The following is a 50,799-nucleotide window of genomic DNA, read 5'->3' as shown; positions in this document are numbered from 1 at the left end:
GGGCCGGCGCTAGCACCCGGCGCACCCGGGCGAGTGCCGGGCCCTGAGCAGGTGGGGGGCCCACTGGAGGTCGGGCACCCCGCTGTGCTATGGGCGGAGGAGAGCGGTGCCAGCGCCCGCCCTTCTCCCCCGCTTGCTCAGGGCCCCGGCAGCCGAATACTTACCTCTCCCCGTGCCTCCGCAGATCCGCTGTCTTCCTGCTGTGCGCTCCCTGTGACGTATCAGGTCAGAGGGTGCGGTGACGCCTTTCCACCGCACCCTCCCCTGAGCCGTCACAGGCAGCGCAGAGCGGGACGACGCCGGCAACGCTGGAGTCCGGACCTGAGCAGCGGCAGCAAGTGAGGAGGAGTGAGGTGAGCATTTGATATATTTTTTTTAATGTATGGAGGCATGGGGCATAATATGGGGGGGGTGACATCCTGTATGGGATATTATATGGGGGGTGACATCCTGCATGGGGCATTATATGGGGGGGGTGATATCCTGTATGGGGCATTATATGGGGGGTGACATCCTGCATGGGCCATTATATGGGGGGGGGGGTGACATCCCTGCATGGGGCATTATATGGGGGGATGACATCCTGCATGGGACATTATAAAGAGGGGGGAAAGGGACATCCTGCATGGGGCATTATATGGTGGGGGAAAGGGACATCCTGCATGGGGCATTATGTGGGGGGGTGTCATCCTGCATGGGGCATTATATGGGGGTTGACATCCTGCATGGGGCATTATAAAGAGGGGGGGTGACATCCTGCATGTGGCATTATAAAGAGGGGGGGTGACATCTTGCATGTGGCATTATATGGGGGGTGACAACCTGCATGGGGCATTATATGGGGGGGTGACATCCTGCATTGGGTATTATAAGGGGGCGAGCAGCCTTCATAAGGCATTATGTGGGGGGAACAGCCTGCATGGAGCATTACATGGGGACCACTATCCGGTATGGAGTGTTATAAGGGGACCAGTATCCTGTATGGAGCGTTATATGGGGACCAGTATCCTGTACGGAGCGTTTTATGGGGGCCAGTATTCTGTATGGACCGTTATATGGGGGCCAGTATTCTGTATGGAGCGTTATATGGGGACCAGTATTCTGTATGGAGCATTATATGGAGGCCAGTATTCCATATGGAGCCTTATATGGGGGCCAGTATTCTGTGTGGAGCGATTCGCCGGTTTCTGAGCTATTGTGGAATTTACAATAGATATCACTCAAGTAATGTAAGAAGTGAAATCTTTGGCCTTGTACTATATATATATTTCTCTCCGGTATCTGTGCATCATGAATTGTGGTATGTGTTAAAGGGGCCCACTGAGACTCTTTCGCCCAGGGCCCAGAAAAACCTGGAGCCGGCCCTGCCTAGTATCTCCAGTATTAGATCAGATAGACAGGGTGGACAGCATTGTGAGCAGCCTCTTCTTACCTCAGCACCCTGGTATCTCCAGTATTAGATCAGAATATCCACTGGGAGCACATACTCTTACACATGAAGAAATGGGGCAGCTCTTCCTACTGCACATGCTCCGAGGCACCTGTCTTGTTAGCATTCTAGGACAGATTTCTGTCATAATAAGATGGTTGTCATTTAAATGTATTTACTGATTACTTCCCTACACAAAATAAGTGGAATTCACTAATTAAGGGTATTTAGAAATTTGTTTATAATGAAATGTTTTAATTTAATAGATTTTTGGAAAACCCCTTTAAAGCACACCATAAAATAATTTAGATATTAGGATGCCAATCTCTTCGTAAACTAGTACTTTCTTTAGATATCTCAGTGAGGTAGAAAATATTACAAGGAAATCTCACTGAAATAAAAGCAAAAAAAGAAGTCCGCAACCCTGCCCCAAATGTAAAAGAACCGGCGGCAGCGCTGGTTTCTGACAGCTCTAATACGACTGATTTAAATGTCCATATTACGGCCACAACATCCATGCAATCATTATCTTCAACAACCAATCATTGATCACTATAGTGTTTCGTGGTGATCCTCATTTGATTTGGTAGAGCCCCAAGGGGTTAGGAGGTTGTGGCCGTAATATGGACAAAAAAGGAGTTTTATGACACTGTTTATTTCCTCTAAAACAATGCTCATCATGGTCTAAAAATAAAAAAAGTATACTGACCTAAAAATCCAAAATCGCTCCTCTTGTGGCACTTTCCAGGTCTTTAGTGATTTTTGAGCCTCGTCTTCTGCAAACTGACCACTGCAGCCAATTACGGGCTGTAGCTAGGAGCAAAGCATCACCGTTGTGGCTAGAATGGCTATAGAAGTCAAGTCCATACAATCAGCACTTAATGTGCAGAGACCACTGGCCGCAGCAGATCATCACGAAGACTAGTGATTGGCTGCGGGGGTCACATCTGTCACTGCCAAAAGTGGAAGTTTGGAGACCAGCAGTAGACCTGCAATGTGCTAGGAGAGGAGCAGTAGAGGATTGGTAGGTCAGTTTAGGAGAAAGAAAGGGGTGGATAACCACATTAACATGTAAAAGAGTTCTACTTCCTCACTGTGGTGCTGGATTAACAGCTACCCTGCATATTACTGTTGTATAATGTTCTCCAAGCTGCTGCTGCTTGTCTGAGGGATAGAAATAGGGGAGAAAGATATCTTCTTGTATCTGTGTGCAGTGTACAGGAGACATCATAGCATTCAGTCACTACTATACTTCTTTTGGAGCTTGGTTCAGGAAAAACTAACAATTAGAAATAGAGACGGTAAAGGAAAAACTGCAGTAAATTGCAGACTACAGGTCACTGTCACGTGTGTATCAGGTTTGACAGACAGTCATTCTGGATCCGGCTGTAGAAGGTCGCTGCGCTTGGCTTTGCAGACACCTTCTTGATTCTTTCATCATCCCTCCCTCTCTAGGACCCAGAGGTGATCTTCACCTTCTGCTGCCAATTAACACACCATTGATGGATCTTTAAATACCCTCAGTTTCTCCAGAGAATTGCTGGTGATAGAGTTAATACCTCTGTTCAGGTCTAGAGTTTTGGAGTCAGCTAGATTCTCCTTGGAGTTCCTTTGTGGATTGTAGTCATGATCTCTCTGGTGTCTTCTCAAAGCTAAGTGTATCCCCTTGTATGTTTCCCTTGTTTATCTTTAATTGCAGTGGGGCTGACTAATGCTCATCCCTCCTCCTCCCTACCTAGGGCCTAGCTCTAGGGACAGCCAGGGCTAAGGTATCCTGCTCGGTGATAGGTGTGGAACCTATTTAGGAACGATAGCGGAGTCAGGGTGTCGTTAGATCTGCCTAGGGGTCTCCACTCTCCCTTTCCCTAGTTGCTGGGCTTCCCCCCTTTTACCTTCATCGCACGCTGGGTCCTTTCCATAACTAGCATGACAGTCACATAGTAGCCATAATTGTACACAAAACAACTGAAAAGTCATTTGAAACAACTATAACGCTTTAAATAATGTGATTTCTGATGATGAATCTTCCCTTTACTAATCAGTGGATATTGAAATGGCTTTTTTAAGAACAGCTTAAGTAAGCATCCAAGGAATGTCTAAGTCATCATCTCGATCTGTATTACTGGTAACTGTCTTGCATATCGTCCTATAAAAGGAAGTTTTGTTTAGGAAATCCATACAATGAACAGCAATACCAGAAGCGTTAAGTAAATTATGAGCTTTATAATGGCGGATAAGAACAAAGAACTCAGATGCTGGTAAAATATGATTCTGATGCCAATTCATAACGATTGCAAAGATTGCCTATGGTCAAACATCCATCATACATCAAAGAAAATGCCTCCATACACACACAAAAATAATGATAGCAATTTCTGAGATCATTTTAGTGGGACAAAGTGTAGTTGCTTTAGGTTAAATGGGAAATTTAATTAAAGGGAATCTGTTATCAGGTTTTTGCTCCCCCACCTGAGCGCAGCATGATGTAGGGGCACAGAGGCTGATTCCAGCAATGTTTCACTTAACGGGCTGCTTGATGTCTTTTCAATAAAATCCCTGTTTTATCTGCTACAGATCTACCCGTTCTCTGAATGCTGAGCTCTGCATAATCCCACCCACACCACTGATTGGCAGCTTTCTGCCTATGCACAGTGTACACAGAAATCTGCCAATCAGTGGTGGGGGGCGGGTTGGACTACCAGGCAGCAGGTTTCCTAGTCCTCTAGTGATAAGCGCCTAGTTATAAAACAGGCAAGTTTCCTCTTCAGAGAGGAAGAGGACTAGAACTCTAGTGCCACCTATTGGAAGTAGCAATCCTAAAAGTCAATATCGACCCTTTAACAAGCCTTGCCATATAACTTAGGATAAAAGCCAAATCAGAATCTCAATTTGCAGACATGGTGTTTCGGGGTGTTGCCCCTCGTCAGTGCAAAGTATGAGATCTGATTTTGCTAGGTGAGAAGCTTAAGACTGGGATCTAAGGGGTAACATTTCTCCTTGTGGAGAGTGATAAGCCAGGTCTGGAATGAAGTGAGGAGATTTATAAGCCAAGCATGCTTCTTTGGGAAATTCAATATGCAAATTGCCTCTTCAGAGAGGAAGAGGACTAGAACTCTAGTGCCACCAGTTGGAAGTAGCAATCCTAAATGTCAATAGTGACCCTTTAACAAGCCTTGTAACATGACTTAGGATAAAAGCCCAGTCAGAATATCAATTTGCAGACATAGTGTTTCAGGGTATTGCCCCTCTTCAGTGCAAAGTATGAGATCTGATTTGGCTAGGTAAGAGGCTTAAGACTGGGATCTAAGTGGTAACGTTTCTCTTCTTCCTCTCTGAAGAGGCAATTTGCATATTTAATTTCCCAGAGGAGCATACATGGTGTAAGTCTCCTCACTCTGACATGCCAGGCCTGGCTTGTCACTCTCCACAAGGAGAAACATTACTCCTTAGATACTGATAAAGCAGCGATTTTATAAAAACTACAGCAAACAGCCCAGTAAGTGACACATCGCTGGAATCAGGGTCTTTATCTCTAAATTATACTGCTCTCGGATTAGGTGGCAAAAACCTGATGGCAGATTCCCATTATCAATATTATTATCATGTGAATTTTACAGTAGGTTCCAAAATGATTGAATGCCTTTGAAATATTTTATAGTTATATATGTCCTCTTTTTGTTTTTATAGATTCTCATAAAAAAATTCTCAAAAAATTAATAATTTCAGTTTTAAAGGAAAAAAATTGAAATATTCTATTTTTTTCATCTTTCGGCCAATCCCATGGAGATCTACCAGTTTGTGTTTGCAGTATTGCTTTTGCTGCCTACAATTTATCTCACTTGAATTTAGCTTGAATTATTTTCCATAAAACAGTATTTAATTAAAAAATTAAAATTACAGGAACATTAAAAAAATAATGTACATACAGTATATAGTATCACTGTATTCGTAACGAGCCAGAGAATCTAGTTACCATGTAGCTTAAACATTTGGACAAACACTAAATAGCTAAATATCAGAAAAAATCGATAGCAAAAAAAAAAAAGAAAACGTGTCCTGTAGACTCCAAACATGGTATAAAAAAAACACAAAATTTTGTATTAAAAATAAGCATACAAATAATGGTCCATGTTCCTTGTTTAAGCCCCTTCAATATCTGTCCCTCTTTCATATGCAAAATGTGTGCTATTTTACGTGCCGTTACCATCATGGTGATGCCAAATGTGATTTTTTTTTTTTACATAATATGTTTTTACTACAAGTAATGTACACAAGGAAAATCAAGTAAGAAAATTAGAGAAATGGAGCAAGATGGACGATATATTAAATATGCAAAGTGTGAAATGAGTTAATCCTGTATGAAAATTCTTATATACACAACAATTATTTTGAGTGGCCATCCATTCTGCTTTCATAAGGTAAAATAACATGGCTGTTCGTTATTTAATGGTAAGGTACCGTGTTGCTCCAAGTGATCAGAAACAGTTAAAGGGGTATTCTTAAGTTTGGAAGTTATCCCCTATTTATGGGGTTAGGGATAACTTCCTGATTGCTGGTGGGCGATCATGCGCAGTGCCGCTACATTCATTCTTGTGGGAGTGCCAAAGACCACCCATGCAAAGCGCACAGGTAGCTCCGGTAGTCCTAGTTAAGCACCACTCCAGCCTTTTTTTGTTGTTGCAGCCCTGGAGTGGTGCTACTAATCTAAGTTTCCTGCCCCTGGTAATATACTTACCAGCCGCCATTTTCATCTTTTATGGGTGGCACTCTGGTCATCTCCAGCAGTTTATGACCTGCCAGTTCTTTCCAGTGTTTCCTGGGCAATTCGGAAGTCACAACTCAATGTAAATCTGTGAGAGCCAGAACGAAGCCAAATTATAACAATAATAATAATAATTTTTATTTCTATAGCACCAACATATTCTGCAGCACATTTTAGATTGAGGCTCTCATAGACATTGCATTGAGAACTTGTGACCGTTACCTCTGACTTCCGGTCAATCAGAAATTGCGGTCACAAGATGGTGTTGCGGGACCGGAGCGGCGCCGAAAACAGCTGGAGACGGCGGCTGGTAAGTATAAGACTAGACTCAGTGAACAGTGGCAGTGTGCATTATTGACCCCCCCCCGCTCTTCAGAAACGTGGTTCTTCAGATTAGTGGTGATCCAAGCAGTCGGACCCCTTAGTGATTTGGAAGTCTTCCCCTATCCCAGGGACGAAGAATAACTTTTAAACTTGAGAATACCCCTTTAACAGCAGAATGAGAACAGGAAAGAAAGGAAAAGAAGAAAAGAAGAGAAGGGGTGGAAACACGACACAACAAACATCATTCATACTTGTGTCTGACATTAATGTACTCAATCTCTGGGTCCATCCAATCAACCTGTGGGATAGTTAGGAGAATTAACAAGGCCAACCGAATCTTCTTCCCAAGCCTTGGCTGGAGAGGAAATCAATCCATGTCGCCAAGTACTATACCATACCTTGTCAAAAAGACCTGCATCTTCGGCAAGTATTTCCCCCATCATCATCAGATAGTTAATCTGAGACCCATTCCTCAATAGTGGAAACTGTAGAAGATATCCAATGTCTCGGTATAACCGTTCATGCCACAGTGAGAAAGTGTCTGAGAAGACCTTTCCAAATGACTCATAATGGGCCAGGAATCTCTGAGAGTAAGGCCATCTGCGGTGAACCCCTAATGGAGGCTCCTGAAACAGCTTCATAGATTTCAAAGACTTAGTCCCAGAAATGGTGCAATTGAGAGAAGGTCCACCAAATGTGCAATGGCGTAACAAGTAGGAAGGGTGTCTCAACCCATGGGGAGACATATTTTGCAAAAATGTTGGAACTCTGAACCATTGAGATAGTATTTTGTAGTTTCTTTTCCTATGTTTGATATGTCATTGGCAATTTGTGGGTTAAGATTAACATTTTCTAGTAAATTTGTATTTTTTATTGAAAAAAAGAAAAAGAAAAATGTCTATTCAAATTTTTGAGAAGTATTTGAGAAGTTATCCTTGTGACTATTAACTATCTACCTGGGTTTTTAAGCCAGGTCATTTTGCTCTGAGAACTTGCCTGGAAAACTGTGCCCACAGGATCACCAGGCTGTACGACTACAATTTACTGCTCTTAGGAGATTCTACTTAAGATGTAATAAATAATACATCACTTTTTTTTAAAATTGATAGATCCAAAACTGACTCCCAACAAGCAGATGCATCTGGTAACACGTCTGGTTGGCATCTCCGCTGCAATCGTTAGGGAGCTCTGCTTGATATTTTCATCTGATAGTCACTAGTCCACTAATAAACTTTCCGCGAAGTACAGTTCTGAGTAAGATCATTCTTCCTTTGTATGGTGTCTGAGACTAGAAGGGACAAGGCAAAGGGAAAGATCAGAAACCCAATGGCTTGATACTATCAAGATAACGGTGGAGAAGACCCTGGTGGACCTATCTAGACTCGCACAAGATCGAACTTCCTACAGATCGTTCATCCATCAAGTCGCCATCGAGCAGAAGGCCGTTAAAAAAAAAGGCTTTTTCAGTGTAACAATCATCTGGTGAATGACTATCACCAGGTGGTCCTTCATTAGACGGCTATCAACCTACATCTATTTAATGTGTAGAGCTGTCCATGACAGCCAGTCATCCTGAATAATAATTATATACGCATATAAAGAATAGCTCAAGTACGCTGTTTGTAGAATGTGTCAAGGATCCACTTCATCATGATTCATGCCCTCGGGAAGTGTAAAATAAAGTGCATATAAGTATAGAAATCAGTGTTTTACAATAGGTAGAAAAAGATGCAAAGGTGACCTACCGTAGGATGCATCTATTTATTTCTCCAGAAAAAGTAATATACATGTCTCTGTCAAAGTGGTGAGATGGAATAGTACTTCATTATAAGGTATCATGTAATTGCCACCTTCTAATGCAGCAGTAGATTAAATGTCATTTGTTACAAGCTCCCGTTATTATCATCTCTACCTAATCAGTCAATAGCAAGCTGATGTAAATGTTAATGTCTTATAAAAGTCTATTCTTGTGCATTAAAACCATGAATATTCTTTTGCATCCTTTGCTTCACTTCCGTTTCCAGTTTCTAATAATGCAACTATTGAATAATAGTTCATATTTATTAGATGAAATGTGACATCTAATGAAACATCGCCAGTTACATGTCACCCCCATCACTGAAAGCCGAGTGTATCTTACTCATTATGAAAATACACGTGATTAAAAGTGGTTTTCCAGGCTTTAAAGTGGTTTTTATTAAAGAGGTTTTCCGGCAACACAGATTATTAAAGAATTGTAAAGGCTAAAAAAAAATAAAGAAAATTCATAATTTACTTGCTGTAAAAATTCTACTCTGTTCCAGAGCTATCACATTTGGTGGGTGATGTGACCTCCAGTTTATGCTGATGCTCAATCTTATGCTCATGCTGATGCTGATTCTCAATCTGATGCTCATGCTGATGCTGATGCTCATTCTGATGCTGATGCTCATGCTCATGCTGAGCTCATGCTCAAAGCACAGATTAGAGATATTTCCTGTCTGTGCTTTGAATGGAGCTCTGAACGGTGATTTCATGGGGGCATGGCCTGTGATTATCGGCAAGTTTCGCAGGAAGGGAAAGCAGGAATAGCCATTTCAAACGCTACACAGGACAATAATCAGCCTGGTACTATGGCCCTTAGAGCACAATGAGACAGCCAGTGTCAGCACATGTGACATTAATGACTTCAGAATAGTGTCAGGACTGTGCATACAAGGTGAAGTGGGAGGAATATTTAATAGTTTTTTAGGTTGAAGGGTAGACATTAATCCATTGAGTTCAACTTTCAATATTATGAAGGAAAAACTGCATGTGCAGCAATTTATCCATCTTGAGACTGTATAGGAGTCTCTAGATGGTGCTTTGTGGGTGAAGAGGGTGGGCACATAGGGTGGGAGTGTTTGAGCTCTGGGATAGATACTGGGAACTGTAGGCATAGTGTCAGGACTTTAACCCAGCAGCTGTTGTGCACCAGGCAGCAGCTCTTCTCTCTGAGCTATTCTGCTCACTGGGCAGTCCCTGGCTAACCCAGATTCTAGTACCTGTGTTGTTCCTGAGCGGCTTCATCCTGTGAGTTCCTAATTGAACACCCTATTTAAACCTGTCCTGGCACCTCCTTCCTTGTGAGATTATTGAGCTCCCAGTCTTTAGTCCATTTACCTGCTGCCTCATCCAAGACTATACTGCTGTTCCTGTGTACTGACCTCTTTTTTTTCCTGACTACGCAACCTGCTAAATCCTTCAAGACTATACTGCTGTTTCTGTGTACCGACCTCTGGCTTTTCCTGACTACGCTACCTGCCCGTGCTGCCCAGGTCAGTTCCTAACACATAAAGGGATGGGAGGGTCAGAATGTAAACAATAACACCCCGTAAGGATGACTGCAGGGTGTTGAAGGGGAGGAAAAAAATAAAAGTAACAGAGAAGCTTGAGGACAGCCACATTGATTTTTTTTGTTCTCGGAAAACCACTTTAAAATAGGTTATCAATATCAAATCAGTGGGGATCTGACGCCCGGCACCCCCACTGATCAGTTGTTTTGAGCAGCAACTTGATGAAAACAGTGAACTGACCCAAACAGCACAGCAGCTCCATTCACTGTGTAGTGGCCACTCCCTGGAACTGCAGCGCAGCTTCGACACACTTCTACACACTACACCCCGTGGCCAGCGCTCATAGCAGATGATCAATTCTGCTACAAGCGATCGGATGATTGCAGTTTCCGGTCTCCTAGGGAGACTATTGAAGCAAGTGAAAAGTAAAAAAAAAAAAAAGGTTTTAAAAATATTAAAAAATATATAAAAGTTCAAATCACCCCTCTTTTGCCCCATTCAAGATAAAACAATAAAAAAAAAAAATACACTTATTCAGAAATGTCCGATCTATCAAAATATAAAAAGAATTAATCCGATAGGTAAATGGTGTAATGAGAAAAAGAATCAAACACCAGAATTACATTTTTTTGGTCGCCGCAACATTGCTATAAAATGCAATAACGGGTGATCAAAACATCATATCTACAATAAAACTGTCAGCTCGGCGCGCAAAAAATAAGCCCTCACCTGGCCCCAGATCCCGAAAAATGGAGACGGTATGGCGATTTTTTTTTTTTTTTTTTTTTTTTTTTAATGGCAGCAGGTTTACTAGTCCTCTAGTGATAATCTACTGCTGATAAAACAGTCATTGTATCAATACTACAGCAAACAGCCCAGTAAGTGACACATCTCTGGAATCAGGGTCTCTGTCTCTACATTACGCTGCTCTTTGATTAGGTAGCAAAAAACGGGTGACAGATTCCCTTTAAGGAGAACCAGTTCTTCCACCCCTTGCTTCTAGGTCATCAAACACTATACGAAGGTTTAACAAAAATAAAATAAAATCTGCAATTTGCAATGAATTCTCGGAAGGAATGAAAATGAATGGGATTGTTTTGTCTAATGCACCTGAAAGGTTTGATAAATGACTCTGCTTAGTGTATGATCTGAAACAGTCCAGATGGCTGCACCGTCATAACAAAGATCTGTATCCTACAACACAGGGATCAGAGGGAATGCAGCCAGGAACTTCGCATTAAACAGGAGCACCGGAGCGTGAAGTGTTTGTCCTTCTATTTATCCCAATGTTGGTCCTAATGCCGGAGAGTTGATTCTGGAGAAGACTTTTGGAGCTTAGAAAAGATCCCTTTAATCCATTGATGTAGGGTTTGAATAAATATTCTGATTGGCAGCACCTATGACAATGAATCTCGAAGGCGTACAGTTGCCATTAAGTTGTGTGTGATTTTACACACAGTTTTTATATGGATGTAGCATTTTTGTTCTGACACCTGATAATCAAACTGGACTTAAATGTCACGTCCATATAAAACAATTTGGTATCAATTAAGTATAAAGACGCTGCTACTAAGATTTGCTATGAACAATCCAGGATCTGATAAACTGATGGTCAATTGTGCAGTATGGCAAAACAAGGCATCAGAAGTTTGGCATGCTAGGCGACAATACTTCTTATTCACTGGCGGACACAGACAGAAGAGGCCCCCTGTCGAAGTATAAGAGGAGGTGACAATACTCCTGAAAAACCCCGGCGCTGTGTATCATTGGTGTGAGAAGGCTGCCACCTACTGTTCAAACGGCACCATTCGGAACTAACCAGAGCAGGAAGAGTTGCAGGAGGGACGAGTTTGAATGTAACACCCAGTCAGGTGCCATTCATGATGGAGCTCATGAATATAAAGAGTCTGCGCGCTAACGCGCCAAAGGAGAGAGCGGTCCAGACATGCTCAGGAGGATACACTGCATCCAAAGTGACAGGCCAGGACAAGAAGCGGATGCCAACGGGCTGCTGTCTGGTTACACATAGGACCCCAGTGGCACCAAGTGAGATCCAGAGTCCAGACTGCGCCAGTCAAGACCCGAAGATCTGATCTGCGCCAGTCAAAACCCCGAGTCCCGACTACACCAGTCAAGATCTGAATCCCAGACCTGCGTCTGTCAAGACCCAGATTCCATACGATGCCGATCAACAGCTAGAGCCCTGACCTTTTTCCCTCAGACCTGGAAGACACCCGACGTCGGTCAAGCATCGAAGATCCGTGAGGGGACTCTGCTTAGAAAAGGACACTTGCGGTGGTGAACGTGAGACACAAGTGAGCCGGGCAGTCGCTTCCATCATGTACGGTACAAGAGTTGGCCTGGGCACGGGAAGTGGACATGGTGGGGGTCAATTGAAGTGAAGGAGGCCCAACGTGCTTTGGTAGACTTTGTCAGGAGGACTTGAGGCCTTTCAGGAAGAATCGGAGGCCCCTGCTAGGGCCATTGTTACGGGAGTAGTCTGCACAGTATCTCCCACCGGAATGTGTATTTACCCCTGTTAGAAAGACCGAAGTATAATCCTGAAGAAGCTTCCCTAACGTTTAAAGTGAACCTAAAAAGACTCCTTATATGCTCTGTATTGTAGAGTTTACGAGTTGCATTTTGTTAACTGTTGTTAGGACTATTGCAAATTTCCCGCCATATCTGTCACGGGTTTACCGCGACAGAGAGGAGACAGAAGACCACAGCGTCTGATTCCTCCCACTCCTGCATTTACTAGAAGACTTTCACCTTCATATTAAATGGTGCAGATTTCTTTCAGCAGTGCAGGGGTTTATCTGCTCAGTTGTGAGCTCCTGGAAGCTTACCTTCATTTAGGCTCTTAGCTGTCCAGTGTTAGCCACTCCCCGCTTCTATATATTCTGTGTTTTGGCTTGGAGTCCTTGAAAGAGCTAGCTTATGCTGCATGGTGCTAAGAGTGTGGTGGAGAGTTGTTTGTTTGAGAAGACGTTTGGAGGATTTAAGCTAAGACTGTTGCGTGGTTTAGGTTGTGTGTAATCCTCTTCTCCTATTTTGTTTTTTTCCCCATCCTCCACTCCCCGGTGTTAACCTCTGTTGTTTATGCACATATATTTGTATGATTGATATTTTCCTTTAGCCCTGTTTGTATTACCTTGTTAGTCTGGTTGGCATACTGCAATACACTACTACTCCCCTCTTCCCTGGATGGGGGAAGGGAACAGAGTGAGGGCGGATTGAGGAGCTCAGACAAGGTATATGGCCCCGGCGTCTTCACCTTCAGAAGTAATCCGGGGAACAGGGCCAGCTAGGGTGCCCCTAGCGTTGGGGACAGGGAAGGAGCCCCTGGCCCCGGGATACCCGACAAAAGAGTTGTGACAATATCTGAGGAAATAAAAACCTCATTGATTGTTCCTGCCTTGTGTTCCTCTGCCTGTTGCATTCAACCACCTGCTTTATACAAGAACAGTATATGACCCTTTCCAATCAAATAGCTCACCATAATGCTAAATTCCAATTGCTTTGGAGATGAATGTGGGCCTGTGCGACTGTGCGGATGCCCAGGTTGGACCAATGGTATGCTCGCCCCTGCTCTTATTCCTGAGCCCTATCACCTTTAAGTTCATGCTGCTTTGGTTCGGCGTCCAGTTCCGTCCACATTTGAAGCTGGCCTTGTGTTCCCAATGTCCTGGACACCTCTTGTGCTTACTAAGCCCCTCAACATCATGAATAGTCACTAGTCCTCATGCAAGGTCATGACATGCATTGCACCACGACACCATTTGTGGGGTCTAGTAAGTGCCATAGATACTCCGGATGTGGAGTGAAGGCTGTTGTGCTCAGAAGTGACAGCGTTCTCTCACCATGACGAGTCACACCACCACTCATTGCTCTTCTCTTTTGCAATCTGATGTTTGAGAAAACGTTTGACCAAAACGTCATGTTTTCGAATGCCTAACAATAATCAAAACTATAGTTTGCAATCTGAAAAAGAGTGGAAAGTTATTTTTACAGAAGTGAAGACCGACTGCCATGAATGGCTGGACCGGATGTAGGACCCAGGCATTGCAAATCGAATATGTCATCGCTACTCTACTGGAATGGTCAAGTGGAAGGAAGAGCCAGGTGGTATAACTATGGAACCCAAGAACTGCTACTGTGAAGATATTGAAGTCATCATGTTGAAGATACTGGGGCCACGGCACTGACTGTCCAGTTCCGAGTGCTGCATGACTTTGTGCACCATTGGGGCACTGCTTGTTATCCTGCACAAAGAGCTGTGCAGACAATAACAAAATGACGCTGGACAATGGAAAGGGAATAACCACTTCCCTCCACAAAAAAAAGAAGAGGAGCTTGAGGTCACTAGGGGTGGGAAGAATCAGATCAAATTTTTCAAAATCTAGAGTTGATAAAAAAATTTGCACTGCCTAGGTCCGGCATCCTGTCCTCTTGTCCCTGGCATCTGGACCGGGTCAGTCCTCATGTATGCACTTGGCTTTCTTGGCCAGGCATCCAGGGCACCTCTCATGATATCGAGAAGCCAACATGATATGACTCACGCAACGTCATGATGTGCATTGTACCGCGATGTCTATTAAGAACAGAAAGTGCCCAGGATGCCAGACTGATGATGCTGGATGTAAAAGTGAAGACCGCCCTGTTTCGGCTGCCACTTTACAGGAAGCCGGTCGAGGGCGGCACAAGTCTTTTTGCTCAACTCCTCGTTTTACAGGATGCTTGACATGACCACTTTTAAACGTAGCCCCCTTTACTGGCCAATACTGAATAATATGAAAAAAATATATTTTTAATTTTTCATGTTTCCTATGAAATGAAGCCAAAAATGTAAAAAAATGAAACGAGTAATTTCCTTATTAAATTAACCAAACACACCGATCCAAGACTTCTCGTATACGGGCAAGTCAGGAGAGATAGTCAGCTGAATGAACTGTTGGCCGACCGCAACCTCGTGTATAGTCATTTTGATTAACTGAACATTGTGATTTTGTTGATTGATTATTATCTTTCTATTTCTCAATATAAAAAACCCCAATCACTACCAATATTTTTCCATTTGAGAAGAAGCGGAAGTCACAATTTCTGAATCAAGTAAATAAATGACTTGTATTAAGTAAACGTTAACGCAATACAAACCTGTAATAAAATCCTAGAATATATATTAATGTTGCATTTCTTCCGATTTAAGTGCTTATAGCTTTATACCTCTTGTAACTGTATGAACAAAAGCAGCATAAATAGAAAGGAAATATGTGAAACATAGTGAAAACTTTACTGTATAAAGAGTTTTGAGTTTTAATCTAAGTCCTATAATCGTTAAAAAATGTAAAGAAATTAGGATAAAAACTAAAACAACCAAAAATAAAAAAGTCAAATTTGGAAATAGAAAGGGTAGATGCTGATCAGTACTCACCTACGCTGTATAAATTCGGATAATTTGCCGGGAATTTCGGTATCTCGACAGCTAATGAATTCGTTTTATGGGATAGTGATCATCTTGACGAGACATTGGAAAAAATGAAAAGTCGAAATAGGGTGTATACTGTAATAAGTGAGTATTAAACATAAGCAGTAAAACCATGATTCAACGCTAATTCTCTTATTGGCCATAACAATGCCTTACTAGCACCCTCCCAGCCCCGGTGTGAAGGCATGAGCAGACTCGCCAGACTCCGGCAGCCTGTCGACAGGCCTCCATGCCGGCAGTTGTGTGACTTCATTCCACCATAGCACAGATTCCTCATATATACATATGGGAAGACCTCCCTCATATTTTATGTATCTGGAATACATTTGCTACTGTTATGATACATTATACATTTCTGTATTATATACAACTATCCATAGACGAGCGCTATAGGTGGCATGTAGATGTACACCGGGCCGTAAATTAGGCATTCCACTAATGTTTCCAAATACTTGGAATGTACACAATGCAGTAAAATATTACCATATCTAAATAATAATCATACTTTTGTAAAACTATGTATAAACAAGCGATGATAAGAATGTGAAATAACAGATGCATACGTGGTTAGAAAACATATACCCGGGAACTCCAGCTGCTTCACACACCCTCCCCCATCTGCAATGTACATTCGGTAAAATATAACCTATACACTCAGCATTATCAAAAAAATCACCTTCCACTACATAGTTAAAAATGTATGTGTTTAAACATAACTGCTGTAAACCCTTCCCTGGCTGCTAGGTGGCGCCACAATAATATCGCAGCATGTGGCGGTTTAGCTTTTTGATTGCTGACGCTAGTTGTTTCTTGTGCACATGTGTTTTGCTGCAGTAAGCTGGGAATGTAATTAGCTCTCTGCTGGAGCCATGGGTGGGGATCCCTTCTATATAGACCCTTATTGAGTTCAGATAAGTTCCTTTGACCCATGTGCTACTTTGTATATCCTGTTTTCTGATTTTGTCCCTGATCTGATCTCTTGGTATTGACCGAGCATGTTGACCCCTCTTGCCTCTGGCTCGCTCCTCCGGCCAGCAGTCCTTCCATGGAAGCAATCCAGTGAACCACGTTGTTAGACAAGATCCCTGTACAGGGTTTAAAGAGTGAAGGCAGGGGATCCTCTGGAATCTGCCAGACGAAGTTTGTCTATGGTAGCCATTTTGAGCCTCAGACATGACACTGTAGTTAAAAAAAATCTCTAACCGTGACCTTTTAGGTCTGTTTTGAACACACAGTAATGTGCAATATTTTCCGTCAACTTTTTTGGAATTTTTTCTTGTTTGGGATAAAACACTTTGGTTATATAAATCACTTTCCTTATTTACTCATACATAAATAAAAAGGCAGAAAAATGAGAATAAAAAAGAATGAATATAGTTTATTGATCGTGTCGGCTTATGAAAACATTTGCCAATATTATCACAATAAAAGCACTTAGGGGGTTGTCCGGTGATCACCTATTGATCGGCGGGGTCAGACCTCTAGGACCCGCACCGATCGGCAGAAGGGGAAATGGAGCGGCAGTGTGCGTTCTCAGCCGCCACTTAATTAGTTCCCTGTGGGGCCACCGGAAAAAGCTATTTATTAAATCATTTAAAGGGACTCTATCAACACAGAATGACTGTTCAAACCAAGTACAGGCGCTTGTTGCACCATGGCAGGATTAATCAATAATCGACACCTTCCCACCTGCTTGTTTTCCCTCTATCTCCCCTCCCCCCTCTTTTGATTGACAGCTTTGGCTTCATAAAGCCAGACAAGGGTGCAGATAGATGGAACACAAGCAGGTGAGAAGGTGTAGTTAAATGTCTGGCCACACCAAGGGTGCACCGAGCGCCTGTAGTTGGTTTGAACAGTCATTCTGTGCTGATTGAGTCCCTTAAAATGCACCTTCCCACCTACTTGTTTTCCCTTTCTCGTCTTTAATTGACAGCTCTGGCTTTATAAAGAAAGAGAAGGGCAGAGATCGATGGAAAACAAGCAGGTGGGAAGCTGCACTTAAATGTTTGGCCACACCAAGGGTGCACCAAGCGCATGCACTTGAACAGTCACTCTGTGCTGACAGAGTCCTTTTAAGTTTTTACAATTTCAACTTTTTTCTACCTTGTCAAAGGAAGGAATTTCAGATGAAAACATTTTTAACAATGTTATGAAAAGTAACAATGTATCCAAGTGTTAATCTGTTTTCTTTTTTTTTGCGCTTTAGTACTTTGTTTGGAAGTTTGAATGACCCAGATCTTGTATCTGTCTTTCATTCGAGAAAACAGCCTTGTCAATCCGGGACATTGGACTGCCAACATTGCTCAGCCAATCTTTCCTGAAAAAAAAAAGAGAAAGTTTGGAAAATGCAAAAATACATATTGTCGGTGGAGCCTGTCACATGGATTCTTTCTTACTGGAATTTTTACACTTCACCATCCGTGAATTCATGCACCAAGAATACAAACCTCCCTTACAAAATTTGTCTCATTATTTTCTTTGGTGTAATTTAAGACTAATGTTGTGCGACATTTTAATCTAAAAATGGGCTAAAAAGCCGAAAAGCCCAAAAAATAAGTTTCTTCGAAGTTGCATCAATTCATCAAACATGGTGCGCCCATTTTTGTTAATTTGGTGCAAAAGTCACAATACAAAAAATGATTTACCCCTTCCTCCTGCAAATGATGAATTGGGATCCTATAAACCGTGTACAGGGCTGCACAATATGGGAGTGCAATAAAACCAACAAGAAATGGACAAATTAGTAAAGGGCTCACTTTGTTATAGCTGTGCAATAATTTATAAAGTGTGGCACATAATAAAGAAAATTAACTGTACTCACATTATATCTACTTTTTCCTTTGATCCCTGGACTTGCCCGGTGACTGTTCCATACGGGGTATTTTTCACCCATCCAACTACAGAAACACGTTTGGCCTGGTCTTCTGTATACTGCAAGTACAGAGCGACAGAATAAAATGGGCTATGTTCTCATGGCATCTTTTCTATGGTTCTCCATAGGAAAAATATAGTGTAAGGCACATGGGCGTACCCAGGATCAAAACTAGGGGGGGTAGCAAGCCATGGTCGTTCAGGTTGTAAAATTTTAAAACGAAAAAGGTGCAACGCTGGAAACAGATAAGACACCGGAGGGTGAGTATAAGATGGAGCAGGAGAATTACATTTAGAGCACCAATTCAGGTAATCACATATAGAGGCCTCCCCGTAGTGTAATTACATATAGCCTAGAATAATGACGCTGACACTCGGGGTACAGGATAATGACACCGACATTGGGGGTACAGGATGACACTGACACTGGGGGTACAGGATAATGACACCAACACTCGGGGTACGGATTAATGGCGCTGACACTCGGGGTACGGATTAATGGCGCTGACACTCGGGGTACAGGATAATGGCGCTGACACTCGGGGTACAGGATAATGACGCTGACACTCGGGGTACGGATTAATGGCGCTGACAATCGGGGTACAGGATAATGACACCGACACTGGGGGTACAGGATGACACCGACACTGGGGGTAAAGGATAATGGCGCTGTCATTGGGGGTACAGGATAAAGACGCCGACACTCGGGGTGCTGGATAATGGAGCCGACACTGGGGGTACAGGATAATGGCGCTGACACTCGGGGTACAGGATAATGGCGCTGACACTCGGGGTGTGGGATAATGGCGCTGACACTCGGGGTGCGGGATTTTATTTATATTTTATTTATTTATATATAATAGTGTGATTGCTATAATAATTAACGTCCCCCCAGCTGGCCCAGCATTAACCACCTGTCCTTTCTCCAGGTCCGGTTCCTACTCCCAAGGCCCAGGCCCCAGGCCCTTCCAAATCTCAATAATTACATAGTGAGTGAGTGTATTGTGTAATTTACACTGGCTGGCTGCCACAGTCACTGGCAGCCGGCCCACAGTAACAGGACAAGCCCTCCGCTCCGGCGGGATTCTCAGAGACAGGAAACAGGGGAGGCAGGCAGCGTGCTACGTCAGCACGCCTCAGGAGTCAGGACCCTGATCAGGTGACATGCGGCATTGCGGCGTGCTGTGTCACTCAGCGTGCGTTAAAGGTAATCCCGGCCGGACCCCATGCAGTGACACTGCGCAGTTCCGGCCGCCGGGTGCAGAGCAGGACAGTCACCTGTGGCCGGCCGCAGAGGGAACTTTCGCTGGCCGCAACCGCCGGTGATCTAAGTGTGTGTGCGGCGTGCAGGGGTGGATTAAGAGTAGCAAGGGCCCCGGGCAGTTTAGAAGGCGCGGCCCCCCTCCCCCCCCCCCACACACCTGATGTATCACATGTCACATGATCCCCTGTGATAGATCATGTGATAGTTCACGTGAAATTAATTTGGCACAATATTAATTATAATAATTTTTTTTGGGCTGTGTGCCCACTATGCATTTTTTAAGCGTTTCCAGCTGCAGAAACACTTAAAAAACGCATGGTAGAAGGCCAGCCATGTTCCCCAATGATAATCCGCATGTGCTGTGCACATGCTGCGGAAATTTCCACTGCGGATTATCATTGCGGAAAAATCCGCAGCATTACCAATTATTTTGGGAAGCGTGGCATTTTCGCCGCCATTGACTTGCATTGGAACACATGAAATCCGCATCACTGCATCTGTACATGAGGACAACATGCGTTTCAATGTGCGGATGGTACCTGGGTGTGGAGGACAGGAGACTCTCCTCCGGACCCGGGTACCATAGAACCTGTAAAAAAAGAATAAAATAAAAAATAAATATCATACTTACCTTCTGATGGCCCCCGGTGTCTTTATCCGATGCGTTCTGGCTTGCCGGCAGCTCGCGATGGTCTGAAAAGGACCTACCGTGACGTCATTTAGTCATGTGACGGGTCAAGCGACCGCTGACGTCGGCAGGCCATCAGAAGGTAATTATATATTTATTTTTTACCATTCTTTTACGGTCACACTATATAAATCCATGCCGGTTGCATGGATTTATATAGTGTGACCAAGTTGTCAAGCACTTTCCAAGTGATGCTAAAATCGCTTGGAAAGCGCTTGTCAACCCGCATGCGGAAATGCAAGTGAAGAATGCTTCACATCAGCAAGTCCCTGGCAGGAAAAATGCAGGTAGAATCCGCATGTACAATCCGCATGCGTTTTTTCTGCCAGGGAGAAGCAGAAACGCTCAAAAAAAATCCAAAGCATTTCTGCATCGTGGGCACTTAGCCTAACATTAATTGTATGACTCAATATTGAGCACTTGTAGCCATCTATACACAGCGGGAGGCCGCACGGTGCCATCTATACACAGCAGGAGGCCGCACGTAGCCATCTATACACAGCGGGAGGCCGCACGTAGCCATCTATACACAGCAGGAGGCCGCACGTAGCCATCTATACACAGCAGGAGGCTGCACGGTGCCATCTATACACAGAGGGAGGCCGCACTGCACCATCTATACACAGCGGGAGGCCGCACGGCGCCATCTATACACAGCGGGAGGCCGCACAGCACCATCTATACACAGCGGGAGGCCGTACTGCGCCATCTATACACAGCAGGAGGCCGCACGGCGCCATCTATACACAGCGGGAGGCCGCACGGTGCCATCAATACACAGCAGGAGGCCGCACGGTGCCATCTATAGACAGCAGGAGGCTGCACGTAGCCATCTATACACAGAGGAGGCCGCATGTAGCCATCTATAGACAGCAGGAGGCCGCATGTAGCCATCTATACACAGCAGGAGGCCGCATGTAGCCATCTATACACAGCGGGAGGCCGCACTGCGCCATCTATACACAGCGGGAGGCCGCACGGCGCCATCTATACACAGCGGGAGGCCGCACGGTGCCATCAATACACAGCAGGAGGCCGCACGGTGCCATCTATAGACAGCAGGAGGCTGCACATAGCCATCTATACACAGAGGAGGCCGCATGTAGCCATCTATAGACAGCAGGAGGCCGCATGTAGCCATCTATACACAGCAGGAGGCCGCATGTAGCAATCTATACACAGTGGGAGGCCGCACAGCGCCATCTATACACAGCGGGAGGCCGCACTGTGCCATCTATACACAGCGGGAGGCCGCACGGCGCCATCTATACACAACGGGAGGCCGCACGGTGCCATCAATACACAGCAGGAGGCCGCACGGTGCCATCTATAGACAGCAGGAGGCTGCATGTAGCCATCTATACACAGAGGAGGCCGCACGTAGCCATCAATACACAGCAGGAGGCCACACGTAGCCATCTATACACAGCAGGAGGCCACACGTAGCCATCTATACACAGCAGGAGGCCGCACAGCGCCATCTATACACAGTGGGAGGTCGCACGTAGCCATCTATACACAACAAGAGGCCGCACAGTGCCATCAATACACACCAGGAGGCCGCACGTAGCCATCTATAGACAGCAGGAGGCCGCACGTAGCCATCTATACACAGCAGGAGGCCACACGTAGCCATCAATACACAGCAGGAGGCCGCACGTAGCCATCTATACACAGCGGGAGGCCGCACGGCGCCCCCCCCAGAGACAGCGGGAGGCCACACGCCGTCACGCACACACAAACATATACAGACATATACATACACGCATAAACACATTTGAAACACAAAAATACATATAAACAGACATCACACAATGATATCTGCCTGCACACGCACACACTCACTCAATCACACACACACTCTCACACACACACACACACACACACACATCATCCCCCGGCTCCAGTCCTCCTGCTCCTCTCCTGTGCAGCAGTGCAGGCCGGGCGCGCACTGCGTGACGTCACAGCTAGGAGACACGGCCGCACACAGGGCCCTGTCTCCTAGCTGTGACGCGGCAGGGCCAGCACAGGGAAGTTAACAGCTGCACTGCTGGCCTGGCCGAAGAAGAAGTAGCGGCCGTGCGCCGCTGCTGTGGGAGCGGTCCGGGGGCCCCCCCGCCACTGTCTGCTGGTATGTGCCGCGGCGCCGCACATATAATGAAGGCAATCTGGCCATAGACATCCCGGAGCCCCGGGTGGTAGCCCAGATTGCGCTCATTATAATCCGCCTATGGCTGCGTGCGTCCCTGCTTCTAGGGGGGGCAGCTGCCCCCCTGCACCAGGGTGGGTATGCCCATGGTAAGGCATCCCATTGCAAATTAATGTGATCTATTAGGATCTGCAACTAAATGGAGTCAAAAACCATGAAGCAAGTGTGAACAGTGTGTTACTCAGGAAATATTAGCATTATGATACTAATCTTTATAGTAATACAGTGTAAGTGGAGGACAACAGGCAATGCAATCCACAAGTGAAAAATACTAAAGCTCAAGCCTTTGTTCACACAGTGCAATTGTGCAGTTTTGTAAGTTTTATCCAAAAAAGGATAAGTTTAAGCCAGTCCTTCATACTTTTTCTCTCTTTATGATCCACTTTTGCTTGCTGCATGCATCACGCCACCAGCATATTTGCCCAGTAGCCAGTCCTTCATACTTTTTCTCTCTTTATGATCCACTTTTGCTTGCTGCATGCATCACGCCAGCAGTATATTTTCCGAGTAGCCAGTCCTTCATACTTTTTCTCTCTTTATGATCCACTTTTGCTTGCTGCATGCATCATGCCACCAACATGCTTGCGCAGAAGCCAGTCCTTCACACTTTATTCTCTTTATGATCCACTTTTGATCACGCCGCCAGCATACTTGCGCAGAAGCCAGACCTTTATCAGTGAATTTTGCATGGGGTAGCAGGGGAAAGGGGGCACTGTGGTTATTATAATCTCTTGTGGGGGTGCAGTGTATTATAATTTATTCTGGGGGTGCAATATATTTTATTGTAGGGACACAATGTATTCTAATGCAATTATGGAGGCACAGTAGTAAAATTTATTCTAGGGGCACTTTGTAACATAATTAAATTATAATGGCAAGTGTATTCTTTTTTATTCTTGGGCGCAGTATATTACATTTTTTGTGCGTGCACAGTGTATTATAATTTATTCTGGGGCATAGTGTATTAAATTATTAGGACACAGTTAATGATCATCTATTTTGAGGACTTTATTCTGGGGGCACTATATATAATATTTCTGGGGGAACATTATACTATAATTTATTCTAGAGGCATAGTATAGTATATTTTTTCTGGAGGGCACAGTATATTTCAATTCAGTCTGGGGGTAAAATGTATATTATAACTTCTGGGGGGCAATGTGTATTATAATTCACTTTAGGGGGCACTGAAAAAAAATAATTTTAGGGAACACATTGTGTAAAGTAATTTAGTATAGAATTGTGTGGAGCTCATTTTTAGGGAAGGGGAGCAACAGTATATGCAGTTATCAACTTCAGGGGACGAAATGTAGATTATTATTTCAGTGGTGATGCTTTCAGGTAACATTTTTATATTCAGAATGTAGCAGTGTTATTTTTTAGAAGGCACAGTGTGTGGCGGTATTATTTTTTAGAAGGCACACTGTATGGCTCTTTTAAGAATTTGGCTTTTTAGATAGGATCAGAGACTGCTGCATTTAACAAATGAAGATTTCTGGGCAGTAAACTCTGCAGAGGCGAGACACCTGGAAGACGTCATGAAGGTCTGAGCCAGATGGAGAAGTAAGGAAGGAAAAAGACGGACGTCACCAGTAAGTCACTGAATGTCACTGTGAATTCTACCTCTGATTATGTTTCATTAGTACTTTGCTCACCAGCGAAACAACAACTCTCAACTTGTCCTTAATATTGTGTAGGTCTTAGTTAGAGCTGTGGTCTCACATAGTAGGAAAGTCTATAACGGTCACGGGTGTGTAAGAAATGACAGACAGTCGCCCTGCTATTGGTTGCAGGAGATCTCTTTGTTTGGCATTACAGACACCTTCTTATAGGCTGTCTCTCTAGGACCCAGCGGCTACCTTCCTCTGGCTAATTAACACCCTGGCCTGGGTGTATAAATACCTGCTGTTTGCTAGGGGGAGGTGCCGGCGATACTCACCTTACCCTTTGTGAAGGCTTGGAGCTAGTGCAGTACTTCTTCCTCTCTGGAGCTATGAGGACGAGTGTTCATCTCTCTGAAGTCGACTAAAAGCTAAGCTATTTTCCCTTGTTTGTTCCCCCTTGTTGTCTTTAGTGGTCAGTGGGGACCGACTAGCGCTCATCCCCCTCCCTTCCCTAGCCAGGGCCAAACGCCAGGGAAAGACAGGGCGAGGTACATGTGCGGCGATTGGTGAAAAGCCAATACAGGGACATTAGTGGAGACAGGGTGATATTAGATCAGTCTAGGAGGTCTCCACTCCACCCTTTCCCTAGAACATGGGCTCAATTTTCCTCTTCCATTTGTGTTGCACTAAGTCTTTCCCACATCTTGCGTGATAATAGCATGCATTAACCTGACTCTGCGATGAAAATGTGCCGTTAGTGTATGTGACTGCAGACTTCTGAATCCTCGTGCATTATACACTGTCAGGATTCTACGGTGCAGACGGTGAGAGCAGGAGGTCATGTGACTGTAAGTGTGCAATTTGCATACTTCTGGATACATTCTGACTAGACGTGCCTAGCCTTATCCATACAAGTGAATTGAGCGAGACCGCTCACGTCTAATTACACGAGACCGCATGTATGCCAATCACATACTTGTGGTCACGCGGCCGCCCGCGCCGTAGAATCCTGACAGTGTGCAGTGTGTACTGTGAGGATTCAGAAGTCTGCAGTCACATATAATAACTACAGAAAGTTATGCCAAACCTAGAAAAACCCTTTAAATGGTCACACGTATGATTTTACATAAAAACTGCAGCTGCTGTTGTAAGAGCTAATCCCGAGTTTTACTATGTTTCTTGTTGTTCTTGTTATTTCTTCCAGTTCTCTTTGTATTGATTCCAGCAGAGAATTAAAATGTTTCTTTTTCATGTCATTTCTTTTATCTGCCGAATCCTTACATAAAACGCTTTTGTTTTTGGCCCAGTAGGACGCAGCTTAACGCCGGAATTATGTCGGCATCTCTTGAGCTATTTACTAGGTAACTAGAAATTCTCAACTGTTTAAAAATAAAGCTGTTTGGTTCTGAAATAAAAGTGACTTTAGTAACATAAACTTCAGGCTCTTTTGTGGCGGATTTTCTTATCCTCCTTATCCGGGCAGCAATGTAAACCATGGATATTTTCATTCTGGTTGTTATAGCTGCTATTAACGTGTTACACCCCACTACACCCTAACAACACCCCATTGAAAGACAATCGAAAACACGATCTTAGTCATATTGATCAACATAAAAAAAAATATTTCAGCTGTGTGCAGGAATGTCAACCTGGTAGAGGCTTTTACAGGGTGATAATGGACCGGTACATTTATTTCAGACCCCAAAACAGAAATATTATATTCAGAGTCCCCAAACCGACCCATCTCACTATTGGGGTCCCTGCCGCCAACACTTTCAATAATGGGGGTCCCTTAAAGGAAATTAACTTTATTCCTCTTGGCACCCTCACTCTTTCACTCATGGGGGGGGGCACCGGCACAGTTTCAATCGCAGAGGTGGCATCGGCACAGTTCCAGTCATAGGAGTGGCACCGCCACAGTTTCAGTCATAGGGGTGGCACCGGCACAGTTTCAATCGCAGAGGTGGCATCGGCACAGTTCCAGTCATAGGAGTGGCACCGCCACAGTTTCAGTCATAGGGGTGGCACCGGCACAGTTTCAGTTATAGGTGTGTCACCATTTCAGACATGGGGGTGGCAGTGCACAGTGTTTCAGTCATAGGGGTGGCACCGGCACAATTTCAGTCATAGGGGTGGCACCGGCACAGTTTCAGTCATAGGGGTGGCACCGGCACAATTTCAGTCATAGGGGTGGCACCGCCACAATTTCAGTCATCGGGACGGCACCATTTCAGACATGGGGGTGGCAGTGCACAGTGTTTCAGTCATAGGGGTGGCACCGGCACAATTTCAGTCATAGGGGTGGCACTGGCACAGTTTCAGTCATAGGGGTGGCACCGGCACAATTTCAGTCATAGGGGTGGCACCGGCACAATTTCAGTCATAGGGGTGGCACCGGCACAATTTCAGTCATTGGGGTGGCACCATTTCAGACATGGGGGTGGCAGTGCACAGTGTTTCAGTCATAGGGGTGGCACCGGCACAATTTCAGTCATGGGGGGGGGCAGCGGCACAGTGTTTCAGTCATAGGGGTGGCACTGGTACAGTTTCAGTCATAGGGCTGGCACAGGCACAGTTTCAGTCATAGGGGTGGCACTGGTACAGTTTCAGTCATAGGGGTGACACCGGCACAATTTCAGTCAAAGGGGTGGCACTGGTACAGTTTCAGTCATAGGGGTGGCACCGGCACAATTTCAGTCAAAGGGGTGGCACTAGAACAGTTTCAGTCATAGGGGTGGCACCTGCACAGTTTCAGTCATAGGGGTGGCACTGGTACAGTTTCAGTCATAGGGGTGGCATCGGCACAATTTCAGTCAAAGGGGTGGCACTGGTACAGTTTCAGTCATAGGGGTGGCACTGGCACAATTTCAGTCAAAGGGGTGGCACTGGTACAGTTTCAGTCATAGGGGTGGCACTGGTACAGTTTCAGTCATAGGGGTGGCACCGGCACAATTTCAGTCAAAGGGGTGGCACCGGCACAATTTCAATCATAGGGGTGGCACTGGTACAGTTTCAGTCATAGGGGTGGCAGCGGCACAATTTCAGTCATAGGGGTGGCACTGGTACAGTTTCAATCATAGGGGTGGCACTGGTACAGTTTCAGTCATAGGGGTGGCACCGGCACAATTTCAGTCATAGGGGTGGCACTGGTACAGTTTCAGTCATAGGGGTGGCACTGGTACAGTTTCAATCATAGGGGTGGCACTGGTACAGTTTCAGTCATAGGGGTGGCAGCAGCACAATTTCAGTCAAAGGGGTGGCACTGGTACAGTTTCAGTCATAGGGGTGGCACTGGTACAGTTTCAGTCATAGGGGTGGCACTGGTACAGTTTCAGTCATAGGGGTGGCACCGACATGGTTTCAGTCACGACTCAGTTTATAGAGAGCGGCGGATGTAACAGCGCACCATGCACTGACTGACAGCTCGCTTATCATTAGGACTAGCTGTCAGTCAGAGCCAGGGGTTCAGTTACAGCAGCCGCTCTATATATACTCAGAGGTGACTGAAACCTTATAGGTATCACCCCTATGACTGGAAGTCGAACGATGCTGGAGTGAATAAAGTTTATTTCCTCCCGGCAGTGGGGCTCTCAGTGCCGGTGCTGCACATTGACAGAACACTATTAACCTGCTGATTAACCCCATATCTGCAAGTTAATACCATTATTTTACATGACAGTCAGATATAAAATATGATACAATAATATCCTCTAAGGTTTCGGTGGCAATAGTATCAGTGAATACAAAATAACTTGCACTAAATTTAGCACTGGGTGCTCTATATGTTATTGGCACCAGAAATTGATTGATTGTACAGGGAACCATTATCCCACACCTTTAAAGATGGTTTCAAAAGAGAGAAGTATGGTCATATGAAATAATAATGAGCAATGCACCTATGTGTTTACGCCAATGCAGGTTCTGCAGAGTAATCACTGGTATTAATTAACACAGGAAAGAACTTGTTGTGGTTACTGGGTGTGAATCATCCATAGATTATTACACATTTATTCCTGAGATTTGGGGAACTCCCATCACATTCCCATACATTAGTTCCATGGTTTAATAACTGGTATACAGACTCCCGTACTGTATTAAAGTGTGTTTTTGTGTCATTTCATAGTTTTGTGTACGGGCATAGTAATGTAGATTCACATCACTATTAATTGTAAGAATGCGCTAAATTATCACTCATAAACATGATTCTCCAGTGCCGGAAGTAGACGGGCACGTGACCTCGATTTGCATATATGCGGTTACATGCCGACTAGACGTGCACAGCCTGGCCTCACTCAATGTAAGTGAATTGAGTGAGGTCGAACAGGTCTAGTCGGAATGTGGCCAGAAGCAAATCACACACTTGAAGTCACTTGGCCACCTGCTCCCGGCACTGGAGAATCCTGACAGCATGTACTGTGCTCTCCGAGAGGATTCACAAGTCTGCAGTCACTCTATGTGACTTACATCCCAAACCTCGACAACCTCTTTAAGGGCAGTACATAGCATAGATATCCAGCACCTAAGGCAAGGCAAATATTTTGTTCCCCCTAACTTGTGAATTTGGTTAATTTGAATAAAATACTGATATAATTATAGTTTGCGCTTTAACCTTCAAGTTTTTTCAGCTGAAATCAGACATAGAATTTGAAGAATAAAAAATAACTACATTTTTTTGAATCTAACAATTTTGTTAGCCTAGCCCTAGCTCCAAGTTTAACTATAACTCTATCCCTAAACCTAACCTTCAAGAAGCCCTCCTCCTCCTCCCATAAACATTTTTATCCTCTTAATATATTGCAGTCATCATATTATATAACATTGTGCACTTACAATTGCTCTTTTTGCCTTTCTACCCAGTAAATTCTTCTCCTTTCTCTGCGCTATGAAAAAACATGAAGTCTTTATTATCTGCGTGAACCATTCCCCTCTTTAACTCCAGACCCAGCTGTTCTGCTCCTCTGCCTGCCAGGGACTTTTGCAGTGACTCATGACTCATGCAGGGAAAATTAACCTCCTGTTTCTGCATAGAGCTTAGAAGGATTCAGTTAGTCAGTTTTTAATCACGTGATGTCATAGACCTAATGGAAAAGAGAAGAATTAGCTGGATAGAAGGGCAAAATGAGCAATTGTAAGTACACAGTGCTATATAATATGGTGATTGCAATATATTAAAAGGCTAAAAACTATTGTGAGGAGGCGTGCTTCTTTAAATAGAATCCTGTACCAATCATTAGCCATAATCCTCCTTAGGGTTAGAGAAATTGTAAAAATGTAAAAGCAGCTTTTAATAATGAAGGAAGACAGTACTGGAATATGTTCACGATTCAATATTGTCTCCATCCATAAGCTGCTCATCTTCTGTCATCTTGGTGGCTGCATATGCAGAGCGCAGCAGTCGAGATGAGTTTGTCATCAGCTGCTGCGCTCTGCATAGGCAGCGATCGAGAAGACAGAGCTGCCTTCGTCATAGTGAGCTATGTTATTTCGGTTGCTGCCTATTCAGAGTGTAGCAGTCGATGACAAACTAATCTCGGCTGCTGCTCCCGGATGGCATCTGAATGCAGTCCGATTTTCACAGACTGACTGCATGAAGAAGGCAGAGAAACTTTTTTTTTTTCTCTCTACCTCCGAGAAAAACAGATCCCACTCTGATTAGCATAATCGGACCATTTTTCTTGGACGGAGGGAAAACGGTGGAGTGACCCTAGCCTAACCCACAGCTGCAGCTTGTAATGTGCAGTGTGAGATTTGAGCAGCAGCAATGGAGGAAGGTCACTAAGGATCTGTCAATTAGGCTAGGTGGGAGGAGGCGGAGTTAATTTTTTACAAAGGTCACTCTAGTCATTTTCACCTGGATTTTCATAGTAAGTACACCAGCTTCATCATCCCTAAGATAATAATGTATGCCATTTGTGAAATATGGTGACAGATCCACTTTAAGAACACTACAAATCCTTAGGAGCAATGTGCCATCATAAGACTCATAAGTGGACCAATATAAGCTTTTGGCATTTACAATAAGTCCTAGTTTTTCAATGTAGTCACTCTTTGTCTTTCCATCTGCAAAATGCCAATCCAGTGTGTTAGGTCTTCACTCACAATGTCCCCACCATTGTCTCATTATCTATATAGCAATGTCCTTTTATCACCTGAGCCTAGCAGAGCGCGGCTGTATTCTTGTACGTGGTTTTTTTTCCACGCTATAATTAGTTTATTCTTTCTTTTGAAAATTTTCACTGTGCCATCAAGTCTGTAGCACGTCAATGGAGTTTGGAAAACCATATTAATATGTATAGTGCTGGAGTTTTGGTGCAAAACCCAAACAGAAAATCAGAAACTTTTGAAAGTTTCAAAAGTTGTAAATTTTTTTTTATTATACAGTGCCTTGAAAAAGTATTCATACCCCATAACGTGGAAAAATGTGGAAAAGTTCACGAGGTATGAATACTTTTTAAAGGGCCTGTATATCATTACCGGCAGATGCCTGGCAGCAACCACGGACATTAGATTGCTGATAGATCTGTCATTATGTCTTCGTTCTTCTTGTCTTTTCTTCTAGTTTCCTTTGTACTGATTCCAGGAGAACCAACAGAAACCACGTCAGCCTGCTTCTTCTCTGCACAGTAAAGCATTGTGGAATATGTTTTGTTAACTTAAAACACTGGCGGGATAGGACCCAGTACACAATGGGACGCAGGAACAATACAGGCAGAGGGGTACAGGCAAGCACAGCTAGAGTGCAGAAAGGAAGGCACTAGCAGGTAGGGACACTGGCGGGATAGGACCCAGTACACACTGGGACTCTGGAACAGAACCACAGATGTGGCGGACAAACACAGCAGAGTGAGGCCGCCCAGAGAGGTGAGCGAGAACAGGGCAGGACAAGACCGCCTGGAGCGGTGAGCAAGAGTAGAGCAGGACAAGGCCGCCAGGAGCGGTGAGCAAAGGGCCAGAGCTGAGTGAGACTGCCGGAGCAGTGAGCAAGAGTAAAGCAGGACGAGACCGCCTGGAGCGGTGAGCAAGAGTGGAGCAAGACTGCCGGAGCAGTGAGCAAAAGGGTCAGAGCGGAGCAAGGCTGCCGGAGCAGCGAGCAAAGGAGTCAGAGCAGGCTAGAACCGCCGGAGCGGTAAGCAAGGAGTCAGAGCAGGCTAGAACCGCCGGAGCGGTGAGCAAAGGAGTCAGAGCAGGCTAGAACCGCCGGAGCGGTGAGCAAAGGAGTCAGAGCAGGCTAGAACCGCCGGAGCGGTGAGCAAAGGAGTCAGAGCAGGCTAGAACCGCCGGAGCGGTGAGCAAAGGAGTCAGAGCAGGCTAGAACCGCCGGAGCGGTGAGCAAAGGAGTCAGAGCAGGCTAGAACCGCCGGAGCGGTGAGCAAAGGAGTCAGAGCAGGCTAGAACCGCCGGAGCGGTGAGCAAAGGAGTCAGAGCAGGCAAGGCTGAGCAGGGGGGACAGGGCTCTGTTCACACGGAACAGACAGGAAGGGAAAGGCAGAGCCAGATACCCACAGGGTACTTGCAGTGAAGTAGCGAGTGGACCACAAACTCACAAACGGGAGTACAGAGACAACAAGCAGGAGTTAGGTACGAGTTCAGACTCTGCAGAAAAAGGAAGGGAACGGACATAGAGGCAAAACAGGTAAAGGATAGGAGAGAGTTCAGACTGGAACTGAGTGTACGGAGGAGACCGACACTGCAGCGGAATACAGGAGCGGGTCTGGGAATACGGCCCCCAGAGAGGCAGGACGAACAGGCAAGGAGCGTGTTCAGACAGGACAGACAAGATACAGGAGCGGGTCTAGGTAATCGGCCCCTAGAAGGCGGGAGGAACAGGCTAGGAGCGTGTTCAGACAGGACAGACAAGATACAGGAGCGGGTCTAGGTAATCGGCCCCTAGAAGGCAGGAGGAACAGGCTAGGAGCGTGTTCAGACAGGCCTGGAAATACAGCCTCCAGGATAGGCAGACAAGAGAACACAGAACGGGACCTGGCACCTTCAGAGTGCAAGCACACACTGAAAGAAACACTATGCTCAGGCAGGGATTGATTGGAGCAGCTGAGCTATATACCAGGTGACAGACAGCAATAGGCTGAGGACGCACAAGGGGTGTGACCCACAGCAGGTACAAAAAGCATGAAGTGATCGGGCGCCGCCCTTAAGCAGCAGAAACAGACACAAACAGACAGCATGGAGGGAAGCCAGAGAGACATTCTGGACAGGAGATCAAGTGCGCGCTCTTGCACAGTGGGTGTCACGGGTGTGTCGCCACGAAGATCGTCACGATTACACAGCCTGACTTCTCGCAGCTGACTTTTTGGTGCTTTGTGTTTTTCGGCAGTGAGGGAGTTAATTTTCTCTCTCTCTATGCTAGACGAGGTCCAGCCTCACCCAGCTGCAATCAATGCTGCTGTAGTGAGACTCCTTCAAATGCCTGCCGGTCTGTTAGGGAAGTGTCGGTGAAAGCATTTCATGCAGACTAACAGAGCGGATCGTGGTATTTGGAGTTTCAGAGATAAGTGTATTCGGAGAGTTTTTTCCCTTCCTCGCTTTATCATTTATCTCCTTTCCCGTTGGTGTTCCCTCTGTTGTAGTTGTGTAGTTTTTGTATGCAAGGTGGTTTTGGTTTTTCCCTTGTACTGTCTCGTTCGTCTAAGTACTGTGTGTGGGCATATTATTACTTGTCCCCTTTTGTTGTGATCGGGGTCCTTCTCAGGACTAGATTACTTAGGTGCAGGGATCCTCAGGAGGTAGGGGTTACGCTGGCGGCCTGGACCTCTGTACCTTTAACAGTACCTCCAGGTTGAGGGATTAGTCAGGGCCCCAGCTTAGGGTCAGCTTAGGCCCCCTACCTCCAGTATACAGAGACAGCGTGACATTTTCACCGACCACTTAGTTTTTCTCCAGCTACCATGGATCCAGTAGCCGGTCTAGCTCGGCAGTTGCAGAGTTTGTCCATGGAGCTGGCGGACGTTAGGTCCAAGGTTTTGTATCCCCAGGAGCAAGCCGGACCAGAACCTAAAGTAGCTCTCCCTGACAGGTTCACTGGGGGGCGGGACAAGTTTTTTGTTTTCCGGGAGGCATGCAAGTTGTACTTTCGGCTGCGGCCTCGGTCATCGGGGAGTGAAGAACAAAGGGTGGGAATTGTCATCTCGCTCCTACAAGGGGACCCACAATCTTGGGCGTTCTCTCTTCCTCCGGGCTCCCCGGCTCTCCAGTCAGTGGATAGGTCTTTCGCTGCTCTGGGACTCGTATATGATGACCCAGATCGGATCTCCCTTGCTGAGTCTAAGTTACGTAGGATTCAGCAGGGAGATCGTCCGGCGGAGGAATTCTGTTCGGAGTTCCGTAGGTGGGCCACGGACACCCAGTGGAATGACCCGGCTCTTAGGAGCCAGTTTTGTCAAGGTTTATCCGACAAATTACAGGATGTGTTGGCACAGTATGACTCTCCCGCGTCACTGGAAGCCGCTATGGCCCTTGCTATTCGCGTTGACAGACGGCTTCGGGAGAGGTGCGGGATAACTCTACCCCCTGTGATGACTCCACCTCCTACAAGGTCCCCTCATATGGTGGTTCCCCTGGTCAGTCCAGAGGAGCCTATGCAATTAGGAGGGACATCATTTCGGGGGAGGGGACCGGTGGTGCGCCATAAGACAGGAAGGTGTTTCTTCTGCGGGAGAAAGGGACATTTTATTGGGGGGTGTCCATCCCGTCCCTTGCAGAGTGTAGAGTCGTCGGAAAACTGTTGATCCCAGGTTGTGTGGTGGACGGCAATCTGGGAGTAGGTATTTCGTCCCTAGGTTCGTCTCAGTTTCTCGTACCGGCGGAGGTGGTGGTGGGTACGAGAACTGAGAGGATATCTGTTCTTCTGGATAGTGGGGCCGGGGCTAATCTGGTTGATGCTCGGTTTGCCCGGGTTCAAGGTATGCGATTGAGTGAGTTGGCTAAACCCATCCCCATATTCTCGATCGATGCCAGGCCTCTCGGTCAGGGAAGTTTTTTGCAAGCTGTGCATGACGTAAAACTTCAAGTGGGGGCGATACATAATGAACTGTTGTCTTGCTACGTGTTGGAGGGTCTTCCCACTCCTATAGTGTTGGGCCTTCCTTGGTTAACTAAGCATAACCCGGTTATTAATTGGCAAACCAGAGAGATAAGCCAATGGAGTAAATTCTGTAATAAAAACTGCATGAACACGGTCATCGGTGCGGTTACTCCTTGGGTCTTACCTCCATTTCTGGCGGACTTTGAGGATGTATTCTCGGAGAAAGGGTGTCAGGAACTACCTCTTCATCGCGAGTATGACTGTTCTGTAAAACTGCTCCCTGAGGCCAAGTTACCTAAAGCTAGGTTGTATAACCTTTCTGGTCCTGAGAGGCAGGCCATGAAGGATTATATTTCAGAAAGTCTGGCTAAGGGGCATATTAGACCTTCATCTTCACCGGTGGCTGCGGGGTTCTTCTTTGTTAAGAAGAAAGATGGAGGCCTACGCCCTTGCCTGGATTTCCGTGAACTTAATCGGATTACGGTCCGAGATCCGTATCCGCTCCCACTTATTCCCGATCTCTTTAATCAGATCGTGGGCGCCAAATGGTTCTCTAAGTTGGATCTCAGGGGGGCGTACAATCTGATTAGGATGAAGGAGGGGGATGAGTGGAAGACGGCGTTTAACACTCCGGAGGGGCATTATGAGAACCTTGTCATGCCATTCGGTCTGACTAATGCCCCGGCGGTGTTCCAACACTTTGTTAATGACATTTTTCGCCGCCTGGTGGGACAGTTTGTTGTCATATATCTGGATGATATCTTAATTTACTCGCCGGATCTGGTGTCTCATCAGGAGCACGTTAGGCAGGTGTTACAGATCTTGCGGGATAATAAACTGTATGCCAAATGGGAAAAGTGTGTGTTCGCCGTACAGGAACTCCAGTTTTTAGGCTTCCTGGTTTCAGCGTCCGGTTTTCGTATGGACCCTGGGAAAGTGCGGGCAGTTCTTGAGTGGGATCGGCCAGAGAATCTTAAGGCACTACAACGTTTCCTGGGGTTTGCTAATTATTACCGGAAGTTCATTCGTAATTTCTCGTCCATGGTTAAGCCTCTCACAGACATGACTAAAAAGGGGACGGATTTTTCTAGGTGGTCTGACAAGGCTTGTCAAGCAGTCTCCTCCTTGAAAAAATGTTTTGCCTCGGCACCCATACTCATTCAACCTGATGCGTCACAGCCATTCATTGTAGAGGTAGACGCTTCCGAGGTAGGGGTGGGAGCAGTATTGTCACAAGGTTCATCCCCTGGTAAGTGGCATCCGTGCGCCTTTTTCTCTAAAAAATTGTCGTCCGCCGAGAGGAATTACGATGTCGGCAATAGGGAACTCTTGGCCATTAAGTTAGCTTTTGAGGAGTGGCGCCATTTTTTGGAGGGGGCAGTCCATCCGGTCACCGTCATCACCGATCACAAGAACCTGCTATATCTGGAGTCCGCGAAATGTCTGAATCCCAGACAAGCTAGGTGGTCATTGTTTTTTACCAGGTTTAATTTTGTCGTTACATATCGTCCTGGGTCAAAAAATGTAAAGGCGGATGCCTTATCTCGTAGTTTCCCTGGGGCCGGGAATACGGACGACCCGATTCCTATCCTTCAGGAGGGGGTGGTGGTTTCGGCAGTATGCTCTGAGCTGGAGGAGGAGGTATTGGAGGCTCAGGGGGACGCCCCTGTTGGACCTCCGGGGAGACTGTTTGTTCCAGATCAGTTGCGACAAAAGGTGATCGAGGCACACCATAACTCAGTTTTTGCAGGACACCCGGGGAGTAAAGCAACTGTGGATCTCCTCTCGCGTCGGTTTTGGTGGCCTAACTTACATAAGGAGGTGGTAACTTTTGTCGCGTCCTGTGGGGTTTGTGCGGGCTCTAAGACCTCACATACCCGTCCGTCTGGGGCCCTCTTACCTTTGAAGATCCCGGAGCGTCCTTGGACTCATCTGTCTATGGACTTTATTACGGACCTCCCTCCGTCTTCGGGTAAAACGGTCATACTCGTTGTAGTGGACAGGTTCAGCAAGATGGCACATTTTATCGCTCTTCCTGCTCTCCCTAATGCTAAAACTCTTGCGCAGGTGTTCATTGGGGAGATTGTGAGGCTTCACGGGGTACCCTCCGAGGTGGTGTCTGATCGGGGGTCTCAGTTTGTGTCCAAGTTCTGGAAGGCGTTTTGTGCACGGCGGGGGATGCATTTGTCGTTCTCATCGGCTTTTCATCCTCAGACCAATGGTCAGACGGAACGAATGAACCAGAGCTTGGAGACATATCTCCGGTGTTTTGTGTCAGAGAGCCAGGAGGACTGGGCTTCTTTCTTACCTCTGGCAGAGTTTGCTCTTAATAATAGGCGGAGCGAGTCCACTGGTAAGTCCCCGTTTTTTGGGGCATATGGTTTTCACCCCCAGTTTTGTACTTTCAGTAGGGGGGGCTCTTCGGGGGTTCCTGAGGAGGAACGATTTTCCTCATCACTCGCTTCAGTATGGAGAGGGGTGCTGAAGAATCTGAATACTATGGGGAACCGATACAAACGTATGGCTGATAGGAGGAGAGTGTCTGGTCCGGACCTAAGTGTGAACGATCGGGTATGGTTGTCTACCAGGAATATAAAACTTAAGGTTCCCTCCTGGAAACTGGGTCCCAGGTTCATCGGGCCGTACAGAATCAGTTCTATAATTAATCCGGTGGCATTCCGTCTTGACCTCCCCCCTACGTTTAAAATTCACAACGTGTTCCACAGATCGTTGCTTAAGAGGTATGTGGCGCCGGTGGTACCGTCACCTTTACCTCCCCCTCCAGTGGTGGTCAATGGTAACTTGGAGTTCCAGGTATCGAGGGTCATCGATTCACGCTTTAATCGCCGGTCCCTTCAGTACCTGGTTCATTGGAAAGGGTATGGTCCTGAGGAGAGGATGTGGGTTCCTGCGTCGGATATTAACGCAGACCGATTAGTTCGGGCCTTCCACACGACTCACCCGGATAAACCTGGCCCTGAGGGTCCGGAGGCCCCTCGTAGAAGGGGGGGTACTGTCACGGGTGTGTCGCCATGAAGATCGTCACGATTACACAGCCTGACTTTTCGCAGCTGACTTTTTGGTGCTTTGTGTTTTTCGGCAGTGAGGGAGTTAATTCTCTCTCTCTCTGTGCTAGACGAGGTCCAGCCTCGCCCAGCTGCAATCAATGCTGCTGTAGTGAGACTCCTTCAAATGCCTGCCGGTCTGTTAGGGAAGTGTCGGTGAAAGCATTTCATGCAGACTAACAGAGCGGATCGTGGTATTTGGAGTTTCAGAGATAAGTGTATTCGGAGAGTTTTTTCCCTTCCTCGCTTTATCATTTATCTCCTTTCCCGTTGGTGTTCCCTCTGTTGTAGTTGTGTAGTTTTTGTATGCAAGGTGGTTTTGGTTTTTCCCTTGTACTGTCTCGTTCGTCTAAGTACTGTGTGTGGGCATATTATTACTTGTCCCCTTTTGTTGTGATCGGGGTCCTTCTCAGGACTAGATTACTTAGGTGCAGGGATCCTCAGGAGGTAGGGGTTACGCTGGCGGCCTGGACCTCTGTACCTTTAACAGTACCTCCAGGTTGAGGGATTAGTCAGGGCCCCAGCTTAGGGTCAGCTTAGGCCCCCTACCTCCAGTATACAGAGACAGCGTGACAGTGGGAGATGGACCACTATGCAAGGACGCCGCCAGGTATGTTACAGTACCCCCCCCTTACGCCCCCTCTTCTTCAGGCCTGCCAGAATCTTCCGCAGGGAATTCGAGGGCCAATTCTTCACTTCGAAGAGATCACTTCCACTGTCCACCGGAAAAACTGGTCTCCTCTGGGTAGCTAGGATGCTACCTCCCATCCAGCCATCCTCAGCAACAGACGAAACGGGTGGAGTACCAGGAACAGCACACAAGGAAGTCTCTCTCCACATATTTTCAGGTGGCACCCCAGACGGTACAGGAGACAACTGGAAGTCCTCCACCGGGTTGGAGGGGGACAGAGACTTGGGGGCAATCTCTGCTTCGAGGTACATCTTGTCAAGCTCACAGGAAGAAATAGACGGGTTATCAGGTACATAATGAGGAAAAGTCACTGTCTCTTTGTTATCTGGTGGTACCCCGGAGGATTCAGGAAACAACTGGAGGTCCTCCGCCGGGTCAGAAGAGTGCAGAGGCTCAGAGAAAACATCTGCTTCAGAGTACACTAGGTCGGACTCACTGGACGAAGCAAGCGAGGTATCAGATCCAGGATATAGGAAACTCTCTGTCCATTCACCACCAGGTGGCACCCCGAAGGGTTCTGGAGACAACTGGAGGTCCTCCGCCTGGTCAGAGGGGTGTAGAGACTCATGGGTAACCTCTGCTTCAGAGTATACTAGGTTGGACTCAGTGGACGAAGCGAGCGAGGTATCAGGTACAGAGTATAGGAGAGTCTCTGTCCTTTCGCTACCAGGTAGCATCCCGAAGGGTTCTGGAGACAACTGGAGGTCCTCCGCCTGGTCGGAGGGGTGTAGAGACTCGGGAGTAACCTCTGCTTCGGAGTACACTAGGTTAGACTCACTGGACGAAGCGAGCGAGGTATCAGGTACAGAGTATAGGAGAGTCTCTGTCCTTTCGCTACCAGGTAGCACCCCGAAGGGTTCAGGAGACAACTGGAGGTCCTCCGCCTGGTCGGAGGGGTGTAGAGACTCGGGGGTAACTACCACTTTGGGGTACCCATTGTCAGGCTCACAGGACGAAGCGGACAAAGTATCGAGTACCGGGTGTAGAGAAGTCTCTCTCCATTCGTCATCGAGTGGTATCCCGGAGGATTCAGGAGGCAACAGGGGGTCCTCCGCCAGGTAGTAGAGGTGCACAGACTCTGAGGTAACCACAGCTTTGGAGCATCCTTGGACATGCACACCGGTTAAAGTGGGTGAAGCATCTGATGCCGGGTGCAGGAAGTTCCCCTGTGTGGAGTCTGGATGGGCAGAAGTCTCTTCGGGCCGGAGAACTGGTGCACTACCCACGCACATTACCCGTTGGGGCTTCTCCGGGATACAGGGAGATGAAGCTTCAGTAGGGACTTCAAGGTTGGGGTCAGGAGGTCTCAGGGAGGACAGACCCTGGCGTGACGGCTTGCCTCTACGCCTAGCACGTCTGGACTGCCTCTTGAGGTTGGGAGAAGTATTCCGGAAAGCGTAGTCACCCTGTGAGGATTCTGGGTGGGCAGTAGTCTCATTGGGCTGGAGGACTATTGCGCTACCCACACACATTACCCATTGGGGCTGCTCCGGGATATTGGGAAGTGAAGCTTCAGCAGGAGCCTCCGGGTTAGGATCATCGAAGACCATTAGAAAGGCCACCAGGAAGGCCATTAGGTCCAGGAGGATCGGATCCTGTGTTTCATATACGGGGTTGATCCATTCCAAGGCATCACCCACCAGGTAAGACATAATGAATGCCACCTTAACCCGATCGGTGGGAAAACATAGAGGGTAGAACTTGAAGTGTAGCATGCATTGCTCCACAAATGCACGACTTTGTCTTGGATCCCCATAATAACGTAGCGGATCCGCAGGAACGAGAGCAGATAGATCCATCTGGACGGGTGCGCAATTCGCCTGGAACTCAGCTAAAGGGAAAAAAAAATTTATTTATTTATTTTAATGCATGTATTCGCTGGAAAACTTCTCAGAGAGCGAAGGCCGTGGGGCTCAACGGGAACCATGGCCTGAGCATGCTGTAATGCACACGGCCGGGCTGAGCGGCGTGTGCGAGTGATTCCACTGGACCGTGCCGGAGAGTGATTGCCTGGAGGGGCGTAACTAGGTATTCACCCGATCCGACCAGGGTCGCACGACGGCATACGACGCCAGTGCACCAAGGAGGAACCGAGCAGAGGGACCAGGTGCTACTCCAGGACAGACCCCGGACACGGCTGTTGACCCACACAGGGGAACACAGGAACAGACTGGTTAGGCTGGCGCACTGACTGGTGGGTATAGGCAGGCACGACTGGTATGCAGGCAGGCGGGTATGCAGGCAGGGGGGTACAGGCAAGCACAGCTAGAGTGCAGACAGGGAGGCACTAGCAGGTAGGAACACTGGCGGGATAGGACCCAGTACACACTGGGACGCAGGAACAATACAGGCAGAGGGGTACAGGCAAGCACAGCTAGAGTGCAGACAGGGAGGCACTAGCAGGTAGGGACACTGGCGGGATAGGACCCAGTACACACTGGGACTCTGGAACAGAACCATAGATGTGGCGGACAAACACAGCAGAGTGAGGCCGCCCAGAGAGGTGAGCGAGAACAGGGCAGGACAAGACCGCCTGGAGCGGTGAGCAAGAGTAGAGCAGGACAAGGCCGCCAGGAGCGGTGAGCAAAGGGTCAGAGCTGAGCGAGACTGCCGGAGCAGTGAGCAAGAGTAAAGCAGGACGAGACCGCCTGGAGCGGTGAGCAAGAGTGGAGCAAGACTGCCGGAGCAGTGAGCAAAAGGGTCAGAGCGGAGCAAGGCTGCCGGAGCAGCGAGCAAAGGAGTCAGAGCAGGCTAGAACCGCCGGAGCGGTAAGCAAGGAGTCAGAGCAGGCTAGAACCGCCGGAGCGGTGAGCAAAGGAGTCAGAGCAGGCTAGAACCGCCGGAGCGGTGAGCAAAGGAGTCAGAGCAGGCTAGAACCGCCGGAGCGGTGAGCAAAGGAGTCAGAGCAGGCTAGAACCCCCGGAGCGGTGATCAAAGGAGTCAGAGCAAGCTAGAACCGCCGGAGCGGTGAGCAAAGGAGTCAGAGCAGGCTAGAACCGCCGGAGCGGTGAGCAAAGGAGTCAGAGCAGGCTAGAACCGCCGGAGCGGTGAGCAAAGGAGTCAGAGCAGGCTAGAACCGCCGGAGCGGTGAGCAAAGGAGTCAGAGCAGGCTAGAACCGCCGGAGCGGTGAGCAAAGGAGTAAGAGCAGGCAAGGCTGAGCAGGGGGGACAGGGCTCTGTTCACACGGAACAGACAGGAAGGGAAAGGCAGAGCCAGATACCCACAGGGTACTTGCAGTGAAGTAGCGAGTGGACCACAAACTCACAAACGGGAGTACAGAGACAACAAGCAGGAGTTAGGTACGAGTTCAGACTCTGCAGAAAAAGGAAGGGAACGGACATAGAGGCAAAACAGGTAAAGGATAGGAGAGAGTTCAGACTGGAACTGAGTGTACGGAGGAGACCGACACTGCAGCGGAATACAGGAGCGGGTCTGGGAATACGGCCCCCAGAGAGGCAGGACGAACAGGCAAGGAGCGTGTTCAGACAGGACAGACAAGATACAGGAGCGGGTCTAGGTAATCGGCCCCTAGAAGGCGGGAGGAACAGGCTAGGAGCGTGTTCAGACAGGACAGACAAGATACAGGAGCGGGTCTAGGTAATCGGCCCCTAGAAGGCAGGAGGAACAGGCTAGGAGCGTGTTCAGACAGGCCTGGAAATACAGCCTCCAGGATAGGCAGACAAGAGAACACAGAACGGGACCTGGCACCTTCAGAGTGCAAGCACACACTGAATGAAACACAATGCTCAGGCAGGGATTGATTGGAGCAGCTGAGCTATATACCAGGTGACAGACAGCAATAGGCTGAGGACGCACAAGGGGTGTGACCCACAGCAGGTACAAAAAGCAGGAAGTGATCGGGCGCCGCCCTTAAGCAGCAGAAACAGACACAAACAGACAGCATGGAGGGAAGCCAGAGAGACATTCTGGACAGGAGATCAAGTGCGCGCTCTTGCACAGTGGGAGATGGACCACTATGCAAGGACGCCGCCAGGTATGTTACAGCCAATATCAATGTATTTTACAAATGAATTAATATCGATTCTTGCCCTTCTATTGGGATGTTAGGAACGTACATTTTATCATGTTTTATTCATTTGTGGGGGCAGTACATCAGAGTTTATATAAAAAAAGAACGGCAGACATCTGATCCAAATATCAAAATAAAGTTTGGCGTGTATTGCTAAAGTAAAAAATATCTCTGGAAGTACAATTTAAAGGGATTCTCTCTCTGGTTTTCAAAAATATTTAGTGCCATTAATGAGAGCTTAATGGTTTTATGTCTGAGATAACCCCTTTATTGTGCACTTCTCTATACCATACGCAGCTGCTGTTTTTTTTTTTTTGCACAGATAAAAACCACATAAGACAGCTGTGCTGTATGACTGAATTCTTTTACTCCTCTTACAGCAGTTGGTCAATTTAACCCGAAAATAGGGCACACACACACACTTTATAATTCATGACTACATATTTTTAGCGATTTTCCCCTTGTGCAGGTTCTAACTTTGTTTTTGTGTCAACAAAACGTGACCGCTGCAGCAAATCACCAGACGCAGCGGTGACCTTAGTGCTGTTGACTGCAGTGGTCACATGTCATCACTGGTGAGGGATGGACATGGGACCACTGTAGCTAAGCACTGGCTATATCTGAGATGTTACCCTTGAACTGCAGCCAGTGATGGGCCATAAATGTCAGACACGTCAATGGTGGACCTAGATGAACTAGGACGCATTAGCATGGGACTGGGGAGGTACTATCCCCACATTCAAAAGCCTCATATATGTGCCGGGTTGTTGCGATACTGGTGAAGTACTGCTGGAAACCAGTGGCCGAAGGAGCACGAGCAGGAATAGCAAGCAATAGTAGAAGTTCTTGGAGTTAGCAAAGAGTTGTAGGAAACAATCCGTAAATGACTTAGAACAGTCTGGGTAAAAATGTTCAGGAGCTGGAGACTGAATCTAGGCTAATAGCTAGACACAATACTCAAGCAATGGGAGAGAGTTCCATGTGGCTTTAAGTAGGCCCAAACAGGAAATAAGATGGATTCTATAGATTTAGAATCCGCCATCTTGGTAAAGGGCAATTGCAGACTACAGCAGCTGCCTCCAGTGGTAAGGAGTGAAACTGCAGCACAATTATTAAAGCGAACAATAGCGGCCACTGGTGGTCAAACTGTCGAAGAGCAACAGAAATCCTGACATGGGTCTCCAGTGTGAACTGTTTGTAAAACAGAAGGAAAACTGCTTTAGGATAAGGTTTCGTGGTTGGAGGGGGAATATTAGTTTTTTTAATTGTGTTATATTTATTTTACTTTCTTGTCATTTATTTATTTTTTTTACAACTTGTTTCCAAAAAAAATAGAAAAGATGTTTGGGAGACATGATTTTTTTTAATGTTTTTACCCAACATCTTTTCCCTGTAACTGGGGAGTCTTGGCAATGCTTTAGTTTTACCAAGCAGTTCTGTGCTGGTCCTAGCTAGACCCAGCGGCACTGCCAACTAACAGCTGCCCTGGCACTCACTGAGCGAACAGGCAGGAAAAAACAGAAGTTTCTGTCTTCTTTACTGTGCGTCATCCATTTCAAAAGATCAGCAGACCACTGGAGTATGCAATGCTGGTTAAGAGAGAATGCCAGATGTCGTGGTGCTCAACTGTAATACCTTCAAAAATGATGAGAAGAAAAATAAGTGGCACTCACCACCAGCGCATTATTATGTGGGTTTTTTTTAAGCCAAGATCACAGGGGAATACAGAGTGAAGACACACAGACTTGGCTACTGCTGTTTCACATCTAATTACACTTCATCTGGTCCTGAAGATGAAGGGCCAGATGAAGCATAATTAGACGCGAAACTCCTATAGCCAAGTCTCTGTTTCTTCACTCTGTATTCCCATGTGTCATTGGCTTAAAAAAGCACAAAATAATGAGCTAGTGGGGAGTGCCACTTATTTTTCTTCTCTTCACATACACTCTTCTTTACTGTGCTATTGTAAAAATTGCATGTGGTGGCTAAGAATTAAGATCACCTTCCCTTGAGTAAATACAGAGTATTTATCTCAAGATGTAAACCACCAGTAAGGTCTGTTTTGCATATTCGACTTTCACAATCCGAGAACAGACCAGATGTTGGGACCGGAACATGGGTCTCCTGACTCAAACTCAACAGCCTTCATATACTGTATGTGCTTACAGTCATATATGAGATTGGTTCAGGACACCTACAACCTGTCTGGATATCGCAGTTTGTACCGGACTGTGATGGTGGGATGTGTATAACCGGCATAAGCCTCAAAACAGAAGCCTCAAAGAAGATGGATAAGGGATAACTCTCTGATTGCAGAGCGGTCGGATCCCCATCAATCCTGAGATCAGGGATCTGGAACCCAGAGAACGGGGCTCTGCAGCCAGATCTTGAATGGAGTGGAACTGTGTATGTTCGGCCTCCGCTCCATTCCTTGTCAATGGGACTGCAAAGCAAAGTACAGCTCTCAGCTTTCTCCTGAAGTCCCACAAACAATGTGTAGAGGTCAAGCACGTGTATTTCTGCACCATGTAGCCATGTTTTCAGGATTGCTGGAGGTCCCAGAGTTAAGACCCTCAGTGATCACCAAGTTATCCCCCATTTTATGGAAAGGGGATAACTTTTTTGTTGGGGGGGTGGAGGGTTATACCTTTAATTCTGATAATGGAAATATATTATTTGTTCAAACTCTTTGAAAGTTATTGAACAGTGTAAATAGATAATGATCCAAAACGTACTGCGAAACCAAGCAACCCAAGACTTGTCCAAGACAAAAGGTCAATTGTTCTAGAAAACAGAAGACAACTGTAGCGAGAGCCTGGCAAAGAATCACTAAAGAGGAAAACCAGCAATAGGGGTATGTGCACACGAGGGACATTTATACAGTGGTGTGAAAAAGTGTTTGCCTCCTTCCTGATTTCTTATTCTTTTGCATGTTTGTCACACGTAAATGTTTCAGATCATAAAACAAATTTAAATATTAGACAAAGATAACACAAGTAAACACAAAATGCCGTTTTTAAATGAAGGTCTTTATTATTAAGAGAAAGAGAAATCCAAACCTACAGGGCCCTGTGTGAAAAAGTGATTGCCCCCCCCAAACATAAATTAACTGTGGTTTATCATCTCTTTGGGAAGCCGAGTACAATTTCCCTAGCCACACACAGGCCTGATTACTGCCACACCTGTTCTCAATCAAGAAACCACCTATATAGGACCTGCCTGACAAAGTGAAGTAGACCAAAAGATCCTCAAAAGCTAGACATCATGCTGCGATCCAAAGAAATTCAGGAACAAATGAGAAACAAAGAAATTGAGATCTATCAGTCTGTAAAATGTTATAAAGCCATTTCTAAAGCTTTGGGACTCCAGCGAACCACAGTCCATTATCCACAAATGGCGATAATATGGAACAGTGGTAAATCTTCCCAGGAGTGGCCGGCCGACCAAAATTACCCGAAGAGCGCAGCAACGACTCATCCAAGAGGTCACAAAAGACCCCACAACAATATCCAAAGAACTGCAGGCCTCACTTGCCTCAGGGTCAGTGTTCATGACTCCACCATAAGAAAGATACTGGTCAAAAATGGCAGCATGGCAGAGTTCCAAGACGAAAACCCCTGTTGAACAAAAAGAACATAAAGGCTCGTCTCAGTTTTGCCAGAAAACATCTAGATGATCACCAAGACTTTTTGGATAATACTCTGTGGACCATGAATTCTGCTGTCTACCAAAAAATCCTGAAGGAGAATGTCCGGCCATCTGTTCGTGACCTCAAGCTGAAATGCACTTGGGTTATACAGCAGGACAATGATCCAAAAAACACATCAGCAAGTCAACCTCTGAATGGCTTACAATAAACAAAATGAAGACTTTGGAGTGGCCTAGTCAAAGTCCTGACCTTAATTTGATTGAGATGCTGTGGCATGACCTTAAAAACATGGTTCATGCTCGGAGACCCTCCAATGTGGCTGAATTACAACAATTTTGCAAAGATGAGTGGCCAAAATTCCTCCAGAGCATTGTAAAAGACTCATTGCCAGTTATGGCAAACACTTGATTGCAGTTGTTGCTGCTAAGGGTGGCCCAACCAGTTATTAGGTTTAGGGGGCAATCACTTTTTCACACAGGGCCCTGTAGGTTTGGATTTCTGTTTCCCTTAATAATAAAGACATTCATTTAAAAACTGCATTTTGTGTTTACTTGTGTTATTTTTGTCTAATATTTTAATTTGTTTTGTAATCTGAAACATTTAAGTGTGACAAACCTGTAAAAGAATAAGAAATCAGGAAGGGGGCAAACACTTTTTCACACCACTGTATATATAGAGCAGATTTACTGTCTGGATGGAATATCCACTGCTTATTAGTAGCAATGTTGTTTTTAAGAAATCTCGTGAACCCGCAGCAGAGTATACGCTATGGGAGGTCCGCAGCAAAAAGTGTGTACATACCTTAAAGACGTTTTTTTTAAGATCATACATAATTTGGACGCCAAAGGCAGACAAAGTGATAAAATAAAAAAACAACCTATACCAACTCCAGCTGTTTTTTGTTTACTCGACTGAGGAAATGAGGTGTTCTCAGCACAAGTGACCGCTGCAGCCAATCACTTGTCTCTACAGATAGAGCACTATCAGTGCTGGAACAGCAGGGGATCTTACAGATCAGAAATGTGTTATCACGTTTGGCCAAGTTTTTATGACCTGGGAAAACTCCCTTTGGTCTTGTAATGTGTATGGATCCCAAACTGCAGCCAGTCATTGGCTTGGAATTTGCAACCCAGTAATAAAGTTACAATGTAATTTATGATTGTTAGTTTCTACACTTAATCTCTAAAAGTTGAGTGGGAGGGAATGTATGAAAAGGTTTCTAATTCCTACAGCTGCAGTGACAGAGAGCTAAAATACCCATAATGTGGTCTATGTCCAAATATTTATGGACCTGTCTGGATTCACCTCTCATTGTTATTGCTCATAAAACACATTTTATTGTCCAGTGTTAGTGGCCCTTTATGAACTTTAACTGTGTTTAAATGCCGACTCTGCAAAAGATGTAAGTCATCTGCACACGTGTATTAACAATACAAATACAGAACGTTCAGGCCGTGTTCAGACTTTCAGATATATATTGCAACTTAAACATTTATTTTTATTTCGGAATTTAAAAAAAAAAAGATAATATTATTTCAAATGCCAATCTATTTTCTTACCCTGCACATCTCCATAAACTTCATAGTCGACAGACCACAGCCCTGTAGAAGTCATAGTGCAAACCTGTAGCTGCAACCATTAGGAGTTTATTGCTCAGTTGTGTCCCCGGCCAAAGTGATTTGCCTGTTACTAAATTCAGTACAGAGCACTTGCCGCACAGAAATAGCACAGAGCAGCGCTGCCCTATTACACAGCAGGTGCAAGGACAGAATTTAAAGGAACACTAAACTCTCATTTTAAGGGCTCGTGCACTTGGCCGTATTTTCGGTCCGAGTGCGACCTGACAAAATATTGGATTGCATTCAGACCAATGTTATTTTATGGGGCCGTGCACAGGTCTGATTTTTTCCTCGGACTTGGTGCATGCCTGATTTTGATCCGTAAATGAACATAGGAGCATTATCGGGCGTGCTGAATATGTAGCACATATCATGCCAGGGAAAGGGAGCCCAGTCACTAGGGAAAGGGGGGGGGGGGAGTGGAGACCTCCTAGTCTGGTCTAGTGTCACCCTGTCTCAACTATCGTCCCTATATTGCCTCTCCAGCAATCGCCGCACGCGTGCCTCGCCCTGCTCTCCCTGGCATATAGCTAAGGATAGGGATGGGAGGAGATGAGCACTAGTCGATCTCCACTAAATTCTATAGTCAACAAGGGTAGACAAACAGGGGGAGAATGCTTAGCTTTAGACGACTCCAGACAAATGCGCACACGGCCTCAAGCTCCAGAGAGGACGAAGTACTGCTCTTGCTAAGCCTTCACAAGTAGAAATGAATATAGCCGACACCTCTCTCTCAGACACACCAGGTATTTATACACTCAGGCCAGGGTGCTAATTAGCCAGAGGGAGGTAGCCGCTGGGTCCTAGAGACAGCCAGCCTCTAAGAAGATGTCTGTAATGCCAAACGTAGAAATCTCCTGAAACCAACTGCAGGGCGACTGTCTGGTCACCTCTGACACACCCGTGACAGCACAAGCTTGCAAACTACTTGCAAACCACAGAGCAGATTTGGAACTAAAAATGACATCACGGGAGTCATTTTTTGCAAGCTTTCGTTATGCTCAAGAGCTTTCAGTTTGCTCATTAGGCTACTTCTTTTCTATGGGCTAAATTTATGTTCACACGCATCGCTTTTTTTTCTGCAGAAAAGAAGCTGCATTTTACAATAGCAGCAAAAGCTCAAAGATTTCTGAAATTTCTTGCCCGTGCTTTTTTTTTCTTTTTGAAATCCGTAGCATGTTATTACTTTCAGCGTTTTTTTCACCCATAGAAAGCAATGGAAAAGTGCAAAATAAGCTAAAGGAAGCAGGTTTTGTTCTGTTTTTAGTGAATAAAACTAACTTATTTAAATATGTGATAACATAGCCCAAGTTTTGTCAAGGACTTTTTAGAATATGTAATAAGTTATGGCTCTACTCTAGTGTTTTTGCTTAAAGAAAACAAACAAAAGAATGGAAATGAACGAATCAATGATTTAAGATTTTTCATAGATTAAAGACATTTCCAACCTCATAGGTTTAAAAAACAAAATGGTTTGCATTGGTCTTAAATAACAGATGAAGTAACCTTGCAGATCACCTGCTTTCCTGTGCTGATATTTCGTTGGTCCTAGTTCACCCGAGTGGAGTGATGATGTGTCAACGTGACATGTGACTACTGCAGTCCATCACTGGTTGCAGCAGTGTTGTTGGCACTTTGCTAGAACAGCCTGTGATTAGCTGCAGTGGTCACATGTTGTGTTAATATGTTCTTGGAGCCAGGCGAAGAACGATCGCTGGTGGACCAGAAAAGCGCTGGTGGCAAAGGATTGTTAAAGGGGTTGTCAGGTCCAAATCGATAAGTCTGCAGTCACTCTGGTCCCAGGTCAGAAACCGGCAAATCCCGACAGTGCACGGTGCGTGCGCTGGGGGTATTCATAAGTCTGCAGTCACACAGAGTGACTGCAGACTTATCGATTAGGACCGAACAACCCCTTTAAGGTATTACTCCATTGGAGGGCTCGTCCAGATGAGTGTATGATGCGGATGTGTTCGATCCATGTGCACCACAGACTGCACACGGTGAGCACGTGCACCCCTTATAACCAGTGCACACAGCTGATTTTCCATACGGACCAACAACATGGGAAAAAATGCACTACTTTGGTCCTATTTACGGACCAGACTAGAGCAAATGTCCGGCAGTTCCTGTACTTGTCCAATATGCAGATAAGCACATAGAGCCGGTCATGTCTGCAATTTATGGACATGACTGGCACAATTTTCCTGAGAACTGTTGGAACCCAGCCATAAACTGTTTATACGTTGCCAGTTTTTCTCACTGAGAGCAGTATGGTGTAGAGACAGAGACCCTGATTCCTGCGATGTGTCACTTACTGGGACACTTGCTGCAGTTTTCCTTAAAATCACTGTTTTAACAGCAGGAGATTATCGCTAAAGGACTAGTAATCCTGCTGCCATGTAGTCCTCCATATTCATGAGCTCTGCATAACCCCGCCCCACCTCTGATTGGCAGCTTTCTGCCTATGCACAGTGTACACAGAAAGCAGCCAATCAGTGGTGTGGGCAGGTTTTACAGTGTTCAGCATTCAGAGAACTGCTAGATCTGCAGCAGAGAAAACAGGGATTTTATCAAAACTGAAGCAAGCAGCCCCGTAAGTGACACAGCGCTGGAATCAGGGTTTCTGTCTCTACATTATGCTGCTCTCAGATGGGACAGTAAAAACCCGGTGATAGATTCCTTTTAGGGTTTAAGAAGGGGATTCTAGATATACCAAGATCTCACCTATCCAATGGATAGGCAACAAATGCAATGTGTGGGTATTTCAGTCCTATACACTTTGAATGGATGAGAGCCATGCACATGAGATACACAGGACCCCTGCCCTGATGACCTCTAGGAGCCCCCCGTAGTTGGACCCCACCAATCTACAAGTTACCATCCTATGGATAGATGTTATAAACAGAAACTTAAAAAAATAGTAAAGATTTCCAACATAAAAAGTATCAGAAAACAATGACTGCATAGATTAGATAGCAGGACGTGCTTCTATGGATGAATGTGACAAACGATGCCACGTCGGTAAGGTGCACAGAAGTAAGATCAGCATCTCCGTAGTGGATCAGAAATATATTCTTACTATCTTTGAACTCTATTTTTGTTTTTATTTCTTGAAACCTAGAATATTTCTGTCTCATATAATACAAGTGTGTATGCAAAGAATCCAGACATAAAAAAAGGGAAAACAATTATTAGCTTCTATAAAGGTCCAAAAAAAATTAATAAATAATAATAAATATATATATATATATGGGTTTAAAAATGCGTGTACGCCTGTTATTCTATATTTTTGTATAGTACTGTATGATGTGAAATTGAGTTAGGGGTCTCCAGTTCTACCCTAACCCTCAGCTTGTCTTCTCATGTACAGATGTTACCAGCAGATGGGGGTAAGTGCTCACATTTTGGAACGTCCCAGGCTGCACGGTCAGGACCTGGTCATCCACTGCTGGTGAGCTCATATTTTCTAACTACAATTCTAAATAATTGGGATTTAATAAGTGTCTAAAGTGTTGTCTGATCAAGTGCAGAGATTATATTCGAAAAAGTAACTATTTGTAAGTGGAAATCGTTGGTTTTGTCTGACAAGGAAAGATCATTGGCGGAGGATACCCTCCCTACATGCTCAGTTACAGAAGGTTCTCACTTTCTACAAGAGGTTAAATTTCATTACAGGGTCTGTTGTTTTTAGGACACAGGTACAAGATGAATAAAGTGGTGGAGCGAGAAGCGGACAGACCCTCAGCTTCATC

General features: G+C 45.8%; 1 protein-coding gene across 2 annotated transcripts; it reads right to left on the bottom strand.

Moving 5' to 3' along the window:
- Positions 1-16,669: 16,669 nt before the first annotated feature.
- LOC141174559 (acylphosphatase-2-like) lies at positions 16,670-47,138 on the bottom strand. Of its 2 annotated transcripts, XM_073659497.1 has the most exons (5): positions 46,988-47,045; positions 45,389-45,396; positions 37,055-37,063; positions 18,139-18,248; positions 16,670-17,634 (listed from the first exon to the last, which is right to left on the bottom strand). In XM_073659497.1, the coding sequence occupies exons 1-5, from the start codon at positions 47,040-47,042 to the stop codon at positions 17,520-17,522; spliced, it is 297 nt and encodes a 98-aa protein (XP_073515598.1). In that variant the 5' UTR covers positions 47,043-47,045; the 3' UTR covers positions 16,670-17,519. The 2 variants fall into 2 exon arrangements, with proteins under 2 accessions (XP_073515598.1, XP_073515597.1); XM_073659496.1 differs by lacking the exons at positions 37,055-37,063; positions 45,389-45,396 and having other exon boundaries at positions 46,988-47,138.
- Between the last annotated feature and the right edge of the window lie 3,661 nt (positions 47,139-50,799).

The sequence above is a fragment of the Phyllobates terribilis genome, unplaced genomic scaffold, assembly GCF_046119375.1.
Source record: "Phyllobates terribilis strain yellow unplaced genomic scaffold, ASM4611937v1 Scaffold_13__5_contigs__length_258822181, whole genome shotgun sequence".
Taxonomy (NCBI): domain Eukaryota; kingdom Metazoa; phylum Chordata; class Amphibia; order Anura; family Dendrobatidae; genus Phyllobates; species Phyllobates terribilis.
This window is presented reverse-complemented; position numbering and strand designations above follow the sequence as displayed.

Bases quoted from the DNA above. Each gene is read 5' to 3' on its own strand.
- LOC141174559 (XM_073659497.1), bottom strand. From the start codon at position 47,042: ATGACTTCTACAGGGCTGTGGTCTGTCGACTATGAAGTTTATGGAGAT. The intron at 17,635-18,138 runs GTGAGTACAGTT...TTTTTTTTTCAG, and splicing joins AAGGAAAAAGTAGATATAAT to GAAAGATTGGCTGAGCAATG.